The sequence below is a fragment of the Bos taurus genome, chromosome Y (genome assembly GCF_002263795.3).
Source record: "Bos taurus isolate L1 Dominette 01449 registration number 42190680 breed Hereford chromosome Y, ARS-UCD2.0, whole genome shotgun sequence".
Taxonomy (NCBI): Eukaryota; Metazoa; Chordata; class Mammalia; order Artiodactyla; family Bovidae; genus Bos; species Bos taurus.
The window spans coordinates 53,147,554-53,219,642 of record NC_082638.1 but is presented as its reverse complement, the minus strand read 5'-3'; positions in this window follow the sequence as shown (position 1 = coordinate 53,219,642).

Sequence of the window (72,089 nt, the reverse complement as noted above, 5' to 3'; positions counted from 1 at the left end):
GGTTGGAATGAAAACTGAACTTTTCCAGTGGTCTGGCCACAGCTGTGTCTTCCAAATCTGCTGGCATATAGAGGGCAGCACACTCACAACATCATCTTTTAGAATTTGAAAGAGCTCAACTGAATTCCACCACCTCCACGAGCTTTGTTTGTAGTTATGCTTCTAAAGTCCGACTTGACTTTGCATTCCAGGACGTCTGGCTCTAGGTGAGTGATCACACCATTGTGCTTAACTGGATCATGCAGATCTTTTGTGCATATTTCATCTGTGTATTCTTCCCTCCTCTTCTTAATAGCTTCTGCTTCTGTTACATCCGTACCATTTCTGTCCTTTATTGTGCCCCTCTTTGCATGAAATTTGCCCTTGGTATCTCTGATTTTCTCGAAGAGATCTGTAGGATTTCCCATTCTATTTATTTCCTCTATGAACTGGTATTGATAACTGAGGAAGGTTTAATCTCTCCTTGCTATTCTTTGGGACTCTGCATTCAAATGGGTATTGTTTTCATTTTCTCGTTTTTGTTTAGCGTCTTTGGTCTTTTCAGATCTTTGTAAGGCCTTATCACTTTGTTATTTTGCATTTCTTTTATATGGGAATGGTCTTTATCCCTGATTACTGTACAATGTCACACCTCCACCCATAGGTCTTCAGGCACTCTGTCTATCAGATAGAATCCCCTGAATCTATTTATCACTTCCACTGTATAATCATAAGCGTTTTGATTTTGCACCTGTAAAATATGCTAATCCCCTATTTCATGCAGAGAAATCGTCACCCAGACTTTTTTCAAAGAAATACAGAGAACTCTTTCTGTTATTCAGGAAATACATGAAATATAGCTGTACCTATTTGATGTTTTAGCTCAGATATCAATTTCTGATTCATTGAAAATTCCCTATTTCATGTGTACAGCTCAGTTCAGTTTAGTTCAGTCACTCAGTCATGTCTGACTCTTTGCGACCCCATGAATTGCAGTATGCCAGGCTTCCCTATCCATCACCATCTCCCGGAGTTCATTCTAACTCACTTCCATCGAGTCAGTGATGCCGTCCAACCGTCTCATACTCTGTCATCCCCTTTTCCTTCTGTCCCCAATCTCTCCCATCATCAGAGTCTTTTCCAATGAGTCAACTCTTCCCATGAGGTGGCCAAAGTACTAGAGTTTCAGCTGTAGCATCAGTCCTTCCAAAGAAATCCCAGGGCTGATCTCCTTCCAAATGCACTGGTTGGATCCCCTTGCAGTCCAAGGGACTCTCAAGAGTCTTCTCCAACACCACAGATCAAAAGCATCAATTCTTCAGTGCTCAGCAATCTTCACAGTCCAACTCTCACATCCATATATGAAGACTGGAAAAACCATAGCCTTGACTAGACGAACCTTTCTTGGCAAAGTAATGTCTCTGCTTTTGAATATGCTATCTAGCTTGGTCATAACTTTTCTTCCAAGGAGTAAACGTCTTTTAATTTCATGGCTGCAGTCATCATCTGCAGTGATTTTGCAGCCCCCAAAAATAAAGTCTGACACTGTTTCCACTGTTTCACCATCTATTTCCCATGAAGTGATGGAACCAGATGCGATGATCTTCGTTGTCTTAATGTTGAGCTTTAAGCCAACTTTTTCACTCTCCTCTTTCACTTTCTTCTAGAGGCTTTTTAGTTCCTCTTCTCTGCCATAAGGGTGGTGTCATCTGTATATCTGAGGTTATTGATATTTCTCCTGGAAATCTTGATTCCAGCTTGCACTTCTTCCAGCCCACTGTTTCACATGATGCACTCTGCATGTAATTTAAATAAGCAGGGTGACAATATATAGGCTTGCGATCCTCCTTTTCCTAATTGGAACCAGTCTGTTGTTCCATGTCCAGTTCTAACTGTTTTTTCCTAACCTGCATATAGGTTTCATGTGTACAAATCTAGAAAAAGTTTCATATGTGAATAGTCGAGATTTCATATTTCATATGAGAACATTTCTCCCCAGATTGTTAAATGTGAAATACACAGAATTCCAAGTCTCATATCAGAAGACCGTCATTCAAGCTTTCTTGATGGAAATATACAGAATTTCAGAGCTCAAGCATGAAAATCTGTGGGAAAATTCTACATTTCTTGTAGGAGAATGAATGCACTTTTTTCAAATGTGAAGTAGACAGTATTCAATATTTCATGAAGGAAAGACAGCACAAAGATTTTCAAATGAAAAATATGAAAAAATTCCATATCTCATGTGAGAAATCCTGTGACCATATTTTGATATGTGAAATAGACATTTTCATATTTCCTGTCAAAGAATCTGCATCCTGATTTTCATATCTCTAATGTGAAAAATTCCACATTTTAATAAGAAAATATTGTATGTATACTTTCATGTGAGATGTACAGAGAATTCCACATTTCAAGTTGGAAAAATTGTCCCCAGATTTGTATATGTGACTAATAGAGAATTTTATATTTCACATTCTGGAAGATACATCTAGATTTTCAAATGTGAAACTGAGAATTTCATCTTTTATGAAGGACTATGTCATTTCAGATGTCTGTACTTGAAACAGATAATACCTTCATCAAGAGGCGCCTTAATTCCTATTATTCTTCTGTCATTTGGGTGTTGTCATCTGGATAACTAAGTTATCATATCGCCCACATAAATTTTGTGTCTAGCTTGAGATTCATCTAGGATTTTATTTTTTCATGAGGTCCTCTGCACAGAAGTCAAATAACCAGGGCAACACTAGATAGCTTTGACTTATTCCTTTCCCGATTTTGAATCACTTCATTGTCCCGTGTCCAGGTCTAACTGTTGCAAATTTAATAGCGTACACATTTCCCAGGAGACAGGTAAGGAATTCTGATGTTCTTTTCTCTAAGAATTTTCCAAAATTACTTTTCTTTTTCAATGGTTTGTGTGTGATTCACAGTGTCCAAGTCATTAGCAGAAACAATTAAGCAGATATAGATGATTGTATAGTCTATACATCAATTTATGTGTACCTGTTATGACTGAATCACTAACTACACATTTCTGTGTTTTTTTGTTTGTTTATTTTTTGGTCATTGTTGTTATTGTTGTTTTCTCTCTTTATCAAGTAGTCAAGTACCAAGTAGTGAAGTCAAGTATGAACTTGCCAACTTATTCTACAGGAATTAAATTATGCCCATGGCAGTCTCTGACCCTTGAGACTCGCTGAATGGAATTAAGCTTTGAGATTTGAAATCAGACATCGGTACTCTGGGAAAATGTCAGGAACATTCAAAATATAGCTAGATATATTCAAGTGCTGACTTTTTGAGCCCAGTTATGCTATTATATTTTATGTGGAATGTTCTGCATTTCTTCATGCTGATGACAATTTATCATTAAGAGAAATTTTCTAGGGGGAAAACAACAACAACAACAAATGTGCTTGATTGCATGTTGGAAGTCAAAGTAATACCAGTTACGTGTGTACGTAAGCAACGTCCCATCAAACAGAGTAATTCATGTCCACTAATGTTTCATGTTTTGCTGTCAAGGAAAAAGAATAATAGAGCTTTCCAGGAAACACTGAGAAGTTCAAAGAAGGCAGAAATGTAGAAGGATATGAAATGCACCTCTCTCAATGTATAGATCAGAAGTAACACTTCTACATGGTCAATAGTTGTCCCAGAGCATCAGATAAATACTAGCAGAAGACCCTAGTCCCCAGAGTGTTCCATGTGGGTTTCAGACATACCTGGGTGGGAAGGAATTAAGATGGGAAAAGAAGTATAAGAGGAAGCAAAACAAAACCTGAGCCTTGTGGTGGGAGATGGAGAAGCAGGGAAGAGATTTCCAGAATGAGGCAAGCCCCTTCAGTAAAGGGTAAATTGCTTTGGACTGAAAGGAAGCAAGGTAAGACAGCTGATGAAATATTATTTATATAGAGCAAAAGTTACACAGATAATGTGTGTCGTGGCTCTATATGGCCCAAACTGCAATGCAGCTCAACCAGTGTGCATGGGGTCTGGAAGCTGGACACAGGATTTAGAGTGCCATCCTGGGAGAGGACTGCTGTTGGCTATGTGGAGATGGCCTGAAGGAGAAAGGGTGACAGAGAATGAGATGGCTGGATTGCATCACCAATGCAATGGACACGAACTTGGGCAAACTTCAGGAAATGGTGAGGGACAGGGAGGTCTGGCACACTGTGGTCCATGGAGTTGCAGATACAACTGGGCAAATGAACAACAACAATTTCTTGAGATAAAGCTGTTCCAGGGGGAGTAGAAGAGGAAAACATTTGTGAGAACAATGGAAGCGCCAAGTTCTCCCCTAGAGACGGAGGAAGTGGGAAGAGTCTGGCCACCTGGATTAGTGCTCTCCTGAAAGGTGTGCCTTCTGGCCACCTTGTAGAGTCCACTTCTCACACAGCCCTGATCTGTAGTCAGCAGGCACCAGCATGTGTCCTGAGGGCCTGACCTCCTACTGGGTACCAGGTTCTCAGTTGGTGTGAGATGCCCAGCCCTGTTGGTGGATGCTCAGGCTGACCACATGTCACTCCACAGCCACAAGCCCAAGGGAGCTTCCTCCTTGACCACAGCAATGGACCTGAACTGGACTCAGCCTTGGGGTTGTCTATGGAAGGAAAGGTGGGAAAGGTCATGTCTGTCTTTTGTTTGTTTGTTTGTTTGTTTTCTATTGTTGGCCAGCCAGTGCAGCTTGCAGGATCTTAGTTCCCCAACTATGTATAGAATCCCTGCCCTCAGCAGTGAAAGTGCAGAGTCCTAACCACTCCAGGACTACCAGAGAGTTCCTAGTAGGTCATTTCTTGAGCCTGGCAGATGGCCCAGAAGTCTGACGTTGGCTGCTGAGAGGCAGCCTTCTATGGGTGAGGCTTGGGTAAAGTCACAAAACATCCCTCTCTCCCTGATCTCTGGGAGCCCTGTGACCATGGCCCATATCATAGAAACTTCTGGAGGTAGAGAGAACTGAAGGACGACATACCCCCTCCCCACTCATATTCCTTTCCTGGCTACAGACCCAAAGGCCTTCCAATAAATTCATCTGCTCTCAACCCATCTACAGAAAGCATGCTGTCCTCCTTCCTGGAAACCTTCCCTGAAGAAAAGGTTGAAATCATGTCCTCTGCTTCTTCCTAACATAACATGTGAAGGCTTTTCTGTACATCCAGTGTTAAGCTTATGCTAGACAGCTATGGGTTTTCTTCCTTTTTTTTTTTTTTTATTTTTTGTTAAAACACATACTCCCCTTCACAACCAGGATGGTTTGAGCACAGGCCTTGCTCTGTTCTCAAGGCTCTGTCCCTCACAGTCTAGGAGAGAAGTAAAGAAAGTTGGGGCCAGAACGAGAGTTGGGTGGGGACTTTTAGCAGCAGTGGTCTGCAAGAAGGGGTCCACAGGAGCAGGCTGTGTCCTGGAAAATCTGGGTGGGTGGGCATTTGTTGATGTTTAGAAGTCACCTGGGAGCTGAGTCATCACCTGCATACTCCCCACCTGTCCTTGAGGTGAGCCCTCTCCAGGGACTCCTGATCTAAAGAACGCATTAATGTACTAAGGTGGCCACAAGATATACAAGAGACCTAAACAACAGGAAATTGTTTTCTCCCAGTTCTGGAGGCTAGAAGTCCAGGATCAAGGTGTTGACAGTGTGGTTTCTCAGGAGATCTCTTTCCCTGATGCACAAACAGCTGCATTCTTGTGTCCTCCTGTCCCTTTATGTCCATGCATCCTTGATGTCTTGTGTGTCCTAATTTCCTTTTTTTTTTTTTTTTTTCTGGCCATGCTGCTTCACTTCTGGGTCTTAGTTTCCAGTCCAGGGATTGAAATGGGGCCCTTGGCCGTGAAAATTCTGAGCCCTAACCACTGGCCTTGCAGGGAATTCTGCTCTCTCTTTTTATGTAGAGAACCATCAGATTGGACTAGGGCTTACCCTAGTGCCTTCGTTGAGTTTAACTACCTTGTTAAGAATATCATCTACAAATATAGTCACATTCCAAAGTGTAGGGGGATAGGACTTCTACAGATAATTTTTTAAATGAATTAATTTATTTGATGGCACCAATTGTTAGTTGTGGCATGTGGGGTCTTTGGACTTCCTGGCAGCACGTGGGATCTAGTTCCCTGACCAGGGACTGAAGTCCAGCCCCCTGCACTGGGAGTGGAGAGCTTTAGCCACTGGATCATTGGGAAAGTCCCCTCAACATATGGATTTTGTAGGACACAATGAAGCCCAAAACAGGGTTGATGGTAGGGTGATGTGCCTGGCTACACATTGTGGTGTAGCTTCACGGTGCACCCTACCTGCTCCTTACAAATATCTGAGACGCTTAGTAACGTTGACTCCCTGGTCCCATTCCTGGAGATACTTATTCTGTGGGTATGGAGTAAGATCGGCAAAATCAACCAGAACTTTTCAAAATCAATCAGTACTTTTCAAAACTCTCTAGTACTCACTGTTTAATATGGACACCTTAAGCAGCCTGGGCAACACCTGGAGTTTGTGAGAAACGCAAGACTCTCAGGCCCCACTCACAACTGTTGGACGAGAATATGTTTTTACACAAGACACGTAGGGAAATCCTTAGATTCACTGAGGGTTACAAAGCACAGCCCAGGAGATTTGCAAGTGTGGCCCAAACTGAGAAGTTTGGATCCAGATCTCTGAGCTTTGCTTATACCCTAACTTCCTTTAGTACGAAGGACATCCAGAAGCCCCAGGACAGAGTGTGGAGGTCCTAGAATCTCTGAAGAGTGGTGGGGAGGATGAAGCTCCCAGCTCAAGGTACAACATCTGATTGGTTTATTGAATTACCAATAACACGCTTCTCCCAAGGCAGGTGCTCAGTGTGTCACATGAAGAAAAAATTAATTCCTGACCCTCAACCCTCAGGGTCTCCTGAAGGAGTAGATTCTTGGATATTTTAAGCATGTTTTTACTGTTGTTTGGGTTCCCCTTGTGCCTCAGCTGGTAAAGAATCTGCCTGCAATGTGGGAGACCTGAGTTTGATCCCTGGGTTGGGAAAATCCCCTGGAGACAGGAAAGGCTACCCAGTCCAGTATTCTAGCCTGGACGATTCCATGGACTGTATATAGTCCATGGGGTCAGGAAGGGTCAGACACGACTGAGGAACTTTCACTTTCACTGTTGTGGTTTAGTTGCTAAGTTGTGTCTGAGTCTTTTGTGACCCCATAGACTGTAGCCTGCCAGGCCCCTCTGTCCATGGTATTTCCCAGGCAAGAATACTGGACTGGGTTGCCATTTCTTCCTCCAGGAGATCTTTCCAACCCTTTCATTGAAACCAGGTCTTCTGCATTAACAGGTGGATTCTTAACTGCTGAACCACCAGAGATCAATCTTTCCCAAAGTATTGGATGATTTTACACCCTGGGACTCACGTCACATCAGAATCAAGTGAGGCAAACATTGAACTTTCAGATGCCCAGGCCCCCTCCTCAGGCAATTTTAGTTTCTTAGGTATGATATGCAGCCCTGGAATCTCTATGTTTAATAATGTCCCAGGTGATTCTGAGATTTGAACAATCTTTAGAAGCATATGAAAATGAAAGTGTTAGTCATCCAGTTGTGTTTGACTCTTTGCAAACCCATGGATAGTAGTTCCCCAGGCTCCTCTATCCATGGAATTCTCGAGGCAAGCATACTGAAGTGGATAGCCATTCCCTTCTCCAGGAGATCTTCCTGAACCAGGGATCAAACTCCGGTCTCCTCTACTGCAGGCAGACTTTTTACTGTCTGAGCCATTAGGGAAGCCTAGAAGCATAAATATGTAGTCAACATTTTCCTTCCTTTCCCCTAAGTTTTTGCAAACATTTTAAAATTGACATCCAAAATGTTTTTATTGTAAGTGTAAACACAGCAAAGGATGTACCTTTGGGCATACAATAAAAATAAACCCTTTAAGTAATCAAACTAGGAATTCCCTGGCAAGCCAGCGTTTACTGCTCAATGCTATCACTCTGGTGATCTGGGTTCAGTCCCCGGTCAGGAAACTAAGATCCTGCAGGAAGTCTCATGGTGTATCCATAAATAAATAAAACTGTTAATATCATGCTTACAAATACATCCAGAAGAATGTAAAGAGCATAGAGTTCAAAAATATATATATATTTATTCATTTATTTGGCTGCCTCGAGTCTTAGTCATGGCATGCAGGATCTTTTGTCCTTTCTACTGCCCTCTGGTATATGGGATCTTAACCACCATGTATTAAACGCACATTCCCTACATTGGAAGGCAGATTCTCAACCCATGGACCACGAGGGAAGTCCCTAGCCTTGGGTTTTGATACTCACCAACATTGCAGAAGGCCATGGCAAGGCAATCCAGCATTTTTGCCTGGAGAAGTCCATGGATAGAGGAGCCTGGCTGGCTACAGTCTATGGGGTCGCAAGAAGTCAGACACAACTGAGCAACTAGGCACAGCACTCACCATCAACCGTCTTAAAAGAGTCTAAAACGAGCTCTTTCTAATGGTCGGTTCTGTATTTTTTTCCCCTGCTTCATTGAGATGTAATGGACACATATTGTGTAAATTTAAGGTGAACACATGTTGATTTGATAAGAACAGTGTTTTTGATGTTATATCTGGTTACAACACTTGAGATCACGTTCATCAGTGAAGTTCATTTTTGTTCTAATTCAGTGACTCTGTTACCTTATAAGGAATGGAAATACACATATTTCTACTCTGAAACCCTCCCTCCCTCTATGTATCTGTGTGCACAGGGTTGTAAAGGCAGTGGGAAGGAAAGCTTGAGATATAATCTTGGTGGTGCAAAGGGGAAGGAGAGAGAAGACGGGGAGTGAGTGAGGAAGGCAGAAGGATGGGGACCAGGGTGTGACCTGACACCCCTGACCTGGTTTAAGAAAGCATGAGCCCCTGCCTAGAAAAAGCTCCTGGGGTTCAGCATGAAGATCCACAGTGAGGACCCCTGAAATCCAGCAGGTGCTGAGTCTTCAAGTGCAGATCATTTGGGAGTAAGCTTGCTTTCTGCTCTCCTCACCATGCCCACCCGCCCCCAACCCACCACCCTTGCTCCCAGAAGAGGACAGGGGTTTGCTGTTTGCAGCTGGAGAATTTTCTGGTATTGGAGGTGAACCCCTGATTTTTCCATTCCTGATACCAGCCCGAGCTCTGTTGGAATAGCTATGTGGACCACCTTCCCCTGCCCTTAAGCTATTGAATCCCAAATAACTAAAGATGCAGATAAACTGGAGATAAGATGGTGGGCCTCTGGATGCCAGAGAGGGAAGTGGGGACTCTCACCACCCTGAGACCTGGAAAACAGCCCCTGGGTGGGGCCCTGCAGCCGCACCCACATTCTTTCCTCTCATTAACAATTTAGTAGAAAGGTTTCTAGTTGAAAGATCCCATGGGGAAAAACTGGCTCAGAAACCTGATTGGAGCACCATTTGGATACTATGAATTGGATTAGAATGGGCTTTCAAAGGCTTGGAATCTCCTGATCCAGCCTCACTGAGAAAAGGCTTTTGGAGAGCCAGGTAGGAGTTTCATGGACACTGGACACAGGAAGCAGTGCTGATATTTCCAGAGAAATCTTTCTGGGGCGTGGAGACAGAGATACTCCAGCTTCATCCTCCAGTGGGACTCAGAATAAGAAGTGTTTAGCTGCACTGAGTCAACTGGACTTCAGGAGCTGGTGAGCCATGGGGTTTGGAATGCTTCATTTTGTTCTCTACAGCCATGAGTGTGCAAAATTGCTCTGTAAAGGCCTAGAGAGTAAACGGGCATTAAGCGCCAATGCAGTCTCTGCCATTAGCAGAGTGAAATAGCCTCGGGTACCCACTCCAGTGTTCTTGCCTGGAGAATCCCAGGGACAGGGGAACCTGGTGGGCTGCTGTCTATGGGGCCACACAGAGTCGGACACGACTGAAGTGACTTAGCAGCAGCAGCAGCAGCAAATGATCATGGCTGTGTTCCAATAAAACTTTATTTGTGACACTGAAATTTAGATATCCTATAATTTTCACATATCGCAAAATATTCCTTTGTTTGCCCCCAAATTAAAAAAATGTAAAAATATTAAATATATTTTTAAAAGTTAAAAAAAAAAAAAAACTAAAACCTAAAAATCATTCTTAGCTTGCTGGTTGGGAGAAAAAGCAAACAGGAAGCAAGCCAATTTGTAAATTCCTGTTTAAACCATTTGCCTATATAATGCAGCTAGCATCCCATTAGTGACTTGTGACATGAATTTAGTAGGCTGGATTCTGCTTATGAAAAACAGAAATTTCCATTAAATCTAAGATGACATCAGCTGTAAAATGCAGCATTATTCCTTTTCTTTTTTTTTTTTTTTCTGCCACACCCAGTGGCATGTGGGATCATAGGTCTCTGACAGGGATTGAAGCCATGACCCTGGCCTGGAAGTGAGGAGTCTTAAATACTGGATCACCAGGGAAGTCCCACAGAATTATTTTTCATACCACTATAAAATATACACATATATACATATGTATGTGTGTGTGTTCAGTTGCTTCAGTAATGTTTGACTCCTTGCAACACTATGGACTTGGAGAAGGCAATGGCACCCCACTCCAGTACTCTTGCCTGGAAAATCTCATGGACGGAGGACCCTGGTGGGCTGCAGTCCATGGGGTCGCTGGGAGTCGGGCACGACTGAGCGACTTCACTTTGACTTTTCACTTTCATGCATTGGAGAAGGAAATGGCAACCCACTCGTGTTCTTGCCTGGAGAATCCCAGGGACAGTGGAGCCTGGTGGGCTGCTGTCTCTGGGGTCACACAGAGTCGGACACGACTGAAGCCACTTAGTAGCAGCAGCAGCAGCAGCAACGCTATGGACTGTAGCCCACCTGGCTCCTCTGTCCATAGGATTCTTCAGGCAGGAATACTGCAGTGGGTTGCCATGCCCTCCTCCAGGGGGTCGTCCTGACCCAGAGATGGAACCTGCATCTCTTACATCTTTTGCATTGTCAGGAGAGACCTTTACCGCTAGGGCTATCATTTATACACAACCAAACAAACTATAATATGCTGCTGGTGAAATGTGATCTGGTATCAGAAATGGTCAAATGTAAACTGTAGAATGTCCCTTAATGTCAATGAAACGTGTTAACAGCATGGAAGCTATCAACAAATGTATTATATGGAGAGAAATTGTGTTACAAACCTTTTATTTCAATGACCACTACTGCCCCTGTCAGCATCCAACTACATACTGGCTGACTTTCTCCCTTGCATGATACTTTTAATTCATTAAGATTTGGAATTCATTAAATGCTTGGAGAAATTGCTTGTCAGCTTCTTTGCTAAGATCAAGTGTAAGAACCTGGGGAGCCAGGAATTAGTGGGTCAAGCCTGTGGTACAGATAAAGATTGTATTCATAACAGCTACTGTTTATTTATGCAGCAGACATGTAGCACTGACAGACACCAGAACTTGTTCTAGAAACAACAATACAGCAACCCAATAGCTCTGGAGTTGAATATGGCATGTGAGTTGGGGGAGGCTGTGATTTCTGACATCAGGGTCAGGGAAGCCTGGCAGAGAAACTGTGGACTGAAGCAGGTCAGGAGTTGGGTGACAGTACTTGAGACAGTGTCCAAGGCAGGGGGAGTAGCAGAAGTCCTGAGAAGGCCCTGTCCTCTCTCCTTGGTACCCTTGGGAGATTGGGTCTGGGAACCCTGCACCCACAGATACCAGAATCCATGGATGCTCAAGTTCCTTATATAAAATGGTATAGTCTTTGCACGTAACTTAAGGGGATGCTCCCACATGCTTTAAATCATCTCCACATTCCTTGTAATACCTAATACAATGCCAATGCTGTGTAAATAGTTTCAAGTACAATGTACATGCTATATATATACACATATGTATATGCATATACATGTATGTGTATATATGCATATGTATGTATTTTGTATGTATGTATGTATGTGTGTGTATGTATATGTATATATAGTTGCCAGCATGAGGCAGGTTCAAGTTTTGCTATGAGAACTTTCTGGAATTTTTTTTTTTATATATTTTTGATCCATGTATAGAGTCTGGTGCCTTCTGGACTCAGAGAATGGAGGGAGTGAGGGGCACCCCCAAGGGACAGCTGGGGGCTTTTTTGGACATTTTATGTTGGTCAGCATTTCTGAGTGAGATTGGAGATCTATAAGCAAAGTGGTGCCTACCAGCTCTCCTGTAGAGTTTAACAGGAGCACTGGGGCCACTATGGGGAGACAAGGCAAAAGTAGGGTCTGGAGAAGGAAGTTTAAAATGATCATGTCACTTAACTGAGTTTGAGATGTTTCCTTATGTCTAAGGGTGTTAATAGTTATCTCAATGTTTCAGCTGATGATTAAATCAGGTACTAATTTTGTCTTTTGGAAGAAATATAATCATCACCACTTATCTGCAGAGAATAAGTTCCAAGACCCCCAGTGGACATCTGTAACCACACATAGTATCAAACCCTATATACACAATGGTTTTTCTATACAAACATACCTGTGATGCAGTTTATTTTATAAAAGAACAGTAAGAGATTGGCAACTTCCTAATAATAACAGGAAAGTGAAAGTGAAGTTGCTCAGTCGTGTCCAACTCTTTGCAACCTGATGGACTGCAGCTTACTATGCTCCTCTGTGATGGGATTTCCCAGGCAAGAATTCTGGATTGGGTTGCCATTTCCTTCTCCAGGGATGGAACCCAGGTCTCCTGAATAGTAGCAGACACTTTACCATCTGAGCCACCAGGGAAGGTGTAATAATAACATAGAACAATTATAACAACATATTTTTATAACAGTTTTGTGAATGTAGTCTCTATGTAAAATATATTACTGAACTAATTTCGTGATTTTTTTTTCACCCTAACTATGCACTATGCTCTGTGGCCATACCTTTTGCAGTTTGCAGTTTGACAGCAAAACTAACCCAGATTTCTTTTCTCTGCTTCACATTCACCACAGATATTAGCAACCTCAGCATACTTTTTTTTCTTTTTATATCAAATTGAGAACTTTGATCTTTTCACTTAAAGGTAGCACTTAAAGGATTCTCTCTGGCATGTCTAAATAACCAACATCACTCCACTTACGGTTTGGGGCCATTATTGAGTAAAATAAGGGTGACTTGGTCACAAGCTCTGTGACATCTCAACAGTCATTGTGGTAACCGAGTGACAAATGGGTGAGATGTGCAGGACTAAGTTCGATTCACATTTCTGGGCAGGAGGAAGCAGGATGGTGTGAGATTCCAATCCTACTCCTCAGAATGACATGCAATTTAAAACTTATGAGTTATGTATTTCTGGAGTTTTCCATTTAATATTTTCAGTGAACAACTGAGGGTTAACTGAAACCACAGAAAGTGACACCTGAGATCAGAGGGGATGACCTTGTTCTGTGGTTGCCTTTAGGTGGAAAAAACACTGGAAGGGGCCACTTGAAGCCAAAAGTGATTGTAAAATGGCCCATCTCTTCCTATGTGAGGAAGCACAAGCATGACCACAACCCGAGACAAAGACCGCAGGGTCCAAACCCAGAGATGAGGATAATGATGATGCTGAGGTCATCTTTGTTGGAGTGCAGCATGTCAATGAGGATGCTGAAACTCTCTTTGTCAGAGTGATTTCAAGTTCAAAGCCAGTCATTTCTAACATTTTGAACAGAGTGACCAGGGATGCATCTTCAAGAAGAAAGAAGGGCCACATGAGTCCAGATCCCTCCTGCACATTGCAACCTGCAAATCTCAGGACCCCAGCATCAGAACCAGTGGCTGTATCATTAGCTTCTCAGTCTGAATGGGGAGGAAAAAACAGTCCTGTTATTTTCGAGCCTTCATCTAAACCTGATTATAAAACGAGCTCTCTGGAAGCTGTGCTTCACAATTCAGAATTGCTCTCTCTGCGGCCTCATTGTCTATCTGGACTAGTCTCTCAATAGCAGGCAAGGATGAAAGTCCTCTTAATTCAAAGCAATGTCCCACTTCAGATGTAAAATGTAACAGTGGGAATCCCAAAAGACCCAAACTCAGCAATGGAATCCCAGGGGGACCTGCCTCCACCATGGCCCCTGTAGGTATTTCTCCTACAAAGGACACGATTATGACCTTGGAAGGTCTCCTGACCTCACCGAGCCATGTTCACCGCGGGGCATCATTTTCACAGACTCATGCAAATGACCAGGCATGCTTCAGTCTTATGGATCCAGACAGAACATGTAGTTGGATGGGCTGGAGAAAACGGACTTTTTGACTCTTGCAAGTCAGAGCAAGACTGTTGATCCCATGAAAGGAAATCTGATCATGTTACTTGATGACTTTTACTATGGACAGCATACAAGAGATGGGCAGTCAGAACAGAAGACTCACACAGTCTTTAAATGCCTCAGTTGCTTGAGAGTTCTAAAAAATGTCAAGTTTATGACCCATGTGAGGAACCATCTGGACCTGGAGAGGCAGAAGGGTGACAGCTGGGAAATCCACACTACCTGCCAGCACTGCCACCACCAGTTTCCCACCCTGTTCCAGTTGCAGTGTCACATTGAAAGTGTCCATGCTTCCCGGGAGCCCTCCACGGTCTGTTATATCTGTGAATTGTCCTTCAAAACAGATCAGGTTCTCTTATAGCACATGAAGGACAGTCACAAACCTGGCAAAATGCCCTTTGTGTGCCGTGTTTGCAATTACAGACTGTCAGCCTTGGCCAATGTAGAGGTACGTTTTAGAATATGGCATGGAAACATGAACAATTTGCTTTGTCTGTTTTGATTCGAAATTTTCAAACTGGTGACATCCTTCATAAATCACACTTGGAGGCACTGAAATAAGAGGGTCTTTCCATATTCCAAGTGCTGGCTACAGTGTTTGAAAATGAAGGAAAAGACGGAGCACCAAACAAAGAATCATCAGTCTTTCAAAAAGCCAGAGCAATTGTGAGGGTTGCCTCCTGAAACAGAGGTCATGATCCAAACTTCAGTTCAGCTGGGACTGAGAGAGACAGCATCCATCATTGTGAGGAACACTGACTCCCAAGTGTCACCCAGAAAAACTACAAAGAAGATTGACTACAAACACAAAATATTCCAGACGTGTTGCAGCAAGGGATCTGGCTAAAAATTAAGTTCTACCCACCTCCAGAAATTCAAAAAAGCCCTATTGAGGTTCAGCCAGCTGTACATAGAGACCCTGCCTGGCTTTTGTTGTTCAGTTTCTCAGTCGTGTCTGACTCCCTGTGACCCTATGAACTTCAGTATGCCAGGCTTCCCTGTCCATCACCATTTCCCGAAGCTTGCTCAAACTCGTTCCGTTGGGTTGCTGATGCCATCCAACCATCGTGTCCTCTGTCACACCTTCTGCTCCTGCCTTCAATAGTTCCCAGTATCAGGTTTGTTTGGTTTTTTTTTTTTTTCCCAATGAGTTGACTCTTCCCATCAGGAGGCCAAAGTATTGGACATTCAGCATCAGTTCTTCCACTGAATATTCAGGGTTGATTTCCCTTAGGATTGACTGGTTGGATCTCCTTCCAGTCCAAGGGACTCTCAAGAGTCTTGTCCAACATCACAGTTCAAAAGTGTCCAGTCTTTGGTGCTCAGGCTTCTTTATGGTCCAACTCTCACATCCATACATGACTAGTGGAAGAACCATAGCCTTGACTCCACTGACCTTTGTTGGCAAAGTAATGTCTCTGCTTTTTAATATGCCATCTAGGTTTGTCACAGCTTTTATTCCAAGGAGCAAGCATCTTTTAAATTCGTGGCTGCAGTCACCATCTGCAGTGATTTTGGAGCTCAAGAAAATAAAGTCTGTCACTGATTCTTTGTTTCCTCGTCTATTTGCCATGAAGTGATGAGACCTTTGACTGTGTGGACCACAACAAACTCTGGAAAATTCTTAAAGAGATGGGAATACCAGACCATCTGACATGCCTTTTGAGAAATCTGTATGCAGGTCAAGAAGCAACAGTTAGAACTGGACATGGAACAAGAGACTGGTTCTGAATAGGGAAAGGAGTATGTCAAGATTGTGTACTGTTGCCCTACTTATTTAACTTATATGCAGAGTACATCATTAAAAATGCTGGGCTGGATGAAGCACAATCTGGAATCAAGATTTCTGGGAGAAATAGCGACAACCTCAGACATGCAGATGCTGCCACACTAATAACAGAAAATGAAGATCCTCTTGATGACAGGGAAAGAGGAGAGTGAAAAGGCAGGCTTAAAACTCAATATTCAAAAAATGAACATTGTGACATCTGGTCCCATCACTTCATGGCAAACAAATGGAGAAAAAGTGAAAATAACAGCAGATCTTATTTTCTTGAACTCCAAAATCACTGTGGATGGTGAATGTAACCACAAAATTAAAAGTAGCTAGCTCCTTGGAAGAAAAGCTATGACAAACATAGATAGCATCAAAAAAAAAGCAAAGGCATCACTCTGCTGACCAAAGTTGTTATAGTCAAAGCTACAGTGGCTCAGACAGTAAGGAATTCACTTGTAATGTGGGAGACCTGGGTTTGACCATGGGAAGGACATCTCTGTAGTCCAGTAGTAAGACTCAGTGCTCCCCAATTAGGGAGTCCAAATTCATTCCCTGGTCAGGGCATTAGATCCCACATACTGCTGCTAGAAATACTGCATGTGACAGTTAAAAATCCTGCCTCCCACATGCTACAGTGAAGACTGAAGAGTCCTTGTGCTGGAACTAAAACCAAGCACAGCCAAGTAAATGAATAAATATTTGAAAGAAAGAAAGAAAAAGATATGAGAATTCCCTGGTGGTTCAGTGGTTAGGACTTGATGCTTTCACTGCCAATGGCCAGGGTTCAACACCCTGGTTATGGAACTAAGATCCCACAGGTTCCATGGCATGGCCAAACAAAAGCCTAGAAAGATAAATACGGAGGAAATAACTCCCAAAGTTTGAAAATGAAGCAATATAACTTCACCCAGGCTGAGGATAGATTAAGGATTGCCAGGAACCCAAAGTGCAAAAGTGGCACCTCTGTAATTCACTACTGCTTCTAAGTCACTTCAGTCGTGTTTGACTCTGTGCAACCCCATAGGTCGCACAGCCCACCAGGTTCCCCCATCCTTGGGAACACTGGAGTGGGTTGCCATTTCCTTCTCCAATGCATGAAAGAGAAAAGTGAAAGTGAAGTCGCTCAGTCATGTCAGATTCTTAGGGATCCCATGGACTGCAGCCTACCAGGCTCCTCTGAGCATGGGGTTTTCCAGGCAAGAGTACTGGAGTGGGGTGCCATTACCTTCTCCATCTGTAACTCACAAGCTTCTTTAATATTGTGGTTTAGGCTCCTCCTACTCCTGCTTCTGAACCTGAATAACTTACTGGTCCTGAGAGAAATTGTTATGGGAAAAATAAAATACTTAAGCTGAATGATATTGAAAACAGAAAATTTTTGAGATGGAGATAAAGCAGTTTCATGTGTTAATGTGCATTACATTTGAAAAGAAGAAAGGTTGGCAAAACAATGATCTAAGTCAGTGCTATTCCCAGAAGTTTCTGCAGCAATAGAAAACTTTTAAATAATTGTTACATGTATGCCCTAATAAGGACAACAAGCTTTTCACATATATAAATGCGTATGTTTCTCTTCTCTGAGGTTACCTGTTTATATCCTTTATCTGAATTTTCAGATGGAGTGTTCACCTGGTAGGATTTTTTTTTTTTTTGGCTTTGCTGTGAGGATTAAGGGATTTAGATCTTCAACCAGGGATGGAATCTCTGCTCCCTGCAGTGGAAGCACAAAGCCCTAACAACCAGATCACTAGGGAATTCTCAATGAATATGTTTTCTATGTCCTTGTCTAATATGCCACTTTGGAGATGTTAAAATGTAGCTAGTGTGACTGAGGTATTAAATCTTTGTGTGTGTTCAGCAGCTTCAGTCCTGTCTGACTCTTTGTGACCTCATCAGTGTAGCCTGCCAGGCTCCTCTCTCCATGGGATTACCCAGGCAATAATATGGGCAGGGGTCGCCATTTCCCTTTCCAGGGGATCTTCCTGAACCTGGGTGTCTTTTACATCTCCTGCATTGGGAGGCAAGTTCTTTACCACTAGCACCACCTGGGAAACCTCTTAAATCTTTACTTTACTTTAATTAAATTAATTTAAAATGAAAAGATATGGCTAGAAGAACCAGATCTTCCTTATAAATGAGTTTCAATTAATTTGTATACTCAGTAACTTGTGTTTCTCTTAGATATTTTCCTCAAGATGAGAGTCCATGCCCCTCCCCAAGTGTAGGCTGGGTTTAGTGACTTGTTTCTAAAGAACAGAATATGTCAGAGGGAAGGAGATAACTTTATAGCAGAGGAACTAGTGGTAAGTCATATTGATAGTATGAATCCTTGATGGGAAGTGATAAGAAAGATATTTTGCCTTGGAGGTATAGTTCTAAAAATATATAAACCCCAGTGCAACCAGGAGAAACATATCAAACCCATATTGAGAGTCATTGTGCAAAATGCCTGTCCCTGAAGGACTCCTGAGAATTGTCAAAAGTCATGTAAAGCAAGGAAAGTTTAGGAAACTGCTATAGACCAGAGTAAACTAAGGGAGGTATCTGTAGCTTTTGGCTATATATCCTCATGCAGTTCAGTATCCTGTATGGGAATATGAAACTGGAAAAGAACATTTTTGGAAAAGCTGGTAAAATTTGCATAAAACCTGGAACTTAGTTAAAGGTACCCTACTGAAAGATGCTGGAATAATTGTGAGGCTTAATGGAGGTCATTTCACAGATATATATTTTAGACATTGCAAGTATTTTGTCTACATCACACCCTCTTCATTTTGACTTCACTGGAATGGAAATCTAAAGTATGGTACACTTAACTGAATTGAAATCTTCAAATACAAAGGATCAATAATATTTATATTGTGTGATCTGACCATATGCAATCATGAGAAATTGACAAAGAAACATCTTTTAAAATGCCATTCATTTGGAAAATATCACTAACTACATTAATCCATAATATATATCTCCATGGAATTTTCAGGCAAGACTACTGGAGCAGATTGCCATTATTTTCTCCAGGGGAATCTTCCTGACCCAGGATCGAACCCAGGCCTCTTGTGTCTCCTGCATTGGCTGGAAAGTTCTTTCCCAGTTGAGGTACCAGGGAAGCCCATACAATATATAATCTTTGTCTTAAGAAGAGAATATTAAGATATACTTGAAGTGAATGATAATGAACAAACTATGCAGCAAAAATTGTGAGACACAGTTAAAGTTGTATGGAGAAACGATGGAAACAGTGACAGACTTTATTTTCCTGGGGTCCAAAATGATTGTGGGTGGTGACTGCAGCCACAGAATTAAAAGATATTTGCTCCTTGGAAGAAAAGCTATGACAAAGCTGGACAGCATATTAAAACACAGAGACATTACTTTGCTGACAAAGTCCATCTGGTCACAGCTATGGTTTTTCCAGCAGTCATGTATGGATGTGACAGTTGGATCATAAAGAAGGCTGAGTGCCAAAGAATTGATGCTCTTGATCTGTGGTGTTGGCGAAGACTCTTGAGAGTCCCTTGGACAGCAAGATTCAGCAGTCAATCGTAAAGGAAATCAACTCTGAATATTCACTGGAAGGACTGATGCTGAAGCTGAAGATCCAATAGTTTGGCCACCTGATGTGAAAAGCCAACTCATTGGAAAAGACCTTGATGCTGGGAAAGACTGAGGGCAGGAAGAAGTGGGCAGCAAAGGATAAGATGGTTGGATAGTATCACCAACTAAATGGACACGAGTCTGAGCAAACCCCAGGAGATAGTGAAGGACAGCGAAGCCTGGTGTGCTGCGTGCAGTGCATGGGGTTGCAAAGAGTCCTACATGATTGACAGACTGAACAACAACAACAACAAATTAAAGTAAACTTATAGCATTACATATAAGAGAAATGAGAGTTACAAATAACTATCTCAAAAAGTTGTAAAGATGCGCAACAGAACAAACTTATAGCGATAAGAAGGAATGCAATTAATAAAGAATGAAAAATGAATATAATAGAGAAGAAAATATTGTAACAAAACCAAGACTTTATTCCCCCATATGACTACTAGGAGACTTCCAGCAGAACAGAGCATTTTAAAAAGACTCTGTAAAGGGCCCAAAAAGAACTATTTTAGGCTTTGCGAATATGATCTTTGACGATTGATCAAGTTTTCAGTCATAGACAATAACCAAAGGAACTGGCAAGTCCCTGTTTCAACTTTAAGGACACCAAAAATTGAACTTCACACAATTTTCACGTCAGAAAATAATACGCTTTTCGGTTTTCCTCAGCCATTAAAAAGTGTAGGCTCTAAAATTAAAAAAAAAGAAAAAGAAAAAGAAGTAAAGCTCATTCTCAGCTCACTAGGCTGCTGCTAAGTCGCTTCAGTCCCGTCTGACTCTGTGCGACCCCATAGACAGCAGCCCACTAGGCTCCTCTGTCCCTGGGATTCTCCAGGCAGGAATACTGGAGTGGGTTGCCCTTCCCTTCTCCAATGCATGAAAGTGAAAAGTGAAAGTGAAATCGCTCAGTCGTGCCCGACTCTTAGCGACCGCATGCGCTGCAGCCTACCAGGCTCCTCCGTCCATGGGATTTTCCAGGCAAGAGTACTGGAGTGGGTTGCCGTTGTCTTCTCGGCTCAGCTCACTCTAGCTGTGCAAAATCGGGGGCAGGCTGCCCTGCATTGAGCAAAATGGAATTCCAAGAGAAGGGGCTTCAAGATCCAGGTGTACGGTCAAGGTCAAGTTTCTTAAGCAAGGGGCAGGTCACCCCTGAGGGCTGTGAGTGCTAGACACCATCATTGAAGTCCCCTGGTAGACTCGGAGGTCGTTCTCAGCCCTGTGCCCTGGCGACTGTGCAATCTATTTTCTTTTTTCCCCTTTGGTGAGCTGCGCAATCTTGACAGACCCAAGACACTTCAGATTCAGGTTCAGCCTGACTACGCCCCCAGCAGTTGCCTCCAGAGGGGGCCACCGCGCGCGCATGCGCGGAACTCGGCCTAGCGGCCAATCCGATTGCAGGCGTCAACACCTGGCAACCAATCGTCCTTGGCAGCGGACACGCCGGCAGTTGAAGCGGCGTCCCAGGCCTGAGGAGGCATTGTTCCCTCGGGCCTGCCTCCTCAGACTTAACCCAGGGACTGTTTAGGTGCAGGTGAGCTGCCGGCAGTTCTGGCATCGCCGCCCACGGGGACCGGTAAGGACTGGGGCCTGGTGCGGCCAAAGCGGTGCCAGAGTGCCCAGGGAAGGGTTTCTCAGATCCCCAATCTGGCGGGGCCTTGCTCGGCGGGACGGCCTCTGAGGGCCAAGGGAGCTTGAGGCCGGGCCTACAGGCCCCAGGCCCCTTTCGCCCTCTCCCCTCTCTAGTCTGGGTGGGAGCAGCTCTCCAGCAGCCTTCCTGTCCTAGGGGTGGGACAAGCCAGCTCGCGGAAAGGGCCTGTCATGCCCCCAGCCCCCCGCCCCTCCCAGGTCTCCTGTGGAACTTAATATATTTAAACACACACACATATACAAATCTTCACGCGGGTTTATGACTCGGGCCCAACCCGGTTCTGCAACCAGACACAGTCAGGCGGGCACAGCAAAAAAAAAAAAATCAATCTAGTGGCCTCTCCACTGCCGCGGCGCTTTGGTCGTTTTCCTGTTTGCTCTGCCTCTCCTCGGACTCCAGGGCTGCCCCTGTCCCTGGGGGCCCCGAGATTCAGGCCTTTGGTTCGGAAAGGTGGCAGATGAGGTATTTGTTTGTTTGTTTGTTTGTTTGTTACTGAGAGAAGGGAGGTGGGAGGAAGAAGCTCAGGGAAGAGGAGTTCAATCACTTGCTCTGGTTGAGTGTGAGACACCTGGTCAGCATCTGTAGGGTAGGACCAGGTAGGGCCTGGGGGATAGAATGTTTCAGGAAGAGGTGACTCACCCTGACCTTTCCCTCTGCCCGACCCCAGGATGTGACCTTCTCCTGCCTGGGAAGGGCACTCAGGTTTTCAATGTGCCCCTGAGGTAAGGTGACAGACATTTTTACAATAAGGAACAAAGTTGTGTCTTTCTTGCCTTCCGTTTTTCTCCTTTCATTCATGGGCTGACATGTTGCTGTGGAGAGAGAGTTCTCCTGGGGATTAGCTGACCCTGATTGCGGGTGGTGACTTCAGGGCAATCATGGTTTCAGGTCACTCTGAAGCTCTCTGAGTTGAAACATTAAAAGCAGGCAGGGAGGCTACTGGCTTGCTTTCTCCTGCATTCTTGAAAGGAAAAAAAAAGTAAGAGCACCATGGGTTTTAAGCTGTGTAGAGCTGACTCCTACCACTTGGTGAGGCTAAAATGGGGCAATGCACATATCCTAAGGTTTTAGCTACAAAAGCAAAGTAATGAAGGTATGGGAATTCCCTTGTGGCCTGGAGATTAGGATTCTTGGCTTTCACTGCAGTGGTCTGGATTTAACTTCTGGTCAGGGAACTGGGACCCCACAAGCCAAGCAGCACGGCCAAATGAATAAAGTGGTTCATTCAAAGAAAATGTGTTGTGATTTAACATGTTTACATGGGATTACTTGCTCATTTTTGCACCTGTAAGAGCTTTATTTCATTAAGTAATTGAACTCCACTGGATGGGGGTGGGGGAGCATCTGAGTTCATTTCATGCCAGTAAACAAGATGATAGGTAGCTTTATGCCCAGCAACTTGTGCCTACAGCTCTGTTGCATAGTTATCTATTGCTGGTACAGCTTTGAACTTGACAGCATGTTTGGTTTTGGTCACAACATGTGGCTTCATAGGATATTAGTTCCCCAACCAGGGATCGAACACAGGATCCTGGCAGTGAGAGGGCTGAGTCCTAATCAAACCACTGGACTGCCAGGCAACTCCTGTTTTTAGGTGTTTTGGTTTGTTTTGTGTTTTTTAAGTTTTACCATATTTATAGGAGAACTCTTCTGTGTGTAAGTATGATGTGAATGATATTATACCTCGAACTGTTTGTGTTGTACATATTATCTCAAAATTGAATAGTTTGAAAAAACTTACACTTGATATCTATTGGTCTAGAATCCAGTTGGGTAGTTTAGCCTCAGGGTCCCTCCTGAGGTGGTAGTCAAGCTTTTATCTGGTTTGGCAACCTCTGAAAACTTGCCTTATTGAATGTAAGTTCTCTTACTTGGCTGTACTCATGAGGCCTCAGTTCCTCCTTCTGTGGGCCTCTCCAAGGGGCTGCTCGTGTGGAGGCTGCTGTCTTTTCCCAGAATGAGTGATTCAGGAAAGAACTTGCATCCATGATAAAGTGCAGTCTTTTTTCAGACGTTACACATCTTCACTTCTGTATTTGCTTAGTCTCACAGGTCAACCCTGTGATAGTTTGAGAGAGAACTACATAGGGGTGGGAATATCAGGACATGTGATTCACAGGGTCATCTTGAAGGCTGGTGACCATACCCATTAATCCACCATGACAGCCTTTCTGCATATGATCTCAGTCTTGTTACTGTGAGCAAATTATTTGGCTTGTGTTCACTTCTTGTGTGCTGCTGCTTCTGCTGCTAAGTCACTTCAGTCATGTCTGACTCTGTGCAATCCCATAGACAGCAGCCCACCAGGGTCCCCCAGCCCTGGGATTCTCCAGGCAAGAACACTGGAGTGGGTTGGCATTTCCTTCTCCAATTCCTGAGAGTGAAAAGTGAAAGTGAAGTCTCTTAGCCCTGTCTGACTCTTCGAAAACCCCAGGACTGTGGCCTACCAGGCTCCTCCGTCCATGGGATTTTCCAGGCAAGAGTACTGGTGTGGGTTGCCATTTTCTACTCAATTCTTGTTTATTCAGTGATATTCTAGCAAGTCTCTTCTTTGTCCTGGATTAAGTTTTCTGTTTCTCTGGACGGTTCCCATCAGCAAACAGACTGACTATAATGTCACCTCTCATTAAAAATTTGTCTTTTGTGACACATCCTGCTTCTGCTTTTTTTTATTTTATGTTTTCTTATTATGGACTTCTGCAGAGTTGTTTGTAGAATTTTTTATCTCCATTTCTCTCATTTTCCTTTAAATCCACTCTTGTCAAGGTCACCAGTGAATTCCAAATGTTTAACTCAGTGGTCAATTTTTATTTTTTTTTATTTTTAAAAAATTTTATTATTATTATTATTATTTTAAATTTACAATATTGTATTGGTTTTGCCATATCAACATGAACCCGTCATGGGTGTACACGTATTCCCCATCCTGAACCCTCCTCCCACCTCCCACCCCATACCATTCCTCTGGGTCATCCCAGTGCAGCAGCCCCAAGCCTCCTGTATCCTGCATTCAACCTGGACTGGTGATTCATTTCGAATATGATATTATACATGTTTTAATGCCATTCTCCCAAATCATTCTCCCCTCCCTCTCCCACACAGTCCAAAACACTATACATCTGTGTCTCTTTTGCTGTCTTGCATACAGTGTTGTTGTTACATCATTCTAAATTCCATATATATGTGTTAGTATACTGTATTGGTGTTTTTCTTTCTGGCTTACTTCAGTCTTTATAATAGGCTCCAGTTTAATTCACCTCATTAGAACTGATTCAAATGTATTCTTTTAAATGGCTGAGTAATACTCCATTGTTTATACGTACCATGGCTTTCTGATTCATTCATCTGCTGATGGTCATCTAGGCTGCTTCCATGTCCTGGCTATTAGAAACAGTGCTGCGATGAACATTGGGGTACACATGTCTCTTTCAATTCTGGTTTCCTCAGTGTGTGTGCCCAGCAGTGGGATCACTGGGTTGTATGGCAGTTCTATTTCCAGGTTTTTTTTTTTTCTTATTTTTTTTAAGGAATCTCCACACTGTTCTCCATAGTGGCTGTATTAATTTGCATTCCCATCAATAGTGTAGGAGGGTTCCCTTTTCTCCACACCCTCTCCAGCATGTATTGCTTGTAGACTTTTGAATTGCAGTCATTCTGACTGGCATAACATGGTACCTCATTGTGGATTTTGATTTGCATTTCTCTGATAATGAGTGATTGTTGAGCATTTTTTCATGTGTTTGTTAGCCATCTGTATGTCTTCTTTGGAGAAATGTATATTTAGTTCTTTGGCCCATTTTTGATTGGGTTGTTTATTTTTCTGGAATTGAGCTGCAGGAGTTGCTTGTATATTTTTGAGATTAGCTGTTTTTCAGTTGCTACATTTGCTATTATTTTCTCCCATTCTGAAGCCTGTCTTTTTACCTTCCTAATAGTTCCTTTGTGGTGCAGAAGCTTTTACGTTTAATTAGGTCCCATTTGTTTATTTTTGCTGTTATTTCCAATACTCTAGGAGGTGAGTCATAGAGGATCCTGCTGTGATGTATGTCGGAGAGTGTTTTGCCTATGTTCTCCTCTAGGAGTTTTATAATTTCTGGTCTTATGTTTAGATCTTTAATCCATTTTGAGTTTATTTTTGTGTATGGTGTTAAAAAGTGTTCTGCTACTGCTGCTAAGTCACTTCAGTCGTGTCCGACTCTGTGCGACCCCATAGACGGCAGCCCACCAAGCTCCACAGGCCCTGGGATTCTCCAGGCAAGAACACTGGAGTTGGTTGCCATTTTCTTCTCCAGTGCATGAAAGTGAAAAGTGAAAGTGAAATCACTCAGTCATGGCTGACCCTTAGCGACCCCATGAACTGCAGTCTTCCAGGCTCCTCTGTCCATGGTATTTTCCAGGCAAGAGTACTGGAGTCAGGTGCCATTGCCTTCTCCAAAAAGTGTTCTGCTTTCATTCTTTTACAAGTGATTGACAAGTTTTCCAGCACCACTTGTTAAAGAGATCGTCTTTTCTCCATTGTATATTCTTGCCTCCTTTGTCAAAGATAAGGTGTCCATAGGTGTGTGGGTTTACCTCTGGGCTTTCTGGTTTTTTTTCCATTGATCTATATTTCTGTCTCTGTGCCAGTACCATATTGTCTTGATGATTGTGGCTTTGTAGTAGAGCCTGAGGTTGTTATTTTATTTAATTTATTGGCAGCCTATATTAGAGCAGTTCATTTCCTCCTCCCTGGGGAAAAAAAATGTTTCATTTGGATTATAGAATGCTTGTCTTTCCTGCTTCTCTTCTATGTAAAGTTCTTCCAGATACAATGTGTGACCTTTGTGTCTGGCTTTATTCAGATGCCATGTTTTCTTTTCAAATATTTATTTATCTAGCTATGTGGCATGTGGGATCTTAGTTCCTAGCCCAGGGATGGAACCTGTGCAGAGTCTTAAACACTGGATCTCCAGGAAAGTCCCCTAGTTTGTGTATTTTCAAGATTCATCCATTTCTTGGCTGTATAGCAGCACATTTTTTTTTTTTATGGCTGAATATGGTATATCAATATGGTATGTGGCTTACCTGTAGTCCATTGTGAGCATATACCACCATTTATTTATCCATTCATCAACTAATGGATAATATTTGGATGGTGTATTCTTTGTGGCTATTGTGAATAATGTTGCTGTGAACACTGTTTTTGCATGGACTCAACATTTTCATTTTTTATGGATATATACAAAAGAGTGAAATTTCTGGATCATATGGCTACTCTATATTAATTTTTGAGGTACTGACAAACCACTTTTCCAAAGTGATTGTACTATTTTACAGCAATTACATCAACAATATATGAAGATTCCTTTTCTCCACATCCTCTGCAGCACTTGTTATTATTCCTCTTTTTGATTACAGCCAACCTAATGGTAGGAGAAGGCAATGGCATCCCACTCCAGTACTCTTGCCTGGAAAATCCCATGGATGGAGTAGCCTGGTGGGCTACAGTCCATGGGGTCACTAAGAGTCAGACACGGCTGAGCGACTTCACTTTCACTTTTCACTTTCATGCATCGGAGAAGGAAATGACAACCCACTCAAGTGTTCTTACCTGGAGAATCCCAGGGACAGGGGAGCCTGGTGGGCTGCCGTCTATGGGGTCGCACAGAGTCAGACAGGACTGAAGCGACTTAGCAGCAGCAGCAACCTAATAGGTGTGAAGTAGTATCTCACTGAGACTGATTTACATTTTGTTACGGGCTTCCTTGGTGGCTCAGAAGGTAAGATGTCTGCCTGCAATGCAGGAGACCTGGGTTCGATTCCTGGGTTGGGAAGATCCTCTGGAGAAGGAAATGACAATCCACTCCAGCATTCTTGCCTGGAAAATCCCATGGATGGAGGAGCGTTATAGGCTACCATCCATGGGGTCGCAAAGAGTCGGACATGACTGAGTGACTTCACTTTCTTTCACTTTCAATCATGTTAAGCAGTATTTTTTGTGATTGTTGGCCATTTGCATATCATATTTGGTGAAAAGTCCATTCAAATTATTTTCCTGGTTGTTAGATTTTTTTTTTTAATTGTTGTAAAAAAACCAAACATCTAACTTAAATTTTTACCAGTTTAACCATTTTTACGTGCTAAGTATTTCACACAATTTCATCAGCCTTTTTGGAGAAAGAAATGGCAGCCCACTCCAGTATTCTTGCCTGGAGAATCCCATCGACAAAGGAGCCTGGTGGGCTACAGTCCATGGGGACACAATGAGTCATACACGACTGAGCAACTCACACAAGTACACACACACACACACACACACACACAGAGTCACAGTGTTGTTTTGTTGTTGTTGTTGTCATTTTTTTAGCTGTTCTATGCAGCTTAAATGACAGTTTCCTGGTTGAGAATCATACCCAGGCCCCTAATAGGAAAGTTTGGAGTCCTAACCTCTGAAATATCATGGAATTCCTTATCACATTGCTATGAAATAGATCTCTACACCTTTTCATCTTGCAAAATTGAAACTCTGTACCCATCACCTGTCCCATTAAACAACAACTCCTCTTTTCTTCCCTGTTTCCATGGACCCTGGACTCCATCATTCCACTTTGTTCCTTTCTATTGCTTGACTATATTAGATATTTCGTATAAGTGGAAACATACACTTTTGTCTTTTTTATGACTGGCTTATTTCCTTTGGCTTGATGTCTTAAGTGATCATGAAGTTGTAGCTTGGGGCAGAATTTCCTTTATATGGCTTAATAATATTCCATTATATGTATGTATCACATTTGATAGATGTTTAGATGCTTCCACCTCTTAGTTGTTGTGATTAGTGCTGCTTTGAGCATGGCTATGCAAATATCTCAAGACCCCATGTTAACTTCTTTTGAATTTATATTCAGAAGTGGAATTGATGAATCATGTGGTAGTTCTATTTTTAATTTTTTGAGGAGGCTTTAGACTGTTTTCTGTAGCAGTTGCACCATTTTAAAATCTATCCATAACACACAAGGTCCAGTTTCTGTACATACTTGCCAAGAGTTTTCCTTTCCTTTCCTTCCTTTTACCTTTCCTTTCCTTCATATGTAAACACACACACATGCACGAACAATTTTTTTCATATCCTTTCCCATTACTGTTTATCACAAATTATGAATATAGTTCCTTGTGCTACACAGTAGGATCTTTTTTTATCTATTCTATATATTAACATTATAGTTTGCATCTGCTAGTCACCAGCTCCCAATCTATGCCTCCCCCACCCTTCCTCTCTTGGTAATCACATAGTCTGCTCACTATGTCTGTGAGTCTGTTTCTGTTTCACAGATAAGTTCATTTGTGTTATAGTTTATAGTCCACATGTAAGTGATACCATATGATATTTGTCTTTCTCTTTCTGACATCCTAAGTATTATTTTTAATGCTAATGTAGAGTCAAGTGTTTACTTGACTTCATTTTCAGAACATTTGTTGCTACTGTATAGAAATGTGATTGACTTTTAAAATATTTATCTTATATTCTTCAAGCTTTTTATTAATTCTAATACCTGTGGTTTCTTTGGGATTTTCTATATATAAAAGTATGGTATCTCCAATATACTTTGACTTTTTCCTTTCCATTCTGAAGGCTGTTTTTTTGTTTGTTTGTTTGTTTGTTTTAAGCAACAACAACAATTCCTTTTTCTTACCTGATTGCTCTGGTTATAGAACTGCCAGTATAATATTGAACCAAAGTGTGGAATAGACTTCCTTATGTTGTTCCCAATCTTATAGGGAAAGCTTTCAGTGTTTCATTATTAAGTATGATTTAGCTGTGGGTCGTTTACAGGTACCCTTTGAGAAAGTTCTCTTCTGTTCTTAGTTATTAAGTGGTTTACTTTAACCCCTATTATGAAAAGGTGCTAGATTCAGGGAAATGCTTTTTCTGCAGGCAGATGTGTTTTTTGTCCTTTATTGTGTTAAAATGGCATAATGTCGATTGACTTTCATATAATGAACCAACTTTGCATACCTCCATAAATCCCACGTGATCATGGTATATAATCTTTTTTATATGTTGTTAGGTTTTGTTTGCAAGTATTTTGTTGAGGACTCTTGCATCTGTATTCATACAGAATATCCGTTGTGTGTGTGTGTGTGTGTGTGTGTGTGTGTGTTTGATGTCTCTGTCTGATATTGGTATTAGTGAAATACTGTCATGACTTTGCCTGATATGTGGGGAAGAGAAATGTGGAATGAAGGATGAAGCATTGTTGGATTTAAGTTTAGTCAGGATTAGAGGAAGAAATTTAGGATGTATAAGTGTGGCTTTGGGGGTGAGATTATCAAGAGAGTTCATTCTCAATTTTCTAGGCCTGTGTTAAGTGCTTGACATTGAATTATGCTGTTTGTTAACTGTGTATAGATACTTTATATTTGAATTTGCTACCTATTTTCTGTATTAACATTTATGAAATTAGTATGTGTGAATCAGTTGTAATGTGCATTTAAGATAACTTTTTTTCCAATTTTACTACAAAACAAGATGCCATTAAATAGCTGACACTTTTTAAAAAGAGCTTAACCTTAAGTCTAAGAAATAAGCATGTTTGTCTTTAAGCTGCGGAAACACATTTAAAAGTTATAAATTTGCCCAAAAAGATGCAGCTGGTGTGTGATTAACTTAGAATTCCAGCTTAATCTTCTTTGACTCCAAAGTCCATGTTTCTAAACACTGTACAATAGTGCAGTTGTAAAAATACTCGTGCTTTACATGTGATTTCTCCTAATGATCAGTGGTGGTATTCGGTTTTTTCTTTTTCTTTCTTTTTTTTTTACTTAGAAGAGATTAAAATCAACATGGAACAAAGCTATTATTCTTGAGTCATGTAGACTTGTAGTCATAGGTTATTCATCTTTCATTTAGTCTCTTTGATGCTCAGTATCTTTATTTGTAAGATAAGGGTGTTTATAACTACCATAGAGTTTTGGAGATAACCAAATAGCACATTTTTCTGTACTTAACTAATATGTAGTATATTTATACCTAGGTGGCAGTTTATTTAAAGGAAGCACTGGGACTTGTGGTCACACCCTCCAAGAACAAAAAAGTATTTAAAATATGGAACCACCATGGATGTCATGTGAAGAAGAACAAGAGCCAGAACCACAGAAAAGCGAGGGAGAAACCAAACTAGTAAATGATGAAGATGCTGAACTCATCTTGGTTGGAGTGGAACATGTACATGAGGATGATGATGTGATCTTTGTTGGGATGACCTCAAATTCAAAACCAGTCATTTCAAACATACTGAACAGAGTTACCCCAGGTTCTTGTTCAAGGAGAAATAGGTATGGTCACTTCAGGAAAGATAATGCTCAGAAATTACAGCCTGTTAGTCATGTGACTCCTACATCAGAAGCAAAGACTGTCTTGCCACTTTCTGTCTCTGAATCAAGATCAACAGATAGTCCTATTATTATTGAGCCTTTGTCCAAAGCGGATTCTAAAAATATTTCACCACAAATAATGCCTAATAGCTTTTCAGAGTTATGTTCTCCTTTGATTACCTTCACAAGTTCATTGCAGCATCCAGTAGAAACAGCAGTTTCTGCAGGAGATATGGATAAAAGTCCTCGTGTATCAAAGCGACTTTCCACTTCTGAAACAAATAGCACAAGTCCCAAAAGGCCTACACTCAGTGATGGAGTTATAGGAGAACATTCTTTAGCTTTGTCCCTTTCAGGTACTTTTCATACAGTGACTACTCAGCAAAGCACACCAGACAGTGTTCATAACTCATTAAGCCATGTTCAGAGTGGAGAACCTTGTCCAACAGCTTTTCCAAAGGACAATGTTCATTGCAAGCCTGTAAGTCCTGTAGGGGGAAATGTATTGACAAAAACTGACTTTCCAAGTGTATCAAGTCAAAATAAGTTTGCTGATCCCACAGAAGGCAATCTGATTGTGTTACTTCGTGACTTCTACTATGGACAGCATATAGGAGATGGGCAGCCAGAACCAAAAACTCACACAGCCTTTAAATGCCACAGCTGCTTGAAGGTTCTAAAAAATGTTGAGTTTATGAATCACATGAAGCACCATTTGGAACTTGAGAGGCTGAGAGGTGACAGCTGGAAATACCACACCACCTGCCAGCACTGCCACCGCCAGTTTCCTACGCCCTTCCAGCTGCAGTGTCATATTGAAAGTGTCCACACTTCCCAGGAGCCCTGCACAGTCTGTAAAATCTGTGAATTGTCCTTTGAGGCAGATCAGATTCTCTTACAGCACATGAAAGATAATCATAAGCCTGGTGAAATGCCCTATGTATGCCAGGTTTGCAGTTACAGATCATCATTCTTTGCAGATGTGGATGCACATTTCAGAGCATACCATGGTAACACTAAGAATTTACTTTGCCCCTTTTGTCTCCAAATTTTTAAAACTGAAGCACTATACATATGTCATTATAAACAGCACTGGGCAAAGCGTTTTCACCAGTGTTCCAAATGTCGGCTACAATTTTTAACTTGTAAAGAGAAAAGGGAGCACAAGACCCAGTGTCATCAAATGTTTAAGAAGCCTAAGCAGCTAGAAGGATTACCTCCTGAAACAAAAGTTGTTATTCAGGTATCACTGGAACCCCTTCAACCAGGATTGGTGGAAGTAGCATCCATTACTGTGAACGCATCTGATTCTGAACCATCACCCCCCAAATCTAAAAGTAGGAGGTCAAAAAAACCCGGTTAAGTCTACTTTAAGTAAGTCTGAAGCAAGTATTTCAAAGTTATAAACTCCATTAAAAACAAAAAATTCAACTATAGCATTATTCAATAATAAATACAGAGAAACCAATGCGTAATTTATGTGTTTTTGTTTTAAATACATGAAGTATAGTTTTGTTTGAATATTGAGATGTTATTTAAAAATATATTACCTGTTTTTCATACAGTTGTCTTAGCACTAAAAAGTATGTGTGCGTGTGTGTGTGTGAGAGAGAGAGAGAACGAGAGAGGTGGCGAAAGGAAAAGTAACAGCCTATTTTGGTATTTCATGTTATTTGTAAGTTTGAAAGCTCTGCTATACGTATAATCTGTAGAGTGTTTTAGCAACGTAATTTTCAACTGTTTTCATGCCTTGACTATCTCAATATTAACTATATAGACAGATTGGAATGGCTTTGTTATTGTATGTTCCCTTGTGCTGCTGAACTCTCCGAAGTGCCTCTGTTGTGCTGATCTAAGATAACCTGGCTCCAAAAGCCTGGTGTGGAGAAGTTGATGGAGAAGCTATGATGTGAGTTGGGACCAGACATGGGATTTAGTCAGTGGAGAGCTGTGGCTTCTTGTCCCATTGGAGGAAGAGGTATGCATTCCCTCCAGGCATGGAGCCAAGGCAGAAGGAACACTGTCTCAGAGTGTCTTTACCTAGCCCAGGGACATCTCAAGGAAGCCAACCATTTAAATGCCTGTGTTTGGTGAGAGGCCCCTGCAAGCATCAAGCAGGCCCTGTGTTATCATTGACTGCAGTTGGGGAAGCGGAGATAGTTAAGAGAATGGGACCTGGTTCCTGTGGACCTCCTGTTGAGTGATCAAAAGGGGAATTTGATTCATTCCATCCCCTTTCCCATTTGGCTAGCCTTTAGTCACAGTGAAGTAGCCATATCTGTCTCAGTCACAAAAGTAAAGCAAGTTAAGATTCCCAAGTAAAAAAGCCTTGACATCCAGTTTGATTTGTACTGGACCCATAGTTTTAACTGAAAAGGATCAAACACAGGGAATCTGTTCAGTTTATGAATTGGGCTAAATTTAGTTCTCTTACCCTTAAGCTACAATGGAGTTGTGTGAGAATAGTAAATGTAGTGGATACAGAGGGTCCAGGGTGATTAAACCCTCTATAGAACTTTTCCTTACCTTTTCCAGTTACATGTATCTTACCCTAGTTGAACATGTGAAGATTTCAGTTTTGTATCTTATCTTGCCTTGAACACGAATGTATTGCAGTTAACAGCTAATTCTTTGTGTGGGTAATTTCCCATTTTATCAAACTAATACTGATTTTCAGTCTTACTTGACACCGTCTGATGTGCAGGAATTGTCTCATTTATTTGTGTAATTATCACGTCATAGAATTATTATCCTTCCGCTACTCTATCCAGCTATCTAGTCTGTGATTATACTTGTGGAAACCTTTTTTCTTGCGGTCTCCAAGAGCTCTTTCACAGACCTGCAGGGTACCCTCTAAATATTGGTTCCTGAACATCAGCACACTTGGCTTCCTCTGTGTGTTCCTGGAGTTGAGTCTCCTCCTGGAGTTGAATGCCATACTTTCTCCACTTCTGGCACAGTTACCTAGCAATCTCTGTGCACCATTCAAGGAAACTGGGATCCTGGCTGTATACCTATGCCAGGAGAAATCTCTCCATTTCCTCTTCCTTTCTCCTCCTCTTTGTCTCTCCCCACTATTTTTCCCCCTCCACAATTTATTTAAATGCTCTAAGCTTTCACAGAACCCTGGAAAGTGGTAATCACCAAGGTATTAGCATCCATCTCAGAACGGAAGAGGAAGGACTACAGATGACTAAGCTAGAGTAAGCCTATTGTCTCCATTTTAGGTAATTTCTTGAGTGTAAATTCAAATACAAGTAGATTGTATTTATTTATTCAATGCTTGATTGATTGGTTTGCACTTTGAATATATTACTAGGCCTTTCCAGTTAATTTTCTTGGGCCAAAGCACTTTGCAAAGTGTCAGCTTAAACCACTTTTAGGTGTATAAAGTGTGTGTGTGTGTGTGTGTGTGTGTGTGTGTGTGTGTGTTTATGTGTGTCCTGGTCTCAGGTGAAAACTCTATGTATAAATAAATGTACAGACCATTGCATTCTTATCTCCTTTATTCTATTTCTATAGTAAAAATATGAAATGTTTTCTTCATATGTTTTTATTGTTGCTTAGTATTTTGAACACAGTTACTGTTGTTTGCTCTGAAGTATGCTCCTAAGGAGTACAAGTTGTATTTATTGCCAAATAAAAAGGTCCCAGTGATATGGTCCCTGACTACTTCCTCTCTTCCATTCTCTGTCGTTTTACTCTACTATTTTCCCCACTGGTGCCCTGTTTTTGACAACACTGGCCTTGCTTTTCCTTAAGCAAATACATTTCTTCCCAATCCAAAAACTTTGCAACTGCTGTTCTTCTGGAAATGCTCTTCCCCTAGGCCTGCATGGCTTGCTACCTCCCTTGTTTGAGCTTCACCAGTGCTGTTCAAATCACACAATGAAATCCTCAACCCTCTCCATTTCCTCCTCCTCCTTAAAGGCACTTTAAGTCTCTACTCTCTGCTTACCTCTCCAGCCTAAATTTCCTACTTTACACACACACACACACACACACACACACACACACACACACACACACACACTGAGAAGAGATAATAACATCAGGGCTTTGCTTCTTAGAATTAGCTTGAGTCAGTTTCTGTGTCTGCAAATAAAATATAGTTAATAGTGAGTTGAGTTCTTTCAGGAGCTTCCTCTGTTTTTCTGTTGATACCTCTGTATTTTTTTCAGGCAATGACACTTTGTTTTGTTTACAAATGTATTGAATATCTGTCAAGATCACAATTTTGTTATTGCCCTTTGTGAATTCCTTGTCTACTTTGCTTGTTCTTTCAGGTAAAATTTATTGTTTTATTAATGTTGCCAAAACATTCTAAGTAAAATTACTATTTATAGAAATAAAATGTTTTTTACAAAAATATTTCTGCTGTCCATATTTTTACAAATAACATGGCATATTTCTATTTTTTTTTTCATAATCGTATTGTGTTTGCCACAAATTCTAAACACTGATGTGTAAATGGGTTTTCTTGTTCTTAGTACCATCAAGGGCAATGAGGATATGGCTTAATGAATTTCTATTTCTGTTTTTAGATTTTAAAGAGAATTGTTTTATTGGGAAGTTTACAATATCTGTTGAGACATTTCCTTTTCTATCTTTCTCCCTTCCTTTCCTTTTCTTCCTTTCTTCCCCTGACTCTCTTCCTCTTTCTTTCCTTCCTTTTCATTCCCCAGGGTTTTGCTTGACTGGATCTTTCCTGAAACAAAAGTAATTCCACTCAGATTTGAACATTATCGTTTCAGAACCACATTCCATTTCTCATTTCTAGTACTGGAATTAACCTCCTCTTCCCCTTATTAGATTGCCACAGTTGTATCAGTGTTTCTGATTTTGTTTTTCCAAGAAGCAGCTCTTGTTTTCTTAAATACATTAAAAAAAAAAAAAAAAAAGTCTGATCTCAGGTTAGTGCAAATCACTCAGGAGGAGAAGGGCTTGCCTTCACGGCAAGGATAAGCTTCTTGTATGAGTGCTGGTGTCCAGACAGTGGCAAAGGGGAACAGCACCACTTAAAGAGACAGAGACTCATATACACCAGCCCTGGTACATACATAGAAGGATTGCCCAAAACAGTGCTATGCCAGAAGCAGAGATAAAGAGACACAGAGTGAGCTCTGTACCCTAAGGCTCTGGTGTCCCTGAACAATGGGGATCAACTGTTGCAAACCGTCGGGTTTTTCCCCACTCCGCTAGCATCTGGACAGCAACAGGTACTCTGTCCCATGGAGAAAAGTATCCAGCCACTTGGAGCCCCTGTCTATCATTTGGATACTCAGGGAGAGCTCTCGGTTATTGAAGGTCCTGTGGGACACAGGAGTGTGTTGTTCAGATTGCGGAGCAGGAACCCGTGGTTGAAATTTCCAAATGCAGGTCAATGACAGCACCTGGGGTAGCGGCAGATGCAAAATCTGCTATCTCCCTAAAGCAGAATCTGGCCACGTGGTGGAGCTGGAGCCCAGGAACCGCGGAAGATGTCCTCCGGTCTAGGGGCATGTCCATAAGGGTGCCGTCCAGTACCCTCTCAGCCATTGGTCTAGATTTGGGCCAGCAGCATGTGCGTGGCTCACAGCCTAGGGCAGTGCCTGTTTGGCTGATGTACCAGAGCCTGTTCACCCCGCCCTGGGCTGACCACCACCCCTTTCTTCAGCCTCAGTCCACCACAGACACACCAGCCACTGCCTCCCGACCATGCCTCTCACTCCCCACCCCTAAAAAGCAAGTTGGCCCCACAGGTTTTTTGCAGCCTGGGCCGCCATTGCACACCACTTGCTTTGGTGCTCTTATGTCCCATCCTTTCATATCTGACCCAGCCTGGGGTCATGGTCAGGGCCAAGAAGAGCATGAGAGGTGGTCAGAGGAATGTCGGAGTGTCCTGGGACCCCAGACCTTCTTAATTGTGAGCCCGGGTGCTCATGGGGATGGGGCCCTGAAGCCTGCCCTTGTGATGCTGTGCATGGCTGCGACCTTGCAGCCACCAGTTGTCACACCAGGCGAAGATGCCACTCTCTTCAGTGTGGAGGCAGCAGGGGACCTGCTGGACAGGACCTCTGCCCTGGTGGACAGAGACATGGCGCAGATCAGGCGGATGTTCCAGCTGCTTGTGGAAGACATCATGGAGGAGGTGGAGGTTTTGGCTGATGAGAAGCAGCAACAGGGGTCCTCCCAAGACTTGGATGAGAAGATATTAGAGGAACAAGGCCAGCAACGGCCGGGAGGCCTGAATGAACTTCTGGCGCTAGATGCGCTTCGGGCTCTGGCCACCCTGCAAGTGGAACTGAGCTCTGACCATGAGAAAAACTGCAGGGCCTAAGTTTAGTTCATGTGCAAGAGCCATCAGAGGAGGAAGTGTGACTTGGCTCAGAGGAGTGCCATTATCCAGGGCATCCCTGGCTTCTGGGTCAAAGTGGTATCCTTTCTGCTGCTCCTTGGGGTCTGCTGCTCAGGAGGAGGAGGAGGTGCAGGGGCAGGAGCAGGAGGATGGGTGGGGGCGAGGGCGCAGGATGCGTGCTGGTGGACCCTGAAGGAAGTGTGGTACTGGGCAATTGGCAGGCTCCAAAGGCACAGCTGAGTAGAGTTCAGGCAGGGCCTCACCTGTGAGTGTTGCAGTCATGACTTTGTGTGTCTACTTCAGGCCTGCATCTGAGGAGGAGCAGCTCCGAAGCCTCTAAGTCAGGAATGACCAGAGTCAGTACCCCAGAGCAGCCTCAGCAGACAGTTATTATAAATGTGGATGATCCCAAAAATAACTGACATGGGAGTCACACACACACACACACATAAACATACACAAACACACACCAACTCCTTTGCTTTCGGACATGATTTGTTACAACGACTGCAAGTTGTTTGACCACGTAAGCAATGACATGCCACTACTCAGCATACACAAGTCTGGAGAAGAGTAGGGATCAGAAACAGCCCCTTCTTGGGGAATGCAGACCACCTCAGATACAGAACACCACAAGGAACCCAGAGCCATGAGCGTGCCTGATGGTATGGCAGGGCCTGAGGACAACCGTGGTGGCTGGGCAAGCCACAAAAAAGTTTGTCCTTTTTTCCTCCTTGAGAATTCCAGCATCCTTGACGATGCCTGTTCCAGTGTCCTTCCACCCCAGACTAGGGCTGATGTTCCTGGCTCTTCTTGGCCTAGTATGTGGCTAATATGGCTCCTTAACCTAAAGCAGATTATGAACCACCCTCAAGTTTCTGTCATCATCAGCGACCAAGATAAAGACTTTCTCAGCTACCTGATCAATTTGCAGGTCAGTGAGGGAGACTGAAGATGGGTGGGTATGGGACTTGGTGGGGAGTGGGAGGATCATGTTATCCATGTTCCTACACTGTGAGAGTTTGGAGATGCTTCGTGGAAGCTGTTAATGAAAGGTTGTTGTTGAATCATGCGAATACACCGGGATTCTTGGCCCCCGGAGGAGAAGAATTCAATCCGGGGCCAGAGACGAGGCTTGATCGCTCAGAGCTTTTGTGTAGTAAAGTTTTATTAAAGTATAAAGGAGATAGAGAAAGCTTCTGACATAGGCATCAGAAGGGGGCAGAAAGAGTACCCGCTTGCTAGTGTTAATTATGAGGTTATATAATCCAAAGAATGTCTGGAGGTTGTAAAGACCTCCTCCGACCTACTCCCATAATTTACATTTTAAGATAACACTGTCCTCAGGCAAGATACATCCTTGTAAAGACCAGGTATACTCCCATAATTAACTTTTTAAAATAACAGAAGGTTGAATCCAAAGACTGTCCTTAGGCAGGATACATTATTGGTATATAATCCTAAGGAATGTGGAGAAAGAAAAAAAGTTTGTCCTTTTTTCCTCCTTGAGAATTCCAGACCCCTCTCTCTTTGGGGACCCCTAGACTCCCTATCAACCTGCCTAGGAAATGACTCTCTCATTCCCCCCTTTTCTTTTAGGAGAATTATGTTGCCTAGGGAAAAGGGGCGTCGTTCTCGTTCCATAACTGCTTCCAAGCTGATAAGGGGCGCTGTCCCTAAATTGGTGAGGCAACATATTCTCCTAATCCTCATATTGAGGATATCTGATCCAGGGGCCCCAAATAGTAGCTGGAGGAAGCTACAGCAGTAGCAGGAGTTTGAGCAACCATTTGTAACTTAAAAGCTTTCATGCGGCTAGAAACAAATCCAGTTATACAATTACAGATGCAGGGAGCAAACAGCAAGAACAAAACAACCAGAATTATTGTAATTAAGATAGTTGTCCACCATGGGGAATTAGTTAACGTTTTCCAAAGTGAAGCAATTGAGGCTTCAGGAGTGTCCATGGCCCTAATCATCTTGTTCATGTGGTTAGTAAAATGAGTAACATTCGTGCTCATATCAGGTATATATGTACAGTATTGGGTATGAATAATGGCACAAGTTCCTCCTTGTGCAGCTGGCAGAATATCTAGAGCCAATCTGTTTTGTAAAACCACCTTTCTAATTTGTGCTTGTTCAGCATTAAGAGCTGAAATAGCCTTTTGAGAATCCTGTAATGCCTGTTGAGTAAAATTAGTCAAAGCATCCACTCGTAACATAACATCTGTAGTTCCCAAAGAGGGAACAAACGCTGCAGCCAAATAATCATACCAATAAAATACAGACCTTGCCCACCGAGTTCTAAGGTGGGGTAAATTAGCAGGCTTTTCTGGAAGCTCTGAAAATATAAAGCCATGAGTAAAGGCTAGACCCAGGGTGCACCTCCCTATCCAACCAGGGGGGAGCCATGCCCATAGGTAAGAGCCACATATCCAATAAGTCCCGTTTGGAGCAAGCCAGCGTGACTGAGATATCCAGTCCCAATTCGTGCCTGGCCAGACAAAGGGAGAACCTGAACTGGGATTGGAAAACACGGGAATGATTACATTGCATGTTTCCTGAGACAAATATCCCATTTGTTTCCAATCATTGTAATTAAGTTGTTGGCTAACTTTTGGGGATGGCTCTGTTTGTTCCCAGCATATAGAGGCAGTAGATATTAAATGTCCTTTTTCAGGAGTTAGCCATGTAACCTCATCCCATATTTGATAAATGTCAGGTAAAAAACCATTAGATCTAGACCTATTTTCCTTATATGTAGCAAAATAGTCATTGAACCGAGACAATGTATAATCAAAATTAAAAGTCACATTATGTCCATAGTTAGAGTACAAAGTGTTGCACCAGTCCATTTTAGGGTTAGTAGATGTCATCAGATGAAGAAGAGGCATCGCACGTGATTGTTGTCGAAGGTATTCACAGACTTGGAGAAAGTCTTTATCTTGAAGTGGGGATGTCCACCACGGGAAGCCTTCCACTGACAAAGAGGGGAGCGCTCCGCAGACCCAGCAGTTAGACGGATTGTGGAATGCAGCATAGGAGTGAGCCCAGGACAAGAAGACATTGTCTTGAGGATCCAATGGCAGACTCAGGATATTTGGAGTCAGCAGAAGTAGACTCACATAGATTATCAGGCTCATCCGCTGCCCTTTGCTTAACTCTAGAGCTCGGGTCAGGGCCACAAGCTCCGCTAACTGAGCACTAGTTTCCTGGGGGAGAGATTTTGCTTCTAAAACCTGTTCAGCAGTCACCACGGCATAACCCGCTTTACGCTTTCCATCCTGAACAAAAGAACTGCCATCTGTAAATATTTCCATGTCAGGATTGTCTAATGGGGTATCCTTTAGATCTCCCGAGCTGCATAGTTTAAAGTTAGGAATTGAGAACAATCGTGATCAGGTGTTTCATTTTCCTTCTCAGGAAGGAAAGTGGCAGGATTTAAATTTCCACAAACTTTAAGCTTAGTTACTGGTCCTTCTAACAACAATGACTGATACTTAAGAAGCCTACTGTCTGTCATCCAAATATTAACCTTAGAATTTAAGATTCCACTCACATCATGAGAAGTCAGTACAGTAAGGTTTCGTCCATTAATTATTTTTAAAGCTTCAGGTGCTAATAAAGCCGCTGCCCCAATTACTCTTAGGCAGTGGGGCCACCCAAAAGAAACTACAACTAATTCTCTGCTTAGATAAGCAATAGGTTGCTGGTGAGGCCCTCGGGGTTGTGTCAAAACTCCCAATGCCACACCTTTTCTTTCAGTGACAAACAAATTAAATTCTGACCCTGTGGGCAAGCTCAGAGCTGGAGCTTGCAGGAGAGCAGTCTGAAGCACCTTAAAAGCCTTTTGAGTTTCTGGAGACCAAACCAGTTTGTCAGTTTGGGCCTGCTGAGTTTCAGCTATAAGTTTATATAAAGGCCAAGCAAGTTCCCCATAACCCGGAATCCAAATGCGACAGTAACCTGTGATTCCCCAAAATCCTCTCAATTGTCTTAAAGTCATAGGTAGGGGGTGATTTAGTATAGGTTTAATTCTCTCAGGGCCTATGGCCCTAGTTCCTTCTGATATGATTAGGCCCAGATATCTAACCGATTGTTGACAAAGCTGAGCCTTTTCTCTTGATGCCTTGTAACCACAGCCTGCCAGAAAGTTTAAGAAATCTTCTGAGGCTCGCGAACAAGCTTCCTCTGTCTCAGCACAGAGCAAAATATCATCTACATATTGTAACACCACTGTTTCAGAGCTATTAAAGTTTTGTAAATCTCGTGACAAACTTTGTCCGAATAAGTGAGGACTGTCACGAAATCCCTGGGGCAAAACTGTCCAGGTTAACTGAGAAGCTGGCTGCGTAGGGTCTTCAAAGGCAAATAGGAATTGACTTTCTTCCGCCAAAGGCACTGAATAGAAGGCATCCTTTAAATCAATTACTGAGAAATATTTGGCCCGTTCAGGAATTTCAGACAATAGAGTATAAGGATTAGGCACCACGGGGTGTAAAGGAACTACAGCCTCATTTATTATTCGTAAGTCTTGAACTAGTCTCCATTTACCATTCGATTTCTTTATACCCAAAATAGGAGTGTTGCAAGGACTGTTACAGGGAATTAATAGTCTCTGCTCCTTTAAATTTTCGATGATGGGTTTTAACCCTTCCTTAACTTCAGGTTTCAGTGGATACTGCTTCTTATGTGGAAATACGTGTGGGTCTTTGAGCTTAACAACTACAGGAATAGCATTTTGTGCTCGATCCACAGATTTTCCATCAGCCCATACTCTAGGATTTACATTTTGTTCAACTAAAGGGAGAGAAAGGGAGGGCTCCATATTCATGAAAACAGAGGCATGGACCTTGCTCAGTATATCCCTTCCCAAAAGGGGTGAGGGAGATTCTGGCACAATCAGAAACTCGTGTGAAAACAGCACAGAATCCCAGTTGCAAGATAAAGAATAACTGAAATAATATCTTTTGGCTCGTCCAGACAGTCCCATTACGGAAGCGGATCGGGAAGAAAGTGGGCCAGGGGCTTCAGTAAGCACAGAATAAGTTGCCCCAGTATCTAAAAGGAAATCGACGGATTGGCCCCCCACAACTATTAATACCCGGGGTTCCTCAGGTGTAATTAGGACAGGAGCTTGTGTGGGGACCCCCGGGCACCTTCAGTCCTGATTGTCTTGAGAGTCCGACCCTGGAGACCTACACCTCTGGGGGCAGTCTCTCTTCCAGTGTGGTCCTTTGCAGACCGGACATGGAGCCGGGGGCGGCTTAGATGCCTGAGGGCAATCCCGCTTGAGGTGCCCCTCCTTTCCACAGCAGTAGCAAGCCCATCCCTTTTCACCTGGGCCCCTCTGGGCATTTTTCTCAGGCTGTTTAAGAACGGTTTTCATAGCCATGGCGAAGGCTTCCGCCTTTTCCTTTGTCTTTTTTTGCCTTTCTTTCTTTTCCTCATATTCCCTACCATAATAGACTGTCTGAGCCAGTTGTAACAGAGTATCTAAAGACTGATTTGGTCCATACGCCTGTTTTAATAGCTTACGGCGGATATCTGGAGCCGACTGAGTAAGAAATCTATCTTTTAAGATCACTTTTCCCTCTTCACTTTCGGGATCAATCTCAGTGAATCTGCAAAGGCCTTCTCTCAGTCTATCTAGGAATTTACCAGGAGCTTCTTTCTCCTCCTGTTCTGTATCTGCCAATTTGCCATAGTTTAAAGGCTTAGAACGCGCCTGCCTAAGTCCTTCAAGAATACATCTAACAAAATGACTCTGATCCCATCTTCCTTTAGCTGTGTTGTAGTCCCAGTCTGGTTCTATAGTTGGGACTGCCTGATTCCCAGTGGGGAGGGCCGCTATCTTGTTCTCCCTCTTCCCTACTGATTCATTACCAAGCCACTCATCTCCATAAGCAACCGCTTTTCCCAAAACTCCAGTCTTTGACTCAGGAGTCAGCGTTTGTCCCAAGATATACATCACATCCTTCCAAGTGAGGTCATAAAGCAGAGTAACACCTTTAAAAGCTCTAATATATTTTTCTGGGTCCTCTAAATAGTCTCCCAGATCCTCCTTGATTCTTTGTATTTCTTGATAAGAAACAGGCTTATTAACTCTCACAGACTATTTCTCCTGGTGGGTGTTTCATAAAGAGACAACAGCTTGTGTGGCTGTTCCTCAGTCTCTCTGGCTGCTCTGCGCATATGATCTCAGGGATAGATTGGAGAAACCTGTTTTTCTTCTTCTCTTTGTCTCCTGTCCTCCATCTCATCTCTTACTTCGATGGTCTGAGTTTCTACTGAAACCAGAGTAGTCTGAGGTCGTACTGAGACAGGAGTTGTTTGGACCTCCATGTGGGCAGTTTGAATCCCAGTTTGGAGTCCCAGGTACGGGGGCAAAGGAAGAGGATAGGGGGGAGCTGAAGGTTTCACACCCAAATCTATACCCTTAGGACATAAGTCTGGCATATTTCGCAGAGAGAAAAAGGGCAACACATATGCTACTTCTACCCATTTCCCTTGTTCCTTACAGAACCTGTCTAATTGTAGAACAGTGTTATACTTAAGAGACCCTCCAACTGGCCACCGTTCGCCGTCCTCCAATGGATACCGTGGCCATGCAGTATCACATAGGAAGACCAGGTGTGTCTTCTTTAAGCCCTGGGGATCAAATCTATCCCAGTTTTTCAGGATACAGTTCAAAGGAGTGAGGCTGGAATTGTTAGCTCCCATCTGTAAGAGAGAAAAAAGCGACCAGCGCCATTTTTTCTACCGGAGGCGTCCCTCCCTGCTCTAGATGGGGGTGTAGACAGACCTTACACCAAAAGCTTTTCCTTCCTGGTCGGACTTAGTCTGTCCCTTACCGACGCAGGCGCCGTACTCGTCCCTCCCGGTTCTACCACCGAGATGGGGTGGGGATGTACCAGGGGTAGACTTGATAGCATCCCTACTTGACGTCCAGCTCTTCACCCTTAACCTTGCTTGTCTCTGATGTCACCCGGGGTGAATCAGAGTAACCTTCCGGAATGCCTCCCAAGCTAAGACCATTGTGGGAAACATTCGTCACCTGAGTGCCTGTGCACGACCCTGAGTATTTCTTGACCACAATAAGACCGACGCGAACATAAAACTGAGATGTTCTTTCCAAGCATCACCACACCAGTATAACAGCCTCCTCTGATCCACTAAGAGCCGGCATTACCAAAGAAAAAAAAAAAAACCCATCGCAGTCCCAATCTGAGTAACCTTTAACCTCAGAGATGTTCTGGGAGCTAGAGCTCCATCTAGCTTCCGAACTTTCGATTCCTAGCGAGGCTAGACACTTTCTTGACTACGAATCCAAGTTTGGGACCTAAGCCACAGTACACAGTAACAGTATATATCACAAGTCCCTTGAAAGTCTATGATCCGATAGATTAGGTTAGTACTTCTAATTCCCAAGGAGTTATGAAATGGTCAAAGAGACCGAAAAGTTTGACCGAGAAAGGAGAGTTCGGTCCACACACTTTGCCCATTTCTGGTCGGTTCCCGAAGGAGACATTGGGTGCCTCTTGGCATTGGCAGGTCGGTATAACGCCCCGACAGGTTTCTGCCATAAGCCCTATGAGATCACCGTGGAACCGCAGAGCAGAGCTCCTTACTTGTTTCACGCAGGGCATGCCATTCATTCACACAAGCACACGGTAGAGTTAGTAAAGCACAGCAGAAAACGTGTTCGCCAAGAGAACAAAGAACTAAAGCTCCAAGCATCCTTACCTTGTCCTGACGGATCCCGGACGAGCCCCCAAGATGAAAGGTTGTTGTTGAATCACGCGAATACACCGGGATTCTTGGCCCCCGGAGGAGAAGAATTCAATCCGGGGCCAGAGACGAGGCTTGATCGCTCAGAGCTTTTGTGTAGTAAAGTTTTATTAAAGTATAAAGGAGATAGAGAAAGCTTCTGACATAGGCATCAGAAGGGGGCAGAAAGAGTACCCGCTTGCTAGTGTTAATAATGAGGTTATATAATCCAAAGAATGTCTGGAGGTTGTAAAGACCTCCTCCGACCTACTCCCATAATTTACATTTTAAGATAACACTGTCCTCAGGCAAGATACATCCTTGTAAAGACCAGGTATACTCCCATAATTAACTTTTTAAAATAACAGAAGGTTGAATCCAAAGACTGTCCTTAGGCAGGATACATTATTGGTATATAATCCTAAGGAATGTGGAGAAAGAAAAAAAGTTTGTCCTTTTTTCCTCCTTGAGAATTCCAGACCCCTCTCTCTTTGGGGACCCCTAGACTCCCTATCAACCTGCCTAGTAAATGACTCTCTCATTAATGGGAGGCAAGCTGAGGTCCCTAGAAGCTTGCACCTTTCTCTTCTCCCTATCCTAGCAGGTACAGGTGCGAGCCATCCCTGGTCCCACAGCAAGTTGATCTTTTCCTTTAGGTATAACCCCTACTTTTTGAACACAGTGATCATTAAGGAGTATTACCTTGACATCACTGATAAAACGTGGCTCCTGGGGTGATGAGTGTGGGTGTGCAAGGGTGTGCATGATTCACCTGCGGGATCCGCACCTGTCTCCCCTGTCATTCTTCAGGGTAAAGGGCACATCATTCCACACCAGTCCATTGGTTCTGGGACTTTGAACAGGGAGGACCCAGCTGCAGGCTGGTCACCAGGAACCTTAATTTTCTCAACTGGTTGTCAGGCCACAACTGCCCAGAATCAAACAGGATTGTTGAGGTGGACTAGTTTTGGTCCTGCATACAGTTGATGCTTGATGTTGGAGTTCTTGGCTGCTCATGGGAAGGTTCGGGTCCTGGTCAGCCCAGAGGTGACATTCCTCGTGTTGCCACCAGATAATCAGCTAAGACGAGTAGGGTGATCCCCTGAAGTACTACCCCAGCAGGGAAGATTCTTCCGTGAGTGGTAACTGACAGAGACACATGTGGTAAAGGGTCTGGAGGTGGGCCGTGAAGGGACAGCCATGTTGGAGTCGTGACACTGTCCTTTCCCAAATGGGGATGCTCAGGCTCATGCAAGCTGGCTGAGGAGCATGAATTTGGGCCATGCATATAGCAGGTCGCCTGCTGAGGCTAGGGCCTGAGCATTCAGTGTGTCCGTGAGTGAAACAAGTCTACCTCAAATCAGTTGTGGTTGTAGCATAAGACTCCTAGGTGATACTACTATAGGCAGGGTGAAGTAAGTATCTTTTTCAGAATCATCCTGTTGTGGGTCCTCCCATCTTCTGGCCTCCTGTTGCTCACTGAGTTTGACATTGCCTGGGCCCTTCATTCCTGTCCCTTAACCTGGGAAGGTCTATCATTGAAAGGGCATCCTGTCTGGGATCCCAGTGCACCTGTGTGCTGACGTTGGGTTCTTCTGTGAATTTCCACATGCACCGCTTGGTGGCTCACAAGCACCACACATGCTGCGCTGGAAGCGGCTTCAGGCTACCTTGGGAAAATATGAAAGAGCTCGTGGAGGAGGTGAACAGGAAAGAGCTCGTGGAGGACATGAACAGGGAGCCACAAGGGCAGGGCATGGTGCCCACCGACTACATCCCTGATATTGCAGAGACCACCCACCCTTAGACTGGGGACACCTCATGCCTCCACTTATGGTAACTAGGCTCCTCCTCTCCTGTCACCTTCATCTCTGTGTCTTCCCTGGGCTACACACACAACCACACACACTCACAAACACAGCCGACATAAGCACATGCGTGTATACACACACATGCTCGGCACGGAGACACAAACACAATCAGGGAACACGGGCTTCTGAAACACATGAGTTTCCTGTTTGCATTTGTGTTCCTGTGCCGAGCATTTGTGTGTATACATGTGTGTGCTTGTGTCGGCTGTGTTTATGTGTGTGTGTGTGTGTGTGTGTGTGTGTGTGTGTGTGTGTCTGGCCCAGGGCAGACACAGAGATGAAGGAGACAGGAGAGGAGGTGCCAAGCAACCAAAAGAGGAGGCACGAGGCGTCCCCAGTCTAAGGGTGGTTGGTCGCCGTATCTCTGCAGTACCCTGTACAGGATGGGAACGGGGAAAGGATGGCCAGTGATAACTCCAGACCATGGCTCCAGAAATCTGCAATTAAACCAAACACAAAAACAAGCTCATCATTTCTACCATGTTGCTGTGTGTGTTTGGACGGGGAAGAGGGGGTGCATGGCCTGAGGATTCACCCAGGACAAATCAGGTGGGGTAGGGCTTTGAGACCACTGGCTTTGGAGCCCTCAGCCTGTGGTCACATGGGCCGGCCTTTGGAAATGGTGGATGTGGCTATGGCAGGACTGGGATGGTGAGGAGGCTAAGGTCCTGCAGAAAAGGGCAGAGACCTGAAGGAGAAAGAGCCACAGATTGTCTGCTGCACTGGAGACTTGTTCCACACACGTAAGGAGAACTGGAAAGGTCCTGGGCTGTACTGCCCAGGATCAGCCCAAAAGCCAGCATGCTATGTCCATGACAGTGGCACACACTGACACAATGTGACACAAAATGGAAGATAAGTTAAGGCAGGCTGTCTGTGCAAAATGACAGGCCTCCTAGGAGAGACAGGATGTGAGTGTGGCATGCCTCCAGGCACTTCCAGCCTCCCTGGCAGTGCAGGTAGGCAAAGAAAGTGCAGGGCCTAGTGTACGTGTGTGGCCCTCCGCTGGGTTGTGCCTGTGAGGGAGGGAACAGGGAGGAAGCCAGGGTGGTGGGCTTATTGCATGTCCCAAGGGAACTCGGGGGAGGGGAGATGGGGAAGCCCCTGGGGGTAATTTGAAGCCTGCTGGTTTTCAGGGTCCAGGGTCTAGGCAATAGCGGTCCTGCCAAAGATACCCCATGGTGTGTGCTGAAAGTCCTGACGTGAAATCCTTCTTTCCTCTGGGGTCATGCCCCTGGCTCTGGGGTCTAGAGGGGTAAAGGTGTGCATCTGCATCTGAGAGAGGATTGTGGCTCTCTCTCTCTGGAGCAGATTCTCTGATTTTGTCATAGGGGATTTGCACCAGGTGACACTCAGTGGGACCCTGCCTTCCAGGTGACTGTCTTGGATGTCTTTGGGCCCAACCAGGGACAGGCTTCTTTGGCACCTTGGCTGTTAGGAAAGCAGATATACCTGATTGTATGAAGACCTACCTGGGCCTAATGAGAGCAACTGAAAGGGAGTCTTGGCATTTAGTCAATCAGTGATGTCTGGGTGGTTCTAACACAGTTGGTGCTAAGTTACAGAGTCAGAAGTGCAACCTGAGATGAGCAAGTGAAAGAAAATAACCAGGACAAAGAAAGTTGGGTGCTTACCAAAGTTCATGTTCCTGGAGAAGAAAGCGTGTACTTCTGCATATGTGCAAATTTCCTCTCAGGGATGTTACTGTGTACATGCACATGCACACAAAGAACTACCTGCCAGTACGCTTATGAGTATGAGCTGTCGGAAGTGACCTAACCAGGTAATGGGAGTTGAATAGCAAAGCATGAACGTCATAGGGAAAGACTCCACCTAGACTCCAGCCAGCAAAAGCACTGAAGTCAGGGTACCAATCTCTGTTATCCCACTGAGCAAGCAAGTTCTAAGTGGAGTCAGAATGGTGCACCAAGGATGCCTGGCAGAAAGGAGAGGCAGGAGGAAAGTGCCTGTGGGCGACCAGTGAGAGTTCAAAGATTCCAAGACACAGAACAATCAGCAACCTCAGACAAAGAAGCCAAAGTGGGTGACCACACAACCCCTTGACCACCCGGCTACAAGGGCCGTTCTGTCCTTCTGAAGTGCCAGGCATACTTTCCCTGACCTTGCCATGAGCATGAGTAAGGTTTGCCTTTTTTGTGTGCTTTCAGTGATGGACCAGAAGTGCAGCATAAGGACCTGCTACCTGCAGAGTCTTCCAGTTTGAAACATCACTAATTGAACTCTTTGCAGAACACATATATTGGTATCAGGACTACAGGATGGGTGGCTTAGCTTGATCCTCTTACTGCTCCTGGCCCCACAGGCTTGGGCAACTAGGCAGGCTTGGGTGTGTTCTCACATGGAGAACAGAACCACATTTGCTGTGAACCACCTCAGGAGATCCCATGCATGCAAAGGTCATGCAGAGAAGACCTGACAGGCAAAGGTGGATCAGGACTCGAGGGATTACCTGGACCTGCTCAAGCATCTGCCCGAAACCAAAATCTGTCTCTACTGTTTACTATATTATGCCTTTCACCAATTATTTTGACATTAACAGGGGGCTCTCCCCGACCACCTTTCTCTGAAGAAAATCAATGTAAGGCTCTAGTTAATAAGTCTCCTGGGCTTGAAAGGAACATTTTAATTCTAACCCCTCTGTTACTATTTTGGCTTCCTTGGCAGGTTTATCTACACTCTTGTAACTAATGCACATGATTGTTCACAACACCCCAAGCATAATGTTTGGGTAAAAAAAAAAAAAAAAAAACTTTATTAGAATAATACTGCATTGTTGAGCCAATGTTTCCTCCCAAATTTCCTTGTCCTTTACCCAATTTGCGCCTGGGAGGATATTAGCTAATATAGTTGGTATGCAAGAAAAACAAGCAGTAGCCTTGGTATTAGCAACATAAGACCCTTGAGTTAATAAGTACTTTCTTTGTTGTAACCCACTGCACCTTTGCTTCATAAGAATGTAACTCTGTTTCCTGAGGGGGACTACAGACTGGAAAGATAAAGGGAAAGTAGGTTTTCAGGTTGACCAACATTTATCAAGAAAGAGTCACAAAATGTTAACAGGCCATGGGGCCAGAAGATAATGTACATAACATGAGACCCTTGTTTGTGAAAGCTTTGCAAAAAATGTCCTGGTTTCGATAAAGGTAAAACTGATGGAATGTTGAGCTGATTCTGCATGACTTTGTATCTTTCACTTCTGGAAATATGTAACTCAGAGTATAAAAGCCCCTTTTGAAAATAAAGCTGCAAGACCCGTTTCACCTAAGCTGGGTCTCCCCTGTGTCATTCTGTCTCTCCTCTCTCTCTCTCTTTCTCTCTCTCTCTTTTTCTCAGCCAGATTCCCTAGAGCACAGAGGCTCTCTGAGTTCACTTTTTTGCCCAGGCTTCTAACACCCAATCGAGAAGGTGCTCTGCAACTTCGCTCCATCGAGAGGGTGCCTGTGACCTCCATGAACACAGCAAGTGCTGTGTCAAGGGCTTTATTGCCTTTCTGTGTAAACCAAGGAATATCAGCCTCTTTTTCTCTCCTTTACGTTCTCTCTTTTTGCCCGGGCTTCTAACACCCAATCGAGAAGGTGCTCTGCAACTTTGCTCCATCAAGAGGGTGCCTGTGACCTCCATGAACACAGCAAGTGCTGTGTCAGGGGCTTTATTGCCTTTCTGTGTAAACCAAGGAGTATCAGCCTCTTTTTCTCTCCTTTACTTTCTCTCTTGCTGAGGGTATCCCTGAATCCTGCTGGGGCTGGACCCCAGCAAGTGGCGCCCAGAACAGGAACCTGAAGTTAAGTCTCCCCATTGTCCAGTTTTGGGGATGGCTAGGACTCCACTTAGGGTGCTGCAAACCACTTTGCATAAGATAGGTAGGGTGAGGAAGAGTGGGTAGTGTTGAATCTTTCCTTGAAGACAGAAATCACTGACACGGGTAACAACAAATCAAAAGAACAACAACCCTTTATAGGAGTAATCTTGCAATTGTTAAATAAAAGAGGAATTAAAGTTAAGAAGGCTAGTATTCAATCCTTTTTTTACATTTGTACAAGAGCAATGTCTTTGATTTCCAGAAGAGGGCACTGATAACCTAGATACCTGGGAAAATGTAGGGAAACAGGTAAAAATTTATTACACTTTGCATTGCCCAGCAAAGGTAACCACTGACACCCTTTCTCTTTTTAATATGATTAAGGATGCTTTAGATCATGCTCATAAATCTGAAGAGTAAATAATTTGAGACCATAATGTGGGGCGGTTAGGATTGTACCTGCCTAACTGCCAGCAGGGTGAAGAGGGTACAGAATGAATAAGAATATTATCTAGAAAAATAGGTTTCTCTGCATCTAAGAATAGACAAATGTTTATTGAAGTATTACTTCACATGTTGGCCAATAGAGGCATTAAAAAAACCACAGGAAGACTGTCTAAATTTCTATGTTTGTTTTATACTTTGCATAGGCCAGAAAATATTCCTTTAGATGCGTTTGCTCTGTGAAACATGATTAGAAATGTCCTGGACCCTTGTCATGAGGCTGTTAGACAGCCCATATGGGAGGCTATAGCGGTCGGTGGTGGGTCTCCACTTTTGCGCAGATCATATTTTCTGCCATTGATGAACAGGAGAGGGCTTACAGGACCCTACAGTCAGGCGCCCTGGTGAGCCCCCTCCCCCTCTGCACAAACCTTTAAAGACTTATCTACCACTTTCTGATTTAAGGTGATCGCCGCCACCTTCCGTTTGCGCCTCCCAAAGCCTGCAAAGGTCTTGTCTAAAGCTGAAGAAGATAAAAAGTGTTTTGCACAACAGAACTATTAAAGCATACGCATACACAATATGCAGAGCATACTCCTTGGAGAAAACCCCTCAGGGGGGCCTCACCCAGGCTAGGAGAGAAGCGGAATGGTAAGGGGTTTTAACAACAATATTAACCCCGGACATGCTGGTTACTCCAATTGCAACGGGAGTGGCTGGCCCCCTACCTGAGGGTATTGTACGATTTGTGCTTGGGCGTAGCTCGCTGTCTTTTCAAGGAATTTCACTGGTGCCTGTTGTAGTAGGTTCTGATTATATTGGGGAAATTAAAGTTTTGATCTTGCCACTTACCAAAACTGTGCAAATTAATAAAGGTCAAAGAATAACACAGCTTTTGCTTTTAAGTTATTATCAGAAAGGTAAAAAACTTGACTTCTCAAGCTAGAGGCCACAGAGTATTTGGATCTAGTGATCTAGCTTTTTGGGTTCAGGAAATTACAGCTTCTAGGCCTTCAAAAGACCTTTTAATTCAAGGAAATGAAATAGGGTTGTTAGATACTGGAGCAGACGTCTCTACCATTGCTGGACTTTAACCTTTAGAAGGGACAATTTTAGTTTTCACAGATGATTCCTCTAACGTTAAAGCAGACACAATTATTGATAAAATATCCCATGTTCAGGTAACTGAAGAGACATCTGTCCAGAGAGCTGAGTTATGAACAGTTATTTGGGCTCTTCAACATTTAAGAGACCACACCTTCAATTTTTTGACTGACTCCCAATATATTGTAGGGTTGTTTCCTCATATAGGGACTGTTAATATTCAAAAAAAAAAAAAACTACCATATTCTCCTTGTTATCTGATTTACAGAAAAAGATTAAACACAGAGATAACAAATATTTTGTGGGACATATTAGAGCCCATTCTGGCTTGTCTGGCCCTTTACATGAAGGAAATGCTTTGGCAGATGCATTGACTAAATTAATTGCTTTAAACTTACAGAAAAAGATGGACAAAGCCAAAAATTCTCACAAAATTCACCATCAAAATGCAGCTGGTTTAAGGTATGAATTTCATATCCCTAAAAGAAACAGCTAGACAAAGAGTTAAGTTATGTTCAAATTGCCCACTATTTAATCCATATCCACCGTTAGGAGTAAATCTCCGAGGCCTTAAGCCTAATGCTCTCTGGCAAATTGATGTAACCCTATCCCGACCAAAAAATGAGTCTACTTATTTTATTTTAGCTTGCCTACCCTCTCCCTATGTTTTTCTCTTCACTAATGACTCCAAAGGACTTAATATACAAATAAATTATTCAGGTGGACCTAACATAGTATCTTGTGAACAATGTATGCTCTCATCTTGTTTGAACCCTCAATATAATGTTTGCTCTTTTGCAGTGTTGCAAAGTCCACCCTATCTTATAGTGCCGGTGACTGTAATCACTTATTGGTATGATAACTGCAGTCTTGCTGTGTTGCAACGATTACAAGATTTGATGTGATCGTGAAGGTTTGTGAGCTTGCTTTTCTTGAGAATATCAGCTTTAATAACTGCAATTACTTCTGTCACTGTGGCGTCAATATCATTGACTTAAAAAGTGCATACTGCTCAATATGTTAATATTATGTCTAAAATTGCCTGGAAAAATCCCATGGACAGAGGAGCCTGGTAGGCTACAGTCCATGGCATCACAAAGAGTCAGACACGACTGAGCGACTTCACGTTCACATTCACATTCATGTCTAAAAATGGCTCTTTAGCTTTGTCAGGAAGTTATAGATAGGAAACTAGAAATGGAGGTAGATGCCCTGGAGGAAGTTGTAATGCATATTGGGACTGAATTACAGGCATTAAAGAAAAATTGTCATTGTCCTATCATGCCAACTACCTGTGGATTTTTGTAACACCCCTGAAAATAAACGAGACAGATTATAACTGGGAGAAAATTAGAAATCATATTTCGGGGATATGGAATAGCTCCAGCATTAGTGTAGATTTAGGAAAACTTCACACTAAGATAAAGACCATGGGACATTCCCGATTGGATTTTACTGCCACAGGAGCAGCAAATGACCATTTTTCATACATTTTCAAACCTTATTTCAGGAAAACAACATTCTGTCTACGATTTTTAGCTATGCCGCTGTGGCCACTCTAATTCTGCTTCTCATAATTATTCTTCCTTGTATTGTCAGAACTCTTTGTCAGAGTACTCAGAAGCTCGCGACTGAGTTACATCTGGCTGTTTTAAAAAATACAAAAAGGAGAGATGTCAGGAGCCACAACGGGAGATCCCACCCATGACAAAGGTCATGCGGAGAAGATCTGACAGGCAAAGGCAGATCAGGACTCGAGGGATTCCCTGGACCTGCTAAACCATCTGTCCCGAAACCAAAATCTGTCTGTCTACTGTTTATTATATCATGCCTTTCACCAATTCTTTTGACATTAACAGGGGGCTCTCCCCGACCACCTTTCTCTGAAGAAAATCAATTTAAGGCTCTAGTTAATAGTTCTCCTGGGCTTGAAAGGAACATTTTAATTCTAACCCCTCTGTTACTATTTAAGCTTGCTTGGCAGTTTTATCCACACTCTTGTAACTAACGTACATGATTGTTCACAACACCCCAAGCCTAACCTTCGAGTTATTAAAAAAAAAAAAAAAAGCTTTATTAGAATAATACTGCATTGTTGAGCCAATGTTTGTTGCCAAGTTTCCTTGTCCTTTACCCAGTGTGCAGCCGGAAGTGCATTAGCTAGTATAGTTGGTATGCAAGAAAAACAAGCAGTAGCCTTGGTATTAGCAACATAAAACCCTTGAGTTAATAAGTACTTTCTTTGTTGTAACCCACTGCACCTTTGCTTCATGAGAATGTAACTCTGTTTCCTGAGGGGGACTGCAAACTGGAAAGATAAAGGGAAATCAGGTTTTCTGGTTGACCAACCTTTATCAAGAAAGAGTCACAAAATGTTAACAGGCCACAGGGCCAGAAGATAATGTACATAACATAAGACCCTTTTTTGGGGAAAGTTATGCAGAAAATGTCCTGGTTTCGTTAAAGGTAAAACTGATGGAATGTTGAGCTGATTCTGCATGACTTTGTATCTTTCACTCCTGGAAATGTGTAACTCGGGGTATAAAAGCCCCTTTTGAAAATAAAGCTGCAGACCCATTTCACCTAAGCTGAGTCTCCCCGAGACATTCTTTCTTTCTCTTTCTCTCTTTTTCTCAGGCAGATTCCCGTGAGCACAGAGGCTCTCTGAGTTCACTTTTTTGCCTGGGCATCTAAAACCCAATAGAGAAGGCGCTCTGCATCTTCGCTCCATTTAGAGGGCGCCTGTGGCCTCTGTGAACACAGCAAGTCCTGTGTAAGGGGTTTATTGGCTTTCTGTGTAAACCAGGGAATATCAGCCTCTTTTTCTCTCCTTTACTTTTCTCTCTTGCTGACACCATTTTTCCTGAGGGTATCCCTGAATGGTGCTGGGGCTGGACACCGGCACAAGTTGAAAGGGCCTTGATAGGGTAAATGGGTAGCCATGCATGTCTCTGGCACCGGTGGGTCGTGGAACTTAAAGGGGAGCTGTCCTTACCGTCTGCCTGGCAGGTTTTCAAGTGATGTTCATGGAGTTCCCTTATGCCAGGAGAGCATGCCCCATTTCTCAATCTGTGCCAAGAGTGGCCAAGCCACCTCAGGCCTGTGCAGCATTCACATCTGTCCAGCAAAGGAAGGAAGGTCCAAGCCCCTTCTGCAGTTCAGCATTGACCACCGACTGTTGGCTTTCAAGTTTGAGAAAGAACTATCTGAACGCGTGGACTAAAAAAATTGGATCTCCCATTGGTGCAACTCACTAAGAAGGAGAAGAGCTTGCCTTCACGCCATGGATTAGCTTCTCATATGAGCGCTGGTGTCCAGAGAGTGCCAGACAGCAACAGCACAACATGGAGAGACGGAGACACACAGACACCAGCCCTTGGTACACACATAGAAAGATTGCCCAAAACAGTGCTATACCAGAAGCAGAGATAAAGAGACACAGATTGAGCTCTGTACCCTAAGGCTCTGGTGTCCCTGAACAGTGAAAATCAACTGTAGCAAACAGTGGGGTTTTTCCCTACTTCTCTAGCATCCGGACAGCAACAGGTTCTCTATCCCATGGAGAAAAGTATCCAGGCACGTGGCGCCCCTGCTTAACCTTTGGATACTCAGGGAGAGTTCCCAGTTATTAACGGGCCCGAGGGACACGGGAGTGTGTTGTTTGGACTGTGGAGCAGGAACCTGTGGTTGGAATTTCCAGAGCCTGATCAATGACTGCGCCTGGGCTAGTGGCAGATGCAAAACCCACTACCCCCCTGGAGCAGAATATTTCACATCGGTGGGCTGGAGCCCAGGGACCGTCGAAGATGCCGTCTGGTCTAGGAACATGTCCATAAGGGTGCCGCCCACCACACTCTCAGCCTTTGCACTAATTTGGGCCAGCAGCCAGAGAATGGCTCATAGCCTTGTGCCCCGCCTATTTGGCTGATCTCCCCAGGGCCCTTTCACTATGTCCTGTGCTGTCTGCCAACCCATTCTTCAGCCTCAGTCCACCCTACACACACCAGCCCCACCTCCCTACCATCCCCCTCACTCTGTGTGCCCAAAGAGCTAGTGGGTCCCACAGGATTACTGCAGCCTGATCCGCATTTGTGCACCACTTGTTGTGCTATTATGACCCATCCCTTTGTATCTGCCCCAGCCTGGGTTCGCGACCAGGGCCAAGAGGAGCGTCAGAGGCGTTCAGAGGAATGCAGGAGTGTCCTGGGGCCCCAGGCCATCTTAGTTGTAAGCCCTGGTGTTCAGGGTGCTGGGGCCCATGGCCTGCCTTCCTGATGCTTTTCGTGGCTGGGACCTTGGAGCTACCAGTTGTAATGCCAGGTAAAGAGGCCACCCTCTTCAGGTTGGAGGCGGTGGAAGACACTGAGCCCCTGGTGGATGGAGATGCAGCGGGTATTGGGCAGGGGGTCCAGCTGCCTGTAGAATACATCATGGAGGAGGTGGAAATTCTGGCAGATGAAGAGCAGCAATAGGGGTCCTCCCAGGAGCTGAAGAGAAGATGGTGGAGGAACAGGGCCAGGAAAGGCCTGGGAGATCGACTGAGCTTCCGGGGCAAGATGAATTGCAGGCACTGGCCACCCTGAAGGTGGAACTGAGGTCTGAGCATGAGAAAAACTGTGGGGCCTACTTTCGGTGCATGAGCAAGAACCATCAGAGGAGGAAGCCTGACTTGGCTCGGAGGAGCGCCATTTTGCAGGGCATCCCTTGCTTCTGGGCCATAGCTGTATCCTTTCTGCTGCTCCTTGGAGTCCACTGCTCAGGAGGAGGAGGAGGAGGAGCAGGAAACTTTTCCCTCCTCCCTACCCTGGCAGGTGCAGTTGCAGAGCCATCCATGGTCCCACTGCAAGGTGATCTTCTCCTTTCAGGACCACCCCTACTTCTTGAGCACGGTGACCACTACGTATGGTTACCTTGACATTGTTTGTAAAACATGGCTCCCGGGGTGAAGAGTGTGGGTGTGCAAGGGTGTGGATGATCCACCTGTGGGATCCGCACCCATCTCCCCTGTCTTCTGCAGGGTATAGGGCAGGTCATTCAACTCCTGTCGACTGATTCTGGGGCTTCAAACGGGGAGAACCCTGCCACAGGCTGGACACTAGGAGCCTTAACTTTCTCAGCTGATTGTCAGGCCAAAACTGCCTAGAATTGAACAGGATTGTTGAGGAGTGGTGGTTTGAGACCTGCACAGTTAATGATTGATTATGGAATTCTTGGTTGCTGGTTCACCTTACTCTTTGTGCCAGCAGATCATCAGCAAAGATGTGTGGGATGATCCCCTGAAATAGTACCCTGGGGAGGAAGGTTCTTCCATGAGCGTAACTGACAGAAACATATGTGGAGAGGAGGTGTGGAGGTGGGCCCTGAAGGGAGAGTCGTGTAGTATCTAGGACACTGTCCTTTCCCATCGGGATGCTCAGACTCATGCAAGCTGGCTGTGGAGCCTGAATTTGGGTCGGACATGTGCAGGTGACCTCCTGAGACTGTGGATTTGGGGGTTCGGTGTGTCCATGAGTGAAGCAAGTGTACCTCAAATTAGCTGTGGTTGCAGTGCCAAAGTCCAGGTGATACAATTAGAGGGAGGGTGAATTAAGTATCTTTTTTCAGAATCATTGTTCCACAGGTCCTGCCATCCCCTGGCTCCTGTTACTCACTGAGTTTGAGATTGCTTGGGCACTTCACTCCTTCCTCTTACCCTGGGAAGGCATATCATTGAAAGGGTGTCCACTCCAGGCTCCCAGTGCACCTCTGTGCTGACTTTGGGATCTTCTGTGAATTTCCACATTCACCACTCGGCATCTCACCACCACCATACACGCTGCACTGGAAGCAGCTTCAAGCTGCCTTGGGAAAATATGGAAGAGTTCGTATAGCCAGATTAGAATGGCTTTGTTATGGTATGGTCCCTTGTGGTGCTGAACTCTCTGAAGTGCCTCTGTTTTGCTGATCTAGGGCCCTGGATCCAAAAGCCTGGTGTGGAGAAGTTGATGGAGAAGCTATGATGTGAGTTGGGACCAGACATGGGATTTAGTCAATGCAGAGCTGTGGCTCCTTGTCCCTTTGGAGGAAGAGGTATGCATTCACTCCAGCCATGGAGCCAAGGCAGAAGGAACACTGTCTCAGAGTGTCTTTACCTAGCCCAGGGACATCTCAAGGAAGCCAACCATTTAAATGCCTGTGTTTGGTGAGAGGGCCCTGCAAGCATCAAGCAGGCCCTGTGTTATCATTGACTGCAGTTGGAGAAGCACAGATAGTTAAGAGAATGGGACCTGGTGCCTGTGGACCTCCTGTTGAGTGATCAAAAGGGGAATTGGATTCATTCCATCCCCTTTCCCATTTGGCTAGCCTTTAGCCACAGTGAAGTAGCCATATCTGTCTCAGTCACAGTAATAAAGCCAGTTAAGATTCCCAAGTTAAAAAGCCTTGACATCCAGTTTGATTTGCACTGGACCCATAGTTTTAACTGAAAAGGATCAAACACAGGGAATCTGTTCAGTTTATGAATTGGGCTAAATTTAGTTCTCTTACCCTTAAGCTACAATGGAGTTGTGTGAGAATAGTAAATGTAGTGGATACAAAGGGTCCTGGGTGATTAAACCCTCTATAGAACTTTTCCTTACCTTTTCCAGTTACATGTATCTTACCCTAGTTGAACATGTGAAGATTTCAGTTTTGTATCTTATCTTGCCTTGAACACGAATGTATTGCACCAGGGAAGGCCTTTGACTGTGAGGGTCACAACAAATTGTGGAAAATTCTTAAGGAGATAAGAATACCAGACTACTGTCCCTGTTTCCACGGAAGGCTGGAGGCAAGTCAAGACACAGGAGTTGGAATTGGACAAAGAACAATGAACTGGTACAAAATAGGGAAGGAAATGCTGTGCTATGCTAAGTCACTTCAGTCGTGTCCGACTCTATGTGACCCCATAGACGGCAGCCCACCAGGCTTCCCCTTCCCTGGGATTCTCCAGGCAAGAACACTGGAGTGGGTTGCCACTTCCTTCTCCAGGAAATGGAGAAGGAAATACATCAAGGCTATATATTTTCATCCAGCTTATTTGACTTATGTGCAGAGTACTTCATGGAAAGTAACTTGCTGAAAGAATCTGAAGTGGGAAACAAAATTACTGTGAGAAGTATGAATAACCTTAGTTTTAAGATGACAACATATAAATGGCTGAAAAACACTAGGAACTAAAGGTGAAAGGAGAAATTGAAAAAGCTGAATTAAAACTCAATACAAAAACAGACACAAAACATAAGATCATGGAATTTGGCCCCATCATTTTGAGATATTTTAATGAGATACAATTGAATTAGTGACAGGTTTCACTTTCTTGATCTCTGATATGACTGCGTGATGTGACTGAAGCCATGAAACAAAAAGGCACTTGCCCATTGGATGAAAAGCTATGACCAATCTCAAAACCATATTACAAAGCTGAGAGATTATTGAAAAAGGCCTGAATGGTCAAAGTTGATTTTCAGGAGTAATGTATGGAGGAGTGAGCAGGAACACAAGAACTGACTGCCAAAATATAGATGCTTTACAACAGGAGGGCTAGAGAAGACATGCTGAGAATGGAGTTCAAACTAATAAAGTGTGAAGGAAATGATTTCAGATTATTCTCAGAAGGACTGATGCTGCACATGAAGAGCCAATATATCAGCCTCTTGAAGCCAAGAGCAAAATCACTGGGAAGAAACTGATGCTGGGAAAGATTGAGCACAGGAGAAGAAGGAAACGACAGAGGGTGAGATGGCTGAAAAGCATTGTTGACTCAAAGGTCATGGGTTCGAATACAACTCTGAGAGATTTGAATGGCAGGTGAGCCCTGGGTTCTTGCTGTACATGGAGTCACAAGAGTCTGACAAGTCTGAGTGACTGAACAACATCAAAAAGTTAGAACTGGCAATGCTTGGGACATGGTTCAGATTGCATGTTAAGTCTGTCATTGTAATTGGAATGATAAGTGAGATTTGGGACATTTAGAAAGAACACAGCTCTTGTCAGTTTCCTTGTTTTCCTCCCTCATATTGTACTTCCCACAATGTCTTTTTAAAGCTTCCCAGAGAAGGAGAACACCGGCGGTGTCATATGATATCCTGAGATGGACACCTTATCCCACCTGCCACTTGGATCTATAAGCTTGGCCTTAGGCAGAAGCAGACATTGTCTGTAAATACCTGGTAGAGCTGTCCATCTTCTGATGTGTTAACAGGAATGGTATGTGATCTTAAGGGTTATCTCTAAGTTAAGCACACTTATAGCTTCTCAATCAACCTCTCTTATCCTGGGAGAAGCATCTTTGAGTTGTTTATCCTAGTTGCCCTTAGGAATGCTTACAAGGGGTTCCATTACTGAGCATGGAAGTATGTAGGAGACTGGATCCATTTTTGACTTTTACGCTTGGCTTCTGTGTAAATAGACCATTCCTCTTAATGTCAGTTTTTGACTTCAGATAAAGGTTGAGGATTGTGGAAATGTGTGAATGCGTGTGAATGTCCCATAAAACTGAGGACATGGAGTACACAGTTTTCCTCTTTGAATCAGATCTCAAGGCTTCTGGCTTAATAGATTTGTACTATCGGTGCATCTCAAATATTCATAAAATGTTTATATGATGACTGCCACACAGATTTGAAGCTGGAACTCCTGTATTGTCATCATCTTAGTAGTGTAGTTGGGCTTGGACATTTAAGGTATTATGTAAGAAGTATGTGGGCTATGTTATAACTTCCTTCTATTTTAACTGTCTGTCAGATACTCTTGGGAAGGGGGAAATCAATGTCGACCATGTGGGAATAGAATTATAGATTTCATCCTTAGGTTCTTTGATGCCTAAGAGTATTCTTTGTTATTGGTGAGTGTCCAGCCTCCTGTAGGAAGGTAGTATCCTATTATAGGAAGGCCTGGTTGAAACTTCAGGCATCTACTGAGCCTTCTCTGGTACTGCCATATTAGCAGGTTTGTGTTTTGTTATTGCCAGACATAATAAACATCTAAGGTCCCATTAAATTTTTGCTAGGTGATTGGGAGAGTACCATAGTTTGTACAAAAGTTAGGATGGAGTAGCTTGGTTATTACTGAAATGCTTTCAACTTCTGAAACTCAGCCAGTTGTCTTGAGCTTTTTGACATTTATTATTATTATTATGTTTATTTTTTACTTTACAATATTGTATTGGTTTTGCCATACATCAACATGCGTCTGCCAAGGGTGTACATGTGTTCCCCATCCTGAACCCTCCTTCTAGTTCCCTCCCCATACCATCCCAGTGGTCATCCCAGTGCACCAGCCCCAAGCTTCCTGTATCCTGCATCAAACCTAGACTGGCAATTCATTTCTTATATGATATTATACATGTTTCAATTTGAATCCATTCTAATGAGGTGGATGAAACTGGAGCCTATTATACACAGTGAATTAAGCCAGAAAGAAGGACACCAACACAGTATGCTTCTAAGTCACTTCAGTCATGTCCGACTCTGTGTGACCCCATAGACAGCAGCCCACCAGGCTCCGCCATCCCTGAGATTCTTCAGGCAAGAATCCTGGAGTGGATTGCCATTTCCTTCTCCAATGCATGAAGGTGAAAAGTGAAAGTGAAGTCTCTCCATCGTGTCTAATTCTTAGCGATCCCACAGACTACAGCCTACCAGGCTCCTCCGTCCATGGGATTTTCCAGGCAAGAGTACTGGAGTGGGGTGCCATTGCCTTCTCCACAGTATACTAAGGCATATATATGGAATTTAGAAAGATGGTAATGACAACCCTGTATGTGAGACAGGAAAAGAGACACAAATGTATAGAACAGTCTTTTGGACTCTGTGGGAGAGGGAGGGGAGGGATGATTTGAGTGGGCATTTTAATTTGTGCCTCTTTATATTTTTGAATTAGCCATTTCTTCAGCCGAAATCTCTAACATAAAAGTCCAAAGGAGAACCTAGACATACACTCACAAACACATTTTTAATCTGATGTGCACACACACACACACAAGCACAGTCTCAGTCTTATATACTCAAAACACAATTATGAAAGGAAAATAAAACCAAAGGACTCACAGAAGGAAACCTACGAACTGCACAGAGTTCTCTGATATTTGTTTTTAGGCTTAAGGTTGGAAGTTATTTTGTAGTTGAATGATTTCAGTCTAGTGACATTTTAAGTCAGAATGCTTTGCTATACATAACGTTGTTCTGGATCCCATGGGATCTTAGAATATTTTGCATGTAAAACTTCTGTGATTTGCTAAAATGGAAATAATGCAGGGTAACAATGTGGAAGTCATTTTGACCTCGTTAGGTCCTGCAGTTACAATTTTGCTTGTTATATTTTAAGCATCCAATTTCATCCTCTAACCTTCTCCATCCAATATTTCTACTTTTTGCCTCAATTTGCCGTATGTACCTCACTTACATTTTTGTTTTTACTTTTACAATTTTCAGTTCAGTTCAGTTCAGTTAAGTCTCTCAGTCATGTCCGATTCTGCAACCCCATAAATCGCAGCAGGCCAGGACTCCCTGTCCATCACCAACTTCCAGAACTCATTCAAACTCACATCCATCGAGTTGGTGATGCCATCCAGCCATCTCATCCTCTGTCGTTCCCTTTTCCTCCTGCCCTAAATCCCTCCCAGCATCAGAGTCTTTTCCAATGAGTCAACCCTTCCCATGAGGTGGCTAAAGTACTGGAGTTTCAGCGTTAGCATCATTCCTTCCAAAGAACACACAGGGCTGATCTCTTTTAGGATGGACTGGTTGGATCTCCTTGCAGTCCAAGGGACTCTCAAGAGTCTTCTCCAACACCACAGTTCAAAAACATCAATTCTTTGGCTCTCAGCTTTCTTCACAGTCCAGCTCTCATTTCCATACATGGCCACTGGAAAAACCATAGCCTTGACTAGATGGACTTTTGTTGGCAAAGTAATGTCTCTATTTTTCAATATGCTCTCTGGGTTGGTCCAAACTTTCCTTCCAAAGAGTAAGTGTCTTTTAATTTCATGACTGCAGTCACCATCTGCAGTGATTTTGGAGCCCCCAAAAATAAAGTCTGACACTGTTTCCACTGAAATTGTTTCCATTGTTTTACAATGAAAGTCTGAATCTGTTTCCATTGTTTTACAATTTTAGGCACCAATTATAAGGTAAATGCATAAAGGAAAGAAAATTTGAATTCATGTACAATGTTTCCCTAATGTATTGAGCTATTTTCTTTATTCTTTTGAGAATTAAAGACACCAATATGTTGAAGCCATCTGGGAATTGATCATCAAGGTAAAGGATCATTTACCAGGCTTCTTTTGATCAGACAATTGAAGTACAGTTTACTAATATGCTCTCATGAAGGAACAAAAACAGCAGCTTTTCAACATGATATGTTGAATATCCTTATCCATGCCTCTTCCAAGTTATGACAGAGGATGACATGAATTAATCCTGTTCTTTTTGAGAAGGACCTGCCACTCAAAGCAGAGCATGAAAAGAAGATAAAAGGGACTGAGAAGGATTAGTCAGTACAAGGCAATGAAATGGAAGATGGAATTGCCTTTAAGGTGATATTGTACAAAGCATGCAAATTTGACTACATAGTAAGACACCTGAAATTTAAAACAAGGCTATTGGACTTTGGTCTTGAAATGATTACTAAGGACACCAATTTCAATACCTCTTACAATGGCTCCAAAATGCTCACCTCTCTAAAGCATAGTATTCTCTCTTACATTTAGCAAAACATTTCAGTGAAAGAAAAAGAGTGTGATTTTTCTACCACTCCCTTAACTACACAGATATTCGACAGATTTCACTGTCCGTTAGCTGCAAGAATGAGAACGTTGAACTTAGCTTGGTGTTGTCCTATGGGGGTTACCATACCAAAACAGGGACATGACTTGATGTTCCCACTGCCATCTGAAGGAATGACCACAAATTTGAGATTGCCAATATTTCTAGGTAGTCTTCATGACAGTGTGGATAGTCCAACAAGCAGGGACTCTGTTCAGAGTATTTCAAACTGAAATATATTTAGGATCCACCATTGATTTTGATCCTTGCTTACTCCATGACTTTTCTAGATTATTAAAATAAATGATTCCTTTTCTTCTTCTCCTCCCACCCCTTTGGATACATGTCTCTGTAACTACTACTGCATTTTAGGGAACTGTGGCCTGAAACAACATGCTTAGAATGGGTTATTGTAGACTGTAAATTTCATAAAAGCAGCAATCATTTTATAATTTGAATTCCCACATTTAACATTCATGTAAATACAATAAATAGGTATCAACTTGTAATAATTTCTCAGCAAATAGGAAAGGTGAATTATGATAAGTGCACGTTATAGGATGCTGTTAAGTAATGTGTAGAGCATTGATTGGTTATTACATTTCTTTATTGATAATTTAGTAAGTGCTTAAAATGTGTCATTTGCAGGCTCTAAGTTTCACCTGATGTGAAAGATACATTAAAAAATGAGAGTAGACATAAAACACATTGAAGACATGATATCTGCGCTCACCTTGGTAGGAGGGCAAACAGAAGTTCCTTCCAACCCCAAGAAAGAATTGAGGCAAAAATCTGAGAAGGGTCTTAGCATGACTGAAAATAGTTTGTGTGATTGTAGCTCCAGAAGAGAAAGATAATGAAATTACTAAGGAAAATATATCATGTCTTCAAAGAACTTGTTGACCATGCTGATGTGCTGCAAACACCATCAGGAATGTATCTGTCTCTGTGGGGACAGATAAGCAACATTGAAACATGTCTTAGGAAATATAGAGTGGATCTTGGTGTCAGGAAATAAAGGCATGCCTTAAGGACAGTAGAGCAGAAATAACCCTACAGCATACCACCTGTAAACTATATATCTTGTGCTTACCATGGGACAATCACTGATTATGTCATGTTATCTTTGGTACACAGTCATGGTATAATGGTGATCATGATTTTGGACATGCTACACTGTCTATATTTCAAGGATGAAATGACTTTCTATAATGAAGAAAATCTGCTGTCTAACCTTTTAAGACTCTACCAGTAACTAATAGAATATAAGGTAACTGTGAACACACTAAGGTACATCCTGTGTATTTCCATTTTTCTGATTTTATTTGCATCTCTTCCTTCACCCATGCCATCCTAATTGAGCCACCCATTCATTTCAGCAGGGATGATTTCAGAAATCACTTTACATCCATTATCTATTTTCCCTTGGGTCTCTCTCTTTTTTTTTTTTTGCTTACAAACATTAGATCAGGTGTCATTTACCTAGGATGCATAACAAATTTTGTCTTGAACTGTAGAGTTTATAAAACCGTGCAGTAAAATAGCCAGCCATTTGAACTAAAGCATAATTTTACGCTTCATTGTTTGAAAATAGAAAATGAAACTATGAAGATGAATATGTAAATTTATTGTTGAAATGCAAGAATTTTAGGTATTTGTTGACATCTCCCAATATAAAGTTCAATCTTCTTTAGGCTCCATAATCTGACACTTATTTGATAGGTCAGTTTTAATTAGCATAGTTTTCATCTGATGATGATTGTTGATCAGTTGACTTGAAAGAGAGGAGGCAGATGTATAAGTGATCATTGACATTGAGGACCATGAGTTGCCTGTCTCTTGCAGGATAGGAAAAGGGCTGTCATGTGGTGACATATTGCTATATGTGACTGGAAATTTAGAAGATTCCACCATCAGTCTGGAATAACTGCTTTGTAATGGAGACACAATGTGGTTTTGAGAAGTAGATGTAGTTGTAGTAGCGAAGTCCTCAACGTGGCCATTTACCTGAGTGTAGCTGCTATGTGAGTGCCAATTAAAAATGCTCAGTGTTTTAAAAACAGCAGGTTGATCTACTACAATCTGGTCTGTTTGTCTAAGTGATATTGGTGATGGGGAAGGTAAGTCACATGGACTTACAGCGCTTGTATTAGCAAATATCTGGCTGCTATGAGGCTTTGGTATGTATGGCACATTTAAAGTTCTGGAGGCTGAAAATGCACTCTCTCCACGCGTTTCTTGAAGAAAGTCAGAGTTATGATCATCTTTGTTGACCCTTGCGTTAACATACGTCTTGTTATCTTGAACTAATTAAGATATTAGAGACACATTGTTAATTCCAAGTCTTCTTTGCATTCTTACTAAAAGTTGGGGATGGCCTGTTTGGAATTTGATTTAGAGTAGGTTTGTAACTAAAATCAAAGAAAAACTTATTTAGTTTCTTTATAAACCAAGGTAAAACTGACAATCAAAGCTAAGCTATAAAAAATTATTCCTTTAATGACACCAATTAAATAGCATCAAATAAAACACCTCCATTAGTAGTTTTAACAGGCAATATGTTAAAAGCAATTATGCTCAACTAAAAATATGTTGTATATATACAGTAAATACCACTTTAAGTGGCTTCAGGACTTGTATCTGGTTTAATATTGCTAGGAAAGTTTTTTAAACATCCAATATTTTAACCTCCAGCTGTTCCCAACTTCAAAACAAAACTTTTTTTAAAAAATTTACTATCTCAATTTCTTTCTTTCTTTTTTTTTTACATTTCACGTGTTTCAATGCCATTCTCCCAAAACTTACCACCCTCTCCCTCTCCCACAGAGTCCATAAGACTGCTTCATACATCAGTGTCTCTTTTGCTGTCTCGTATACAGGGTTATCATTACCATCTTTCTAAATTCCATATATATGCGTTAGTATACTGTATTTATGTTTTTCCTTCTGGCTTACTTCACTCTGTATAATAGGCTCCAGTTTCATCCACCTCATTAGAACTGACTCAGATGTATTCTTTTTAATGGCTGAGTAATACTCCATTGTGTATATGTACCACAGCTTTCTTTTTTTTTTTTTTTTTGCGTTGTTATTAGTAAGTTTTATCTAACTAATTTACACATTTTATTTTTTTTATTTTTTTATTTTTTTTTCCCTAATTTTATTTTATTTTTAAACTTTACATAATTGTATTAGTTTTGCCAAATATCAAAATGAATCCGCCACAGGTATACATGTGCTCCCCATCCCGAACCCTCCTCCCTCCTCCCTCAGCTTTCTTATCCATTCCTCTGCTGATGGACATCTAGGTTGCTTCCATGTCCTGGCTATTAGAAACAGTGCTGAGACGAACATTGGGGTACACGTGTCTCTTTCCCTTCTGGTTTCCTCAGTGTGTATGCCAAGCAATGGGATTGCTGGATCATAAGGCAGTTCTATTTCCAGTTTTTTAAGGAATCTCCACACTGTTCTCCATAGTGGCTGTACTAGTTTGCATTCCCACCAACAGTGTAAGAGGATTCCCTTTTCTCCACACCCTCTCCAGCATTTATTATTTGTAGACTTTTGGATCGCAGCCATTCTGACTGGCGTGAAATGGTACCTCATAGTGGTTTTGATTTGCAATTCTCTGATAATGAGTGATGTTGAGCATCTTTTCATGTGTTTCTTAGCCATCTGTATGTCTTCTTTGGAAATGTCTATTTAGATCTTTGGCCCATTTTTTGATTGGGTCATTTATTTTTCTGGAGTTGAGCTGGAGGAGTTGCTTGTATATTTTTGAGATTAGTTGTTTGTCGGTTACTACATTTGCTATTATTTTCTCCCATTCTGAAGGCTGTCTTTTCACCTTGCTAATAGTTTCCTTTGATGTGCAGAAGCTTTTAAGTTTAATTAGGTCCCATTTGTTTATTTTTGCTTTTATTTCCAATATTCTGGGAGGTGGGTCATAGAGGATCCTGCTGTGATGTATGTCAGAGAGTGTTTGCCTATGTTCTCCTCTAGGAGTTTTATAGTTTCTGGTCTTACGTTGAGATCTTTAATCCATTTTGAGTTTATTTTTGTATATGGTGTTAGAAAGTGTTCTAGTTTCATTCTTTTACAAGTGGTTGATCAGATTTCTCAGCACCACTTGTTAAAGAGATTGTCTTTAATCCACTGTATATTCTTGCCTCCTTTGTCAAAGATAAGCTGTCCATATGTGCATGGATTTATCTCTGGGCTTTCTATTTTGTTCCATTGATCTATATTTCTGTCTTTGTGCCAGTACCATACTGTCTTGATAACTGTGGCTTTGTAGTAGAGCCTGAAGTCAGGTAGGTTGATTCCTCCAGTTCCATTTTTCTTTCTCAAGATCGCTTTGGCTATTCGAGGTTTTTTGTATTTCCATACAAATTGTGAAATTATTTGTTCTAGCTCTGTGAAGAATAATGTTGGTAGCTTGAAAGGGATTGCATTGAATCTATAAATTGCTTTGGGTAGTATACTCATTTTCACTATATTGATTCTTCCAATCCATGAACATGGTATATATCTCCATCTATTAGTGTCCTCTTTGATTTCTTTCACCAGTGTTTTATAGTTTTCTATATATAGGTCTTTAGTTTCTTTAGGTAGATATATTCCTAAGTATTTTATTCTTTTCGTTGCAATGGTGAATGGAATTGTTTCCTTAATTTCTCTTTCTGTTTTCTCATTATTAGTGTATAGGAATGCAAAGGATTTCTGTGTGTTGATTTTATATCCTGCAACTTTACTATAATCATTGATTAGTTCTAGTAATTTTCTGGTGGAGTCTTTAGGGTTTTCTATCTAGAGGATCATGTCATCTGCAAATAGTGAGAGTTTTACTTCTTCTTTTCCAATGTGGATTCCTTTTATTTCTTTTTCTGCTCTGATTGCTGTGGCCAAAACTTCCAAAACTATGTTGAATAGTAATGGTGAAAGAGGGCACCCTTGTCTTTTTCCTGACTTTAGAGGAAATGCTTTCAATTTTTCACCATTGAGGATAATGTTCGCTGTGGGTTTGTCATATATAGCTTTTATTATGTTGAGGTATGTTCCTTCTATTCCTGCTTTCTGGAGAGTTTTTATCATAAATGGGTATTGAATTTTGTCAAAGGCTTTCTCTGCATCTATTGAGATAATCATATGGTTTTTGTTTTTCAATTTGTTAATGTGGTGTATTACATTGATTGATTTGCGGATATTGAAGATTCCTTGCATCCCTGGGATAAAGCCCACTTGGTCATGGTGTATGAACTTTTTAATGTGTTGTTGGATTCTGATTGCTAGAATTTTGTTAAGGATTTTTGCATCTATGTTCATCAGTGATATTGGCCTGTAGTTTTCTTTTTTTGTGGCATCTTTGTCAGGTTTTGGTATTAGGGTGATGGTAGCCTCATAGAATGAGTTTGGAAGTTTACCTTCCTCTGCAATTTTCTGGAAGAGTTTGAGCAGGATAGGTGTTAGCTCTTCTCTAAATTTTTGGTAGAATTCAGCTGTGAAGCCGTCTGGACCTGGGCTTTTGTTTGCTGGAAGATTTTTGATTACGGTTTCAATTTCCATGCTTGTGATGGGTCTGTTAAGGTTTTCTATTTCTTCCTGGTCGAGTTTTGGAAAGTTGTACTTTTCTAAGAATTTGTCCATTTCTTCCTCGTTGTCCATTTTATTGGCATATAATTGTTGATAATAGTCTCTTATGATCCTTTGTATTTCTGTGTTGTCTGTTGTGATCTCTCCATTTTCATTTCTAATTTTATTGATTTGATTTTTCTCCCTTTGTTTCTTGATGAGTCTGGCTAATGGTTTGTCAATTTTATTTATCCTTTCATAGAACCAGCTTTTGGCTTTGTTGATTTTTGCTATGGTCTCTTTTGTTTCTTTTGCATTTATTTCTGCTCTAATTTTTAAGATTTCTTTCCTTCTACTAACCCTGAGGTTCTTCATTTCTTCCTTTTCTAGTTGCTTTAGGTGTAGAGTTAGGTTATTTATTTGACTTTTTTCTTGTTTCTTGAGGTGTGCCTGTATTGCTATGAACTTTCCCCTTAGGACTGCTTTTACCGTGTCCCACAGGTTTTGGGTTGTTGTGTTTTCATTTTCATTCGTTTCTATGCAAATTTTGATTTCTTTTTTGATTTCTTCTGTGATTTGTTGGTTATTCAGCAGCGTGTTGTTCAGCCTCCATATGTTGGAATTTTTAATAGTTTTTCTCCTGTAATTGAGATCTAATCTTACTGCAGTGTGGTCAGAAAAGATGCTTGGAATGATTTCTATTTTTTTGAATTAACCAAGGCTAGCTTTATGGCCAAGGATGTGATCTATCCTGTAGAAGGTTCCATGTGCGCTTGAGAAAAAGGTGAAATTCATTGTTTTGGGATGAAATGTCCTATAGGTATCAATTAGGTCTAACTGGTCTATTGTATCGTTTAAAGTTTGTGTTTCCTTGTTAATTTTCTGTTTAGTTGATCTATCCATAGGTGTGAGTGGGGTATTAAAGTCTCCCACTATTATTGTGTTATTGTTAATTTCTCCTTTCATACTTGTTAGCATTTGTCTTACATACTGCGGTGCTCCCGTGTTGGGTGCATATATATTTATAATTGTTGTATCTCCTTCTTGGATTGATCCTTTGATCATTATGTAGTGACCTTCTTTGTCTCTTTTCACAGCCTTTGTTTTAAAGTCTATTTTATCTGATATGAGTATTGCTACTCCTGCTTTCTTTTGGTCCCTATTTGCATGGAAAATCTTTTTCCAGCCCTTCACTTTCAGTCTGTATGTGTCCCCTGTTTTGAGGTGGGTCTCCTGTAGACAACATATGTAGGGGTCTTGTTTTTGTATCCATTCAGCCAGTCTTTGTCTTTTGGTTGGGGCATTCAACCCATTTACGTTTAAGGTAATTACTGATAAGTATGGTCCTGTTGCCATTTACTTTATTGTTTGGGGTTCGAATTTATACACCATTTTTGTGTTTCCTGTCTAGAGAATATCCTTTAGTATTTGTTGTAGAGATGGTTTGGTGGTGCAGAATTCTCTCAGCTTTTGCTTGTCTGAGAAGCTTTTGATTTCTCCTTCATACTTGAATGAAATCCTTGCTGGGTACAATAATCTGGGCTGTAGGTTATTTTCTTTCATCATTTTAAGTATGTCTTGCCATTCCCTCCTGGCTTGAAGAGTTTCTATTGAAAGATCAGCTGTTATCCTTATGGGATTTCCCTTGTGTGTTATTTGTTGTTTTTCCCTTGCTGCTTTTAATATTTGTTCTTTGTGTTTGATCTTTGTTAATTTGATTAATATGTGTCTTGGGGTGTTTTGCCTTGGGTTTATCCTGTTTGCAACTCTCTGGGTTTCTTGGACTTGGGTGATTATTTCCTTCCCCTGTTTAGGGAAGTTTTCAACTATTATCTCCTCAAGTATTTTCTCATGGTCTTTCTTTTTGTCTTCTTCTTCTGGAACCCCTATGATTTGAATGTTGTAGTGTTTAATATTGTCTTGGAGGTCTCTGAGATTGTCCTCATTTCTTTTAACTCGTTTTTCTTTTATTCTCTCTGATTCATTTATTTCTACCATTCTATCTTCTAATTCACTAATCCTATCTTCTGCCTCTGTTATTCTACTATTTGTTGCCTCCAGAGTGTTTTTAATTTCATTTATTGCATTATTCATTATATATTGACTCTTTTTTATTTCTTCTAGGTCCTTGTTAAACCTTTGTTGCATCTTCTCAATCCTTGTCTCCAAGCTATTTATCTGTGATTCCACTTTAATTTCAAGATTTTGGATCAATTTCACTATCATTATTCGGAATTCTTTATCAGGTAGATTCCCTATCTCTTCCTCTTTTGTTTGGTTTGGTGGGCATTTATCCTGTTCCTTTATCTGCTGGCTATTCCTCTGTCTCTTCATCTTGTTTAAATTGCTGAGTTTGGGGTGTCCTTTCTGTATTCTGGCAGTTTGTGGAGTTCTCTTTATTGTGGCTTTTCCTCGCTGTGTGTGGGTTTGTACAGGTGGCTTGTCAAGGTTTCCTGGTTAGGGAAGCTTGTGTCGGTGTTCTGATGGGTGGAGCTGTATTTCTTCTCTTTGTTCAGTCGCGCTGTGGGGAGGGAGGGAGGGATGCTGCAAACAAATAACACTGGCGTGCGCTCGCAGTGCCTCAGCCACACTGGGTCTGCCCCCGCTCACGGCGCGTGTAGCCTCCCTGCCCACACTGCTCGGGCTCTAGGTTGTTCCTCCGGGAACAATCCGAGGCTGGCCCTGGGTTGCATGTACCTCCCTGGTCCAAGCCGCTCAGGTTCAGGCACTCGGGTAGTCCTCAGAGGCGCAGACTCAGTTGGGCCT